At 35.8% G+C, this 72,089-nt stretch overlaps 3 protein-coding genes and 1 long non-coding RNA gene across 5 annotated transcripts; all 4 read left to right on the forward strand.

The window, feature by feature from the left end:
* Positions 1-8,857: 8,857 nt before the first annotated feature.
* LOC121234240 (ATP synthase subunit gamma, mitochondrial-like) lies at positions 8,858-21,276 on the forward strand. The gene is made up of 10 exons (XM_041130116.1): positions 8,858-8,998; positions 9,144-9,244; positions 11,052-11,095; positions 18,296-18,448; positions 18,983-19,096; positions 19,180-19,307; positions 19,746-19,868; positions 19,955-20,074; positions 20,571-20,692; positions 20,937-21,276. Exons 2-10 carry the CDS (start codon positions 9,150-9,152, stop codon positions 21,004-21,006), a joined length of 969 nt encoding a protein of 322 aa, XP_040986050.1. The 5' UTR covers positions 8,858-8,998; positions 9,144-9,149; the 3' UTR covers positions 21,007-21,276.
* LOC121234241 (ATP synthase subunit gamma, mitochondrial) lies at positions 8,879-43,824 on the forward strand. 2 transcript variants are annotated; one of them, XM_041130117.1, is made up of 11 exons: positions 33,960-34,045; positions 34,076-34,117; positions 34,300-34,468; positions 37,259-37,302; positions 39,316-39,468; positions 41,325-41,438; positions 41,518-41,645; positions 42,089-42,211; positions 42,296-42,415; positions 42,919-43,040; positions 43,301-43,824. In XM_041130117.1, the coding sequence occupies exons 3-11, from the start codon at positions 34,374-34,376 to the stop codon at positions 43,368-43,370; spliced, it is 969 nt and encodes a 322-aa protein (XP_040986051.1). In that variant the 5' UTR covers positions 33,960-34,045; positions 34,076-34,117; positions 34,300-34,373; the 3' UTR covers positions 43,371-43,824. The 2 variants fall into 2 exon arrangements, with proteins under 2 accessions (XP_040986052.1, XP_040986051.1); XM_041130118.1 differs by lacking the exons at positions 33,960-34,045; positions 34,076-34,117 and adding an exon at positions 8,879-8,998 and having other exon boundaries at positions 34,368-34,468.
* A 16,803-nt stretch (positions 43,825-60,627) lies between these two features.
* Positions 60,628-65,694, forward strand: LOC121235275 (phosphoserine phosphatase, chloroplastic-like). The gene is made up of 8 exons (XM_041131601.1): positions 60,628-61,090; positions 61,754-61,984; positions 62,340-62,472; positions 62,558-62,665; positions 64,003-64,096; positions 64,737-64,886; positions 64,964-65,017; positions 65,320-65,694. The coding sequence occupies exons 2-8, from the start codon at positions 61,762-61,764 to the stop codon at positions 65,443-65,445; spliced, it is 888 nt and encodes a 295-aa protein (XP_040987535.1). The 5' UTR covers positions 60,628-61,090; positions 61,754-61,761; the 3' UTR covers positions 65,446-65,694.
* Positions 65,695-70,607: 4,913 nt separating this feature from the next.
* LOC121234047 lies at positions 70,608-71,524 on the forward strand. The gene is made up of 2 exons (XR_005934284.1): positions 70,608-71,009; positions 71,124-71,524. It is a non-coding gene; the product is annotated as an uncharacterized LOC121234047 (long non-coding RNA).
* The last annotated feature ends 565 nt before the right edge of the window (positions 71,525-72,089 follow it).

Raw genomic sequence — 72,089 nt, forward strand, 5'->3', positions numbered from 1 at the left:
AGGTCGGTTCACGGAGATTTTGTACAGTTTGATCCACAACCACCCATAAGGACCTAAGGTGCTGAAACCATTAAAGTTAGGCAACCCTTGTATAAAATTCATGATAATATGAGTCTATGGTTGAGAAGGAATATGGGGGGGTTGTAGTTGTCCATTTGGAAATGAGCGATCTGTTTTGTGAAGTTGGCAAACATCACAGCTCCAGATGAAGTTCTTGACATTTGACTTCAATCCAAGCTAGTAAAAGTCTTTCCTCACTCGGTGGATGGTCTTGGTCAAATCCAAATGCCATGGGAGAATTGCAGAAGCTTAGCTTAAACTTAGGGCTGCTTGCGATGTAAATCCTCCCCTTGTAGAAGAAGTATCCATCTTGGAGAGAGTAACGTTGAGATAACTAACCCTGGTGGTATTTAGTTATCAATTCCTATTGGCTTGGGTCCTTGTCATAACCTCTTCCACCAATTCAACAAAGGACTAACATTAAGGCTAATAAGACCTTTTCTACCTCCTCCCCCTTGCGAGATAGTGCATTCGCCCCTATTTTCCTGGCCCTTTTTGTACTCAACAACAAAGTCATAACTCAACAATTTACTCAACTACTTTTGTTGCATGGGAGTTCCAACTTTTTAGTTTAGTAGGTAACTTTAATAGTCAGTCTTAACCACAAATGACCCAAGGCATAGTTCATTTTCATACGTAGATAAGAGTAGGGTTTTGCCCTTAAGAGCTTGGCTGAAAAAAGAGATTGGCATGTCTTGTTGAATTAAGACAGCTCACACCCCCTTGCCCAAGGCATCACACTCAATGACAAAAGATTTAGAGAAGTCGACAAGGCTAATAGTGGAGAGTTAGTGAGTACTTTCTTTAACTTCCCAAAGACTGATTCAGAAGCTTTACTCTAATAAAAACTATCGTTTTTTAAGAGAGAAGTTAGAGCAGCAACAATAATTCTGTAGTCTCTAATAAACCTTCTGTAATAACCTGTAAGACCTAGAAAACCCCTTTGGACCCTTAAGGTCTTGGGTTGTGGTCAATCCACCATGGCTTTTAACTTGTCTGGATCAGCTTGAACACCTTGAGTTGAGATCAAGTGGGCTAAATACACAACTTCCTGGCAACCAAATCGACATTTGGACAACTTGACAAATAGTTGATGTTCCCTCAAGACGTCTAGGGTCAGCACTAGGTGCTTGAGGTGCTCCTCTTCACTCCGACTATATACCAATATATCATAAAAAAAATAAAAAAAATTCACCTTAAGTATGGTCTAAATACTTCGTTCATCAAGTTTTAAAAAGTTGAGGGTGCGTTTGTCAAACCAAAATACGTGATTAGAAATTTATAGTGCCCTTCGTGGGTCTGATAAGTTGTCTTGTGCACATCTTCTGGTTTGACCCGAATTTGATGGTATCCGCATCTAAGGTCTTGCTTGGAAAACATCCTTTATCCACTCAGCTCATCCAACAACTCTTATACCACTAGTATAGGGAATTTGTCCTTTATAGTGACATGATTAATGGCCCTACAATCCATGCACATCTGCCACGTGCCATCTGTTTTTCTGACTAAGAGTAGGAGAGAGAACTAGGGGCTTTGGCTGGGTTGTATGACTCCTAAATTCAATAGCTCTTTAACAGTCTTTTTGATCTCATCTTTCTAGAAGAAAGGGTATCTATATGGCCTCACAGACACAGGTTTGGCTCCCAACAACAAATTGATGGCATGGTCGTGAGATCAATATGAGGGGAGATCTTTAGATTCCATGAAAACATCAGCATACTACCCAACACCCGTTTAATATACTTTGGAAGATCCTATTTAGGAGTAAGTTTTCTTTCATCAACTAATTGCAATATGACCCATGTCCTCTCTAATTTATTAAGCTAGTTGCAAGGGCTTTCTTCCAGTAGTTGGGTTGAGACCATCCCTTGCAAGGTGACACTCTGACCATTTATAGAGAAGTGATACCAAGCTATTCAGAATTCCATGAAATTGTGCCAAGGATTTGTAACCATGCACTCCTAAAACCATGACACAACCAACCAATTCCAACACAAACAAATCCAGAGTGAAAGAGAATTCTTGAATATTCACACTTACTCCCAAACCTTTACCGTCATTAATCAACCGATCACCATTTGCCTCTTGTACCTTAACTCTCTCCTAAAAATAGATAGGAATCTGAAATCTTTTTGCAACATCAGGGTCTAAAAGATTATGAGTGCAGCTTGTGTTAATCAAGATCACAACCCATTGACCCAAAATCGTCACCTTAACCCTCATGGTCCTAGGTTTAGATGAAACAATCAATGCATGGAGAGATACCTTAGGTTTAGCAGACTAGGGGTGTAATTTTAAACCGAAAAAACCGGTCCGAACCGGACCGGTTTTACCGGTTTTGAACCGGTCCGGTCCAGGACCGGTTCCAAAAATCCTAAAACCGGCCGGTTCCGGTCCGGTTCCGGTTTTAAGATTTTTGGAACCGGACCGGACTGGACCGGACCGGTTCATAAAAAAATATACAAAAAAAATATTTTTATATATAAGTTATTAAGTTTTATACAATATATTTTTTATATATATATTAATATATAAAATTATAAATTTATATGTGAAATTTTTATATATAATATATATAATTATATATATTCATATATGAAATAATTTCATATTATAATTTATAAATTATTACATTAAATGTTAATACTAATATATAAGTTTATAAATAATACTAATAGTCTAATATAGACTATAGTTATACTTATAAATTTATAATTAATACTAAAAGATTTTACTAAAAGTTTATAACTAATACTAATATTAAATATATAGTTTATAACTAATACTAATATATAACTTATAACTATACTAATAGTCTAATATTAATACTATTATATAGATTTTTAGTAAAGCAATTTTTCGGAGTGAATCAGATTTTTTAGTAAAACAGATTTTTTATAGTAAAACAGATTTTTTGTAGTAAAACAGATTTTTTATTGAAGTAATTTTTAGTAAAGCAGATTTTTTTATTTAAAGTTAAAACAGATTTTTTGTAATAACAGTTTGTAAAACAGATTTTTTTTAAATCAGTTTTTTTATTTTATAAACAAATTTTTAATGACAAACTATGAAATTTACATTTTTAAAAAATCGGAAAACCGGACCGGACCGGACCGGAAACCGGTAAAACCGGAAGTACCGGTTTAGGAGGATAACCTGTGCGTAATCGGTTTTGGAAAATACAAAACCGGTACATACCGGTTCGGTCTTAGATTTTGTTCAAAACCGGACCGGACCGGACCGGTTACACCCCTATAGCAGACACCCCAGGGAGTTCGACAGCTTCCTTCCTTGAGTTTGCCTCTAAAAGCTGAACTTGTATACCGCCCTCTTCCTCATCATCACCTTCCACTTCTTCAATCAAAAATCGTTTTGGATTCTTGTATTTATGGCCTGGATTCCACCTGGAATCACAATAGTAGTATAATCATCCTCTTTCTCCCCTGTCCTTCATTCGGATTATTTTCTGAATTGGCAGTATGGGCTTATTGGGCATCTTATTGGAGTCGACTATATGGTTGTGAGCAATTTTAAGAGTGCCGACATTCGAGTAGTTAGGTGTGTCACTCCTGAAGCCCTTTCTATAGATTTTAACATGTTGCTCTTGAATTTTGGCCAAGCTAAAAGTTGTCAAGAGTTATGGGGAATTGAACATTCAAGCTGGTAATCTAATTTCGTCCTTCATACGACTAAAAAATAACTCAGCTTATGGGAGTCCGACACTCTACGAAGCCTATTAGACAAGATCAACTCCAAATTTTACGCTTCCACTGCCCTTGTTTTCCTCGGCCAAGTAAGGGCTTCCAAGGTATCAACATAAGAGTTTGGACCAAACCTAATTACGAAAACCTCAACAAAAGAATCCCAATTTGGGAGTATGCCAGACTCTTCTAAATTTTGAACCACACAAGTGCGTTCCTTTCCATGTAGAAGGAGGATAATCATATTTTGCGGTGAGACATTATATTATGGAACAAGATTTGTTAGTCTTGTACAACTAAGCCATAGGTTCATCATCCTGAAATGAGGGAAAATCAATCCTTACTAACCTGGGAACGAAGACGCCGCTTACTTCCCTATAGTCTTCTATTCGATGTTGAACTCTAGAGGATGATTCTCCTTGAGGGTGCCCCAGATTTTTCTTCTACAACTCCATTGTCAAAGTTGTCAGCTGTTGAACCACAACCCTTAGCTACGCTTAGTCGCCTTCTTGAATAAGTTCAACACATCTTGCAACTGGTTGATGCGTTGTGCCTTCTGCCATGGTGATGGAAATTAGTTGCCAAGGTTCGACTTGCTCTAGTTCCAATTTTTAACACTCAAGAACCTTGTGACTGAAAGATAAATTGCCCACTTCGAGAGTAATTAACCTTTAGAAAAATAGATGGAAAATTCTAGAAAGTTGTATTAGACTTTCCACACACTGACTCCCTTATCAGAAAATACTTATAACCTCCTTTTTCGTAACAAAGTCCAACAACCTAACTGAAAGGTGCAAGATTTCTTGGCATACACTAGTAACAGACATAACAAACTAATGGGCTATAAAATACCCTTCCAGATATGAGCTGAAAGCTAATCATAAAAGAAACAACAGCTAGACAACTAGACCCAAAGTATATAAGCAAGAATATAAACAAAAGGGCCTCATGACCTAACACAAGGCTATAAAAAGGACTCACGGACTCACTTTCCTTAAGAAGTGCATTTCCTAAAAATTTCCATCAGTTCTGCTATATACAGGCATAAATTTGTATGAAGCATAAATTGTGCCTGTATGCGCACCCCGTTGTAGCACTTATTTTATTAAAAAAAAGAAAAGAAATTAGGACGGATGGACTGAGGAAGAAGAAATGGAAAACACCCCAGACTCAGGCCTCGTTTGTTTTCAGGAAACATCTCATCTCATCTCACTTCATCATTACAACTTTCTCAAATCTCCACACAAAATAAAATAAACAATTCAACTTTTTCAAATCTCAAAACAAAAATAATATTAAAAAATATATTCTAACAATATTTTATTCAACTTTTTAACTTTAATCTCATCTCATCTCATCTCATCTCATGTCTGAAAACAAACGAGCCTTCAGACTTTTTATTTTTCTCTTAGTTTGGTTTCTCTCCAACTCTTAACATAACAGTCTCAAATCGGTGTAGCTCTGTCGTTGTTGATCAGTTACAGCAACCCACGCCATCTTGAGGTGTACATCCTACTCATATATTCAACATTTTGAATTCTCAATACATGCCCCATTGAGAATTTAAGTAGTTAAGTTAGTTCTTAAGGTGAATTTAAGTAGATCAGTCAGGTGATGTGTAGGATTTGCAAAACCACTCTTGAGGTGAACATCTAACAACGTGACTAACCACTGATTCACCAAAAAAAAAAAAAAAATGACAAGGAAAAAAGTGTATTAAGTTTGTTACACCTAAAACACAAAACAATTGCATTTTGAAACCTATCATGAAAAAATGAACCGTGATAAACATAAATATCAGCAACACGACCACAGATCTTCCAAAGTATAATCCACATATCTGCATAGATTCGAAACATTTCGAAAATGAAAATGAAAATGAATTACAAACCTTCCAAAGTAGAATAAACTAAGAGTTGGAGAGAGAGGACTCACCAATCAGAGGTACCTGGTGAACGAAAATGAAAATGGATCCACGAGGAAGAAGGAGGCACTCATTGTCTGTTAGTAGAAGTCGCCGGCCGTGAATCCACGACTAAGAAGGACTGTGAAACTGTCGTGGGTGAGGGTTATGGTTCGGCATCGAAGAATGAGGGGGCTTATGGTTAGAGATCGGCGTATGAGAAGAGGGCTTAGGGTTGGTGTTGAAGGAGGGAATAACGGGGAACTGGACTTGGAAAATTTGCTTCTCTGCTACACGCACCATTTCAAAACCAAACGCACAATTTCATTAAACACAGTGGAAGTCCTGCGCGAGGCCTTCACCACTTACGCTTGTGTTTAGACTTTTTCAACTTCCATTACCCATGTGCTTATCGGGAAATGACATCTTTCTCTCTCTAATGGCATCTTGTTCACAATGAATGATCTGGATTGAACATGCAAATCCAAAAAGTTGACTCAAATTTGTAGGGTCTCATATGAATATGATATAAATGCACATCGAGTAAGGATATATGACAAATATTTGGTCTATAAGAAATTTTGAAAAATTAAATTTAAAAATTAAAATACTTTCTTGTGACACATTAGATTGTTAAAATCATTTTATTATAAAATTAATTGGACATCTTAGGAGAATAAATACGCAGGAGTGTAAAAAATAAAAAAAAAATCTGTGTTTATGACCTGAATCTAAATAACCGAAACGGCATGAAACATGTCTGAAAACGGATCAAGCATATATTCCGAAAGAGTCCCCTTTGGGCCGGATGTGGTGAAAGTTTGCTATTTACACCATTCAATATTATTAAAACACGTCAACTTGTAATTGTATAGAACATTAAATCATGATGCATTGAATTATGCCCCTTTGTAATGAGACCATCTTCTCCAATGTAAAGAAATCCTCTTCTCCTGCGATTCTACTGTGTCACACTTCAACATTTTACCCACAGCCTCTAACACATTGATGCACCATCTTTCTCCACCATAACACACATGCTCCAAATTTTGTTATTCATTACAAATTAGAATGAAATATTTCTCACAATGTCATCATACATCCTTAAAATCCTACAATTTATCCAGAATTTCAAACGAAAAAGAAAAAACGTATATATATATATATATATCATATTCTATTTTTTGAGAAAGAAAGAATCAAGAGAAATGAACACCCCACCCCCAAAATAAAAATCAAAGAGGGGATTTTGACTCATTATTTTTATATGAGAAAAGATTTATACAAGTCTCAATTAGACAATCCACATATAAGCCCTTGTAAAAAAGTGAACTTCATCTAAAAAAAGTGTAAATTTTTTTATTAATGTGACTCATGTTTTCACAAAAGACTTGTATATAATTTATTTATTTGAAACTTGTATATAGTATTACTCAAACTAGGATCGAAATCCTACACAACTTGGTGATGATGGCCACCATCGAAGGCCTACTAATTTTCTGGTGAAAGATTGGTGAGAGTGGAAAGTAAAAACCACACCACTGTAGCTTTTACTGGGTCAGGCTGCATTTTGTTGTATTTAGTTTTCGAGAAGAAAAACACTATAGACACAAAGGGATCCCACATACTGATGTGGCACACTGTTACGTCTCAGCTTTTTTTTCCTCTCTCTTTCTCCTATTCTCCCCGTGCCCGCCACCCCTACCCTCTCCCTGTGTCTGCCATGGTGGTCAGGGACCACCTTAGGGTGGGCAGAAGACGCCGATGGTCTAAACCGCACCGCCGACATGGAGCCCACGACAATGCCGTGAGCTTGACGTGTATGTTGGTGCACATTCAAGCACTGTGTTCATGGTCGATGGTCACTGTTAGTTGGCCAAAGTGGTCAGGATCCACCTATGAGCCGGTAGAAGTTTTTGGTGGTCCAAGTAACGACTGCTGGAGGTGACACGGAACTTAAGGCAGTGCCATGAGCTTGCCACGCACGGTTTGCATAGTCGATGATTGTCGTTCATTGGCTGTGGTGGTCAGGAACCACCCTGGGGGGGCAGACAACACTGGTGATGAGGGAAAGGGGAGGGAAAAGGAAGGGAGAGGCACGGGGAGAATGGAGAGAGGGAGAGAGAGAGAGGGGGGGGGGAATAAAAAAAAAGAAGGGAGATGTGGCACACTGACAATATGCTACATTAGTGCGTGGGATCCTTTGTGTCTCTAGCAGTCCTCTTCCAAGAAAGTCGCAATAAAGATGTATGAAATTTGCAAACTCTGATCTCTATTTTCTTTTTTTAGGCTTTATAATTTTAGGGACGAACTGAGGATGAGGATAAATTGGATTGTGAGGAAAATGGGAACTGTTTTTGTTTGAAATGAGTAGGGATCCCATATTTTATAAGTCTATCGTATAACCCATAGGAGATTGATATGGTGCTTCCATATCATGGGGTGTGAATGTCTTGTTTACAATGCTTCCAGCGTGAAGATTGAGGTTTGGTTTGGTTTCACAAACTTTTCAAATCATCTCATCTCATCTCATCTCATCTCATTTCATTTCCATCAAAACAATATTTAGGCTTTGTTTGGTTTGATAAATGAGATAAGATCATCTCATTACTATAACTTTCCCAAATGTCTATATAAAATATAATAAATAATTCAACTTTTTTAAATTTTAAAACAAAAATAATATTAAAAAATTATATTATAACATGTTTTATTCAATTTTCATCTCATCTTATCTCATATGTGTAATCAAACTAGGCCTAAAAAATAAACATTTTTCAATTTCAAAATTTTGAATTTTAAATTTTTTCATTTAATTAACTAATCATTACAAAGTTTCCAAACTTCCAAACAAAAAAAAAATCAACTTATTTAAATTTCAAAACAAAAATAATATTAAAAAAACTACATCCTAATCCTGTCTTAATTTTATAATTTTTTTATTCAACTTTTTCTCTTTTATCTTCCAAAATTTCATAAGAATCTTAGCTCAAACTATTCATTACTATTACAAAATTATCTCACTATTATTTATAGATATTTTATTTTATTTCATTTCATCTGTGTAACCAAACGACGCCTAATTCATTCGAAAATTATCTGGTTGATCCGATAGCCGACTTACTACCCGAAATTTACCCGATGTGGCTAAAACGGCATAGTTTAGCGTTTGTTTTAAGCACCCATCGAACTAATCGCATCCGCATCATCGCAGCACATATGCTCTAGCCCCTTTCTCAGACTCGGTTCTCCAACTCCAAGTCCAACCCGGGAACCCCCATTGCCCTGCGTCGCCTCCTTCCCCCGCCGCTAATCGCTCTGTCTTGACCTCTTTGTATGTTCGTTTCCCCTCTTGTTTTATCTACCATTTTGTTTCGTTTTCTAGTTTCTTACAGGCTATAAAGCCGAGACACATGTTGGTTTTTGAATCATTTCAATGTTGTTTCATTTCACTTCTATGGTTTCTGTTTTTGAATCAGGACCAAATGGCCATGGCTGCGCTCAGACGAGAGGGGAGGCGTCTTGCGCCTCTGAGCTCCCCCCAATCAATCACTGCTGTCCGATCCTCTCTCATCTCTCAGTACGATCAAAACCTGCTCATCTCTGTCTCTGTGTGTGATATCATGCCTTTAGATTCAGATTCTTATTGTTTTATTTTCCGTTTGTTTGCTGAGAAAGACGTGGGAAAAAATATATATATTTTTTTGATAAGTCTTGTATCGAGATATGAAATGTGAAGGAGAATAACTTGCTTTAGCTGTTGCTCTCTCGGTTCCTAAATTGCTGAAAGACCTGATAGATTCCTTGATTCCTTGCAACCAAGCAAAAGATAGGGGTTTTTGAGTTGCATTGAGCAATAGATGTACATAATATACGTTGGGTTGTGTGGGGTCTTTGCTGTATACTACTTAAGTTGGGGTTTCACCGTCTTCCTTTCTTTTGAATCAGCTTTATTTACTTTCTTTTGTTCGAGGTTGATTTTTTAAAGGAATTTCCATGTTTACACAAAACACTCTTTAAGCTTCAGTTATCAAAAACAAAAGCTTCAGTTTTTAAAATTCTGTTTTCAATGATCTTATATTTGTTACTTTTTCCCAATTTTGGTGGGGGGGGGGGGGGGGGGGGGGGATGCCTTAAACACTATCGAAAAATTGCCAAGAAAATGCTATTTTTTTCACATTCTAATGTTCTTGAGCTAACCAATAGGAACCATAGAGTTCAACATAATCAAATTTGTGTCCTGTCACAAACCAATTTTTTAATCTTGATGCCAAAGTGTGTGATCTGAGGTTTTTTGCTCGCAGATGCTGTCCTTGCACAGTGGTAAACCACCAAGTGTTAACCTTGTTAGTCAATTCTCTGGGTTTTGAAGGGAAAAAACAAAAAAAATTAAATTATCTCCTTTCTTTTGTTGTTTTGTAATTAGAAAAGAAGCCTCTACTCAGTAGCATCAAATTGTAGCTTGAGCCCTTCCCCTAATAATCAATTGTGTCTTCAAAGTGAAGCTTTCGCAAACTCAAGATTGCTGTTTAGAGAAACTCCCAATTTTGGTAAATTTTAGGAAAACATGGAATTTCATTGAAACTGGAGAATAGACATATCAAGGTTTTGAAAGATTTTATCCAAAGAATAATTGTTGTTATTTTCATTGTCTTAGAGCATTGGCATTGGCTTCACCAAAAGCCAATGCATCTTCAAAATTTGAAGAAATGTAAATAAAATCATCTACATTGGCTTCATCAAAATGCACAAGTTTGAACTTTGAGCTACAGTAATTTTAAGTACATCTTCAAATTTGTTCATCATAAAAAGTAGTATTTTATTATAAAAACTAAAACCAACTTCTTTCCTGCGTAAACGGTGTACAGTAATATAATAGTTTGTTCTTTATATAATAACCCAATTAAATTCGTATAGGGTTAATACTATAGGTTTATAGATACAGTAATTTTTATTAGTTATAATAATATAATATAATATTATTAGCTAAAAAATCCGATACTCCCATCTAATTCCAGGACATCAAAAAAGTTGCCAATGCTATCTGAGATGCCTTCCATTTAATTTTTGATTATTAATCGTTGGGCTTTCTTTGGATAGTGTAATTACAAAATATGAAAAAAAAAAAAAATTTTAAAATATTATTATTAAAAAAAATAATATTATATTATTATTTTGATGAATCTAATGACTAATCTAATGTGGGGTTATGTATAGGGAGGTTTTGGAATTATGGAAAACATGTACTTTTCATCAAATTTTGAATATGGCTTTGATGAAGTTGAAGCCAATGCCAATGCTCTTACTGCTCCAAATTATATTTCTTCAAATTATTTCTATTTCTTTTTATCTTTGGAAGTACTAAATCAAGTGGTTTGGGTTGGCAGGGAGCAGGCCCCCCTGGGATTGCGCTCAATTTCAACTCAAATTGGTAAGAAGCACTCATCATGTAGTATCTGCCTTTCTTTACTGTTATAGAGTTGCATTTTGTTGCATTATAGTGTAACACCCCCTTCCTGTACGTTAGGAGTGTTATGTACTTTCGTAACTGTGCTTGGTAAAGAGGCCCAACATAATAAAAGTACCTAATTTATCGAAGAAATTCCCAAAAAATAACAAAAATATAATCTTATAGCATGAAAATTTAAAACTGATCTCTTAATGAAAAAAAACACTTATTAACTAAGTCTGAACTCCCTTGACACATGATCTATGCCTGGCTGTCATCTCGTCAACACTATCTTCTTCTTTTTTTTTTTTTTGATAAGTAAAACAAGTATTATTAATCGAAGAATGGGCAACAACTGCCAATTACAAAGTCTGTATGCCCTAACTACGTAGGTGCATTAGAAACTAATAAATCATGAAAGTCCATGCCATTAAAATTCACAGCAATGGCCCAAGTACAAAGAGTCCTAAAAAAGAAAACTTTTAGCTCCGCCATAGATCTCTCTTTGTCTTCAAAGGTCCTCTTATTGTGCTCCTGCCACAAGCACCACATAATACAAATAGGGATCATCTTCCAAATCGCTTTAATCTGATGCACACCTTGGATAGAGGTCCAACACGCCAATATATCCACCACGGATTCTGGCATAACCCATGCTAGTTCCATCCTTTTAAACACCTCATTCCAGAGAGTCCTGGCTACCTCACAATATAAAAGTAAATGGTTCACCGACTCACCCCCTCTTTTACACATACAACACCAGTCTGCAATAATTATCCTCCTCTTTCTCAGATTATCTGTAGTAAGGATCTTGCCTAATGATGTTGTCCACACGAAGAAAGAAGCTTTAGGAGGAGTCTTGTGTCGCCAGAGTCTTCTCTAGGGAAACTGTATCTCCGACACTTGTGTAAGGACCTTATAAAAGTAACGAACAATGAATACCCCTCTCCCTACAGGAATCCACCACAGACCATCTTCATGCTAGATCTTTGGACGACAAGAATACATGAGATTATAAAAATCTACAAAACTTTCCATCTCTCAATCCTGTGCCGCCCGGTTGAAATTGATACTCCAGTGAATACTCCCTCTTGAGATTCCCATAACCTACGCCACTGTGGCATCTTTGGCGCTTGCTATCAGGAAAAGCATAGGAAACAAATCTTGGAGAGCATGGTTGCCACACCATGCATCCTTCCAAAATCTGATCCTGGAGCCCGTACCCAACTGAAATCTAGTGTGATGATGAAAGACCTCCCACCCTTTTCTAATATGCTTCCATAGCCCCATTCCATGAGCCCCTCTAACTTCTCTAGTACACCAACTCTCCCCTAAACCACTATATTTATTCTCGATCATAGTTTTCCATAAGGCTTCTGGTTCCTTGATATATCGCCATAGCCATTTGCCAAGTAACGCCCGATTAAACAACCGTAAGTTTCTAATACCTAAACCGCCACTAGAGATAGGACGGCACACCATCTCCCACTTGACAAGGTGAAATTTAAACTCTTCTCCTAAGCCACCCCAAAGAAAATCTCTTTGTAACTTCTCAAGACGACCCGCCACACTTGCCGGTATAGGGAATAAGGATAAGAATCAGTGGGTAGATTAGAAAGTGTACTTTTGATCAATGTAATTCGGCCCCCTTTCGACAAGTACATTCTCTTCCATCCTACCAGTCTCCTCTCTATTTTTTCAATCACTGTGTCCCAAATCGAGCACGCCCTCGAAGCTATACCCAACGGTAATCCGAAGTATGTCATAGGAAGAGCCGCTATCTTGCAACCCAGTGTGTTAGCCAACTCCCTAATATTCTGAACCTCTCCAATCGGCACCAACTCGGATTTATCGTAGTTCACTTTTAAACCAGACACTGCTTCAAAACAAAGCAAACATGCCTTCACATCCCGCAATTGGTCTCGATCTGCTTCACACATAATAAGCGTATTATTTGCAAACAGCAAGTGAGAAATAGTAGTAATACCCCTGCTCGGAGAACCAATTTGGAAACCACTAACAAAACCATTAGCTACCAACGCCGAGATCATCCTGCTTAGTGCCTCCATAACAATAACAAAGAGTAGAGGAGATAACGGAACCCCTTGTCTCAAACCACGAGTACTCTAGAAAAAACCCTTTGGGCTGCCATTGATTAACACAGAGAACCTTACCGTAGATATACACCATCTAATCCAAGACCTCCACCTTTCACCAAAACCACACCTACCCAGTAGATATAGAAGAAAATCCTAATTAACATAGTCATACGCTTTTTCCATATTCAACTCACACATAATTCCTAAGGTGCTAGTCTTCAGTCTACTATCCAAACATTCATTGGCAATTAGAACTGCATCAAGAATATGTCTACCCTTAACAAAAGCATTTTGAGGCTTAGTCAATCTTTCCCAAAACCTCACTTAAGCGATTAGCAAGTACTTTTGAAATAATCTTGTACACTCCATTCACTAAGCTAATAGGCCGAAAGTCTGTGATCTCAATAGCCCCAACTTTTTTTGGTATTAAGGCAAGGAAAGTGGTGTTAAGGCTTTTCTCAAATTTCTCAACCGAGAACAACTCCTGAAACACCTTTAAGAGATCTTTTTTAGGCTATGTTTGGCAAGTGAGAGTATCTCAGGTACTCTCACTACTATTCCTTACTTTATTATTACTTTTCACTTACTTTTTTACTATTCATTACTTTTTACCTACTATTCATTATTCTATTATTACTTTTTCACTACTTTTTCACTACTATTCACAAACATTCTCAACACTTCTCAGGTATTCTCACTACCCAAATGTAGCCTTAATCACCTCCCAACATTCTTGGAAAAAGCCCATAGAGAAACCATCAGGTCCAGGAGCCTTATCTTTTACCATTTTCCTTACAACATCAAATACCTCTTCCTCCTCGAAAGCCCTCTCCATTCTAGCAACATCCTCCGGTTCAATAATGTTAAAAACCAGCCCATCAAGAGTAGGCCTCCACCTCGCCTGCTCAGTAAGGATCTTCTCAAAGAAATCAACCACATGATCTTTAATAACCTCTTCTTCTCTGCACTCCACCCCTTTTATTTTCAACATCTCAATGTTATTATTTCTTTTATGAGAGTTTGCAATACTATGAAAAAACGTCGTGCTCCGATCCCCTTCCTTTAACCATAGTGCTCTTGACTTTTGGTGCCAAAACATTTCTTCTTGCAAAATTATCCTCTCAAGATCTGCGACCAACAAGGTTTTCTGTGCTTGCTCTTCCTCAGAGAGAAGCCTACCCTCTTGTATTTTTTCGAAATCTTGTATTTTCATCCACTTTGTATTTTTGTTCTCCTCAACATTACCGAAAGACTGTTTATTCCATTCCTTTAGGTCTCTTTTTAAGGCTTTCAATTTATTAGCAAAAATGAAGCTAGGTGTACCCTCAAAACGATACGAAATCCACCATCGTTTGACCCTCTCCACAAAGCCTTTTGATTTCAACCGCATATTCTCAAACTTAAAATACCTTCTATTACTCTGAATGCCTTCACAATCAAGCAAGATAGGCCAATGATCCGAAGCTAAACGTACTAAATGCTTTTGCCATACGTCCGGAAAATGACTTTCCCACTCAGGTGAAATTAAGAAACAATCCAAACAAGTCTAGGTTTGGTTATTCGACCAAGTGGCAGGGCCCCCTGCAAGTGGTAAGTCTATCAAGTTCAAGTCAAAGATACACTTTGAGAACTCCAATCTGGTTGGCCTCAATCTTCTATTTCCGAAGCTTTCACTTTGGAATCTAGCAACATTGAAATCACCTCCAATACACCAAGGAAGCTCCCACCAACAGTGAACCCCTGCTTGCTCATCCCACAATAATCTTTTATCCACATCTAAATTTGGCCTATAAACACCTGCAAATGCCCACAAGAAACCGTCTGACACATTTAAAAGAGCATGCTACCAAATATCTCCCTATATAGTCCTTCACTTTCTCCACCACCCGCCTATCCCACATCACTACAACTCCTCCTGATGTCCCTGAAGAGGCCAAATACACCCAATCTATGTAATTACTGCTCCATATACTCCTCACAATCTTCTTATTGATCAACTTCAACTTTATCTCCTGTAAACATACAATGTCCGCTTTCCACCCACGAAGCATGTGCCGAATCCGAAGACGCTTCTCTATCTCGTTAAGACCACGAACATTCTAAGACACAATCTTTGGTTTCATCGATGAACAGCCGGCCCCTTCCATTTTACCCTACTCCTACTGGAGCTACCCTCCGAATTCATCGACCACATCAACCTTTTAAGCTCCCGATTCTTCTTCGAATCCCCTTCCTTTTTTGTTTGTATCCAGCTTCCATAGCAGTTAACAAGGCAATGAACTGCTCTTCATATCCCTCAAACTCAATCCCCACAAAATGTTGGATCTCTTTCACCTTATGAATTACCCAATCTGAAGCTTGGTCTAGAAAACAATAATTCAATGGGATAGGATTTCCCATCCTGTTACTCTGGAAGTTCTGGAACTCTTCCCCCACTGTAAACTCCTCCAAACCCATCTGATCGCAAGCCTCGGGGAGGAATAATTCGTCCTCCACCAAGTGCATGAGGTCATCCGACTCCTCATCCCCCTCATCCAGCACAAAACCATCAAAAGGTTTGACAGAAACTTCCGTTGAAGCCAAACCCACTCCTCCACCGCATATCGGCAAAATCTGAGTTTCATTCGACGGAGAAAAGCACGAATCAAGCTCCGCCAACGCCTTTTGCGCACAGTACGCTGACGTTGTCTCATCGGTGGCCTCCTCTACCTCCGTCGGCGCTGACTGTGCAACTGCCAACGACGGTGGGCTCTCCGGCACGAAGCTGAGGCTGTGCAGCTCAGCTGTAAAACCTGTGCTAGGGTTCTCGCCGCTGGGTTGAACAGTTGATCTTCGCTAGGCTGGGTCTCCACTGGGCTAGGTTTCGGACCCATGCCCACTACAATGGGCCCTGGGCTGAGACGGCCCAGCCCTTCTGAAGGACGTGGACTCCTCTGCGTCTTGGGCCGAGAAGGCCCACCAACCTTATGTTAGACGGCCCACCCTTTTCCTTTTTTAACTTTCTGTTGGGCCTCTTTCTGGGCTTTACTTGGCCCATCCCCCATATTCCTTTTAACTCTACCCAGTGCATCAGCCCGCCCCTTATCTTTTTGCATCAACCCAGTGCATCCCCCATATCTTTTTTCATCAGCCTGCCCCTTATCCCTTTTAAGAACACCCGTATCTTCACTTTCCTTAAACAGACCAACAAACTCCACGATCTCAGCCATACCCCTCTGCAAAAACCGTAGCTGACCCTGCATCTCCATCACCAGCCTCTATACCTCCCATGCCTCCTGACATGCCGTGGATTTCCTGCCATGGGGATGGCTCGACGTAGCGTACGGATTCAACGGTGCTTCTCGACGCCAAAACCCTTGTCCCCTGTCAGAACCTTTTGCACCTCCATCCCGTTCCCTCCCTATGTTCGGCAGCGTCTGCGAGAGAGCCTCCTTATACGACCGAGACTGGTGCCCCACCGCCCCTTTACCATACTTCGACTGACCTCCACCAGTCAAAACACCCACGTTAGGGAACTCCTTACCTCTTTCCAACAGCACCTCCCGCAATTTCCTCCAACCCCAACCCTTCTCTCCTTCTGGAATGCACAGGACATTCCTCCTCCCCCCCTAGTTGTACTCAGAGACTTCGAGGCATCTCCCTCTACGATTTTCGCAACGTTGAGCAATAAGGCTGCAAAAACCTTCTCTAGTTGCCGAATACACCACCTTCTTCCCCCCTTTCCTCTGACACCTTCCCAAGCCATTGCGTTGAAGATGGTCCCAAACATACCACGTGTTCTGCCTTCCAGCTTCTCTCGGAAACTCGCAATAATCCACCACCAACTTTTGACAGAGAAAAACACTTGGATTCAATCACCACCTCTATAGGATAACCCATCTTAACCACCGTAATGCTTAAGAATTAGTTAACGCATCAATGTTAACGAGGAGAAACTTTACAGGATGCAACGAGAAGAAGAAAATATGCATGTGTACGGAGAGAAAATATTTTAGGAGAGAGAACAGTCTAAAACTAGTTAACACTATCTTCTTTACCTGGACATGTTAAAAACAGAAAAAAAAAAAAAAAAAACAAAAATGAGTCAAATACTCAATACTTATAGTTATACTAACATGGGATTTTCTTGAAAGCGTGCATACCTAATACTTATAGTTATATTAACATGAACATGCAACATGTACTATGCATAACTCATTAAACTTATCTTTCCATTTCTTTAATGTCCAGCACACCTTAACCCCTGTGTACAAAGTTGTTCACTAGTTCCACTTCCTGTGGCCACAAGGGGAACCGCTTAGCTTAACATACTATGGTGGACCATGCTTAGGTCCGTGGTTTGCACAGCCACCTATAACTTCCTTGGTACCATGTTATGGCCATTCTTAAAGCTTCGTTCATAACTTGCATTTTATCTTTTTTTTTTTTTTTTTTTTTTTTTTTTTTTTTTTTTTTTATCATGATGCATGTAGAACACATAATGACATAACTTATCGTAATCATAAATGAAGACATATCATGATGCATGTAAAGCATATAATAAGATAACATTGAAACTAAGGCCCCGTTTGGATGTTGAGATGAGATGAAAAATCTGTGAATAGTAGTAAAATGGGCCGAACCTACTCCATTTTGAATATATTTTTTTTATGATGGGGGGAACCAAGCCACAGCAGAGCCCTTAGGACTCACCCATGGAACCTAAACCCCTGGGGAGACTAGCACAACAACCCACCCCATGGCCTCCCACTTAAATCGGAGTTTGATCCCAGGGGGAATTGAACCTATGACATGGAGCTCATGCACACAAGTTCGCCCTAACCACTTGGACTGCCCACATGTGGGTACTTCATTTTGAATATAGGTCCATAATATCATATCCAATCCTATCTCCTCAATACTAGATCCTCAAATAATACGTATGGGCGAATGGCCCAATAAAATAATCTTCCTTCTAGCTGTAACAGAATTGGGCCAATGGTCGAAACTTATAAGGCCTATAATATTTCAGTCTGGATGTTATATATGGTCTCTATTTTTCGGATATAGAATGTTGATAATGCTGTTGTTTTTTTATATATAGTCAGAAACCGGATGAAGAGTGTGAAGAATATCCAGAAAATTACAAAGGCAATGAAAATGGTTGCAGCCTCGAAGCTTAGAGCAATTCAAGTTAAAGCTGAAAACTCACGTGGCCTGTGGCAGCCATTTACTGCCCTTCTTGGCGACACTGCCAGTATGTTCATTTTTTATCTGTGCTGTTCAAATACTCTTTTCTTTTTCATCAAATGTTACTTTGAATGAAATAAGCTCCATTCAAGCAATATGTACAAATATCTTTTTGAAACGTTTTAATGTCATAACTTATTGAAAGGAAAGGATGCACAGAGTGGATCTCTTCATATTTGTGCCAAAATTTTCTCCAAAAATCCTTGTGAGAAGGCACCTGCTTATCCTTTTTTTGTTGTGTTTGAAACTAGTGTAAAATTTTTGGTGGAAGTGCTTAAAAGATGGATCGAAAGGAGATCCTTTGCATTTATCCCATTCAAGTTAACAAGAGAGGACTAAAAATAATTAATAATTTTTCCACTGATGTTCAGTTAAAATTATACTTATAACTGAACAAAAAAGTATACTTTATAGATGTACGGTTTATATGCTTGAAATTAAGAAGGCTTATCTTATTGCTTTTCTTTTTATTCTTTGTTTTTTCCCCTTCTGAGAGGTGTATCAATTTCCCTAATTGTGCTACGTTTTGTTGCAATACTAGGTGTTGATGTGAAGAAGAATGTCATTGTTACCGTTTCTTCAGACAAAGGTCTTTGTGGTGGAATCAACTCTACATCAGTCAAGACAAGCAAGGCTTTGAAGAAGTTGACTGCTGGTATTTGTTAGGAGGGAATTCCTTATGTGTTATCGTCATAGATTGGTTACTATCTGAAAGCAAATATATCTCTACTGCTGCAGGCCCCGACAAAGAAACAAAATACGTTGTTTTGGGAGAAAAAGCAAAGGCTCAATTGATACGTGACTCGAAGAAGGATATCGAGTTATCCATAACTGAGTTGCAAAAGAATCCTTTGAATTATACGCAGGTTAATATCTGTTCTTTCCCGCCACCTATATTACAGAAGTATTTTTCATTGTTTGTTTACATATATGTGCATGGGATTTTAGAAGGCTTATCTTATTGTTGTTATTATGTTGAAGCTTAAAGTTATCTCCAAATAAAATTAAGTATTGAATGCTAGGAGTATGGTTAAGAAAGTTTTTCTGACTTTAGATCTTACACGCCGAGGTTTTCTGAATTTTGGTTTTAAATTTGCACGCTATATTTCCATTTCTTCTCGAGGCATGCCTTAAAAGGCCGATAAATTTGAGTTTTTAAGTGGAATAAGGTCCCCCTTTGTTGATCTTTTTTGTCTTTTGCTTATTTGAAATAAACTCGTTGGCATATTAAATTTACAAGTCTGTATAATTTCACGAGGAGAATGACTTTTCCTCGTATTGCATTCAAATTGTTGTCCTTTCAGGTCTCTGTTCTGGCAGATGACATTTTAAAGAATGTTGAATATGATGCCTTGAGGATTGTCTTCAACAAGTTCCAGTCAGTTGTCTCATTTCTTCCCACTGTGGCAACTGTTTTATCTCCTGAGGTGATGAGAATGTTTCGCTAACTTGTTATCTGTGTTAGGTCCGTTTCCTTGTTCTGATTTTGGTTTCCAAATGTTGTTGATGCTAGGCCGTGGAGAAAGAGGCTGAATCTGGGGGAAAGCTTGGTGAACTAGACTCTTATGAGATTGAAGGTGGTGAAACAAAGTCAGAAGTACTCCTGAATCTTGGGGAGTTCCAATTCTCTTGTGTAAGCTATTCTTAGCTAATATATTTCTATGTTTGAACTTTGAGCAGTAGTGGGGACAGGATTTACTGTTCTATGTAGCAACAAAACTATGTCAATTTTGAATCTTAACAATTGATGTATAGAAGTTTAATATCTAGTTTATAGAGCATGCCTAGGAGTTGGCAACATCGACCAAGTCTCTGTTGGTATCTGATATTTTGCTAATGTTCTGAGTGGAAATGCCCAGGCTATTCGTACTGAATCTTGCTCTAAGGTCCACTTTTTAAAATAATTGTAATGTGTCTTTGAATTTAAACATTTCATGGGCTACAGTGCTATGCAATAAATTTGGCATGTGGTAGATGTTGCTGGAATTCTCTATGGATGTTTGAGTTGCCAAGCAGCAGTGCCATGCAACTACTAAGTCAAAATATCAATATCTAAAATGTGTAGTGCCTTTCATTCTGGTAATGATCCCAATTGATTTGCTGAGAAAATTTTCAATGTTACCCAACAGGTCTTGTTCAATGCGGTGATGGAGAATGCGTGCAGTGAGCAAGGAGCAAGGATGTCTGCTATGGATAGCTCAAGCAGAAATGCAGGCGACATGCTTGATCGACTCACCCTCACTTACAACAGGTTTCTCACGCACCCACACAAAAGCACACGCACATACATACATGCACAACATGCACACACCACTCTCTCTCTCTCTCCCCCACCCCATACACACAAGGCATGAGTTTGGGAGAAAGAAAATTAATTGGTCATGCTAGTTAATTGAATTATTACCTCTGATTCTAGTACATTGTAGAGTGTGAAAGTCATCTTTTCTATTTGTTGTCATTTCTAATTTCTATTGTTTTCGTATTGTTTGTGACAGAACTCGGCAAGCATCTATTACCACCGAATTGATTGAGATTATATCCGGAGCATCAGCCCTTGAGGGCTAATTGCAGAAACCCTACTTGTAATTTATCAGACGGTGATGAAATAACATGGAAGTGGGGCTTTCCTTGAACTTCATGGTGCTAGTTTCTGAGTGTTTTTTTTTTTTTTTTTGTTTGGGGGGGGGGGGGGGGGGGGGGTGTCAAGCTACTCCAATAATTACCCAGGGTTAATCTCCTTACTCGGAGTGTTAAATCATATTTTTTGATGGTTAAACTTTTAATTGAATTGTGATTCTGCTCGTTTCAAATTATGTGCCTTACATTTTCTCTTCAGTGAATTTCGTTTGGATGTTTCTCTCTAATTTCATCGTATATCCTCTTATGTTTCTCTCTATAATTAAAATTAATTATGTAAGCATCAATCTTAATTGGCATAGCGATCAATGATAGGAATCATGTGAGTATCACGCGTCTATACTCCGACTATATCTAGTACCACATGGTTTTGGTGTATAATCTCTCCGACTCTTGCTGGTACGGATGGACTACAGTAGAAAACCCCTATCCAAGCAAATCCACATTTTCTATAGGCAGGGCCACGGCAAGCAGAAGAAAAATCCCAGTTGCTGAGCAACTAATCAGTTATCCTTCAAACCTCTGCCAATAGGCTTTTTTTTTTCAACAAAATATTAATAATAATAATAAAATTAAGTCACTCATGCTTCATTAACCGAGGTTCATATCCTATATCTTGGGAGCTTTCTTTGTCAATCTGTGGGTATATGTGACACAAAACTTGTGGAGTTTTATTACGGTACAAATAAGTTTGAATATTAATTTACGTATTAATATTACTGTTTTGATATTTTAAATTTAAATTAACATTATTTTTAATAAAATTTATTTTGATCAAGTGTACGGTTAGATTTTTACATTTAAAACATCTGACCTTCGAAAGGACCTTGCGGACGAAACCAACCTTTTCCAGACCTCTCTGTCCATGGACTCGACACTCTTCGTACTGAAGCCTTCTTCCCCAAAAATCACTGAACTCCCATCAATGGAATACGCCCCAAAGAATCCCCCTACAGTGTAAACTCCTTCGTACGCTGACCCCTCTCTCCCTCTGCCCTACACACTGAAGGCTCCCTTCTTCCCCAAAAATAGTTGAACTCCCATCAAGCCATGGCGGCCCAAAGAATCCCCCTACAGTGAAATCTTTTCTCCTTCGTACGCTGACCTCTCTCTCCCTCTCCCTCTCTCTCTGTCTCTGCAACGCCATCTCCTCTCTCTCCCTCTCTCTCTGTGTCTGCAACGCAAATATTGGCCTTCTCCAATCGAGGCGAATCTCTGGATCGTCCGTGCTGCCTCCTCAGGGTCGCGAGCTCCATGGTCCGTCCCATCTCAGCTTTTAAGATTCCTCTACCACTGGGCTTTGGCAGAGTAGCTATCTGAGGGAGATTGGAAGTCTCCCTTGCCATCTCGCTACCCGTCAACCCGAGACTCAAATTTCTCAGCCTCCATTATAAACCAGCCATGCCCAAAGCAACAATACGCACCGCCTCCAGTTCTTGCTCACGCTTACTATCGCAATAACACCGAAGAGTTGCAGTCACCAGATTGTTCATTACGGGGCCTCAAACACGCTCCTTTAAGGTAAGCACAAATCAACTCCACAAATCAATTATAATTTGTTTTTGATTCTTTAGCTTGTTAAGTTCTCTGATCTGCATGTGTTTTTCTTTACCTATATTGTTTACTTCACCATTTGGGTTGCCTCAGGCTACTTCTTTGTGTCTTCTGTGCATGTTGTCATTATTATTTATTTAAATTTGTAATGTTCTGTGATTTAAATATACATCTGTATTTATGTTCACCTAAAATTTAAATTTGTAATGTTCTGTGTTTACCTAAAATTTGTGGAATTTTTAATTGTGTTCACGCTTTGCATTGTCTGCTGATGAACATTGCATTCCAAATATGGAATGCATGAGTTTGATGAACATAGGAGCGGATGTTTAGGACAATGTTCACAAATCAAATGGTAAGAGTCTAATCATCGTTCAAATATGAGGTTACTAAAGTATAAATGAGAGATATACGTGGGACAGACAATCAATACAAAACAATTCATCTTTCCATCTTATTCTGATCCCCCCAAACATTTACCAAACAATGATTTGAAAATAACTATCATTTTTTCTTATAATGTGTTCCTTCACATAAGTAGAGCTGTCTATAGGAGCTGAATCAAAGTGAAACTTATCACATCTGGATTGGATGATAGGGGAACGAACATACATGTGGGATCCCTCACAGGATTGTATGTATGTTCTGATCACTCATCATGTGTTGGGACTACACATAGTAGAACCTTTTTGGGGGGTAGTTCCTTTTTCTTATGGTGTCTATTTGACCATATTGCACTCCATGCAAAGTAGTCCGTATCCACGAATCTCTCTCTAAAAAATTCAACATCAATGGACTGATCAATTTGGTTTGCTGTAGTCACTGTTATTTATTCTGCATTATAATGACGAACACAGATACATAAATGATCAAAATAGCTACAGAAATACTTGAATGGGTTTAGTTCAACTTCTGTTGTATGTTCTTTTTTATTTGGAGGTACTTTTAGCATGAGCATGTTCATTGGGCCACATGTTGCCCTCTTATTCCCCACTACTTTGAGCAAGATAGCAACACTACTCTTGTTTAAAGAACATTGGTACCTTCAAAATATGAATACACAGTCCCATATTTTGATCATTGGCATGCTCAGGACACTAGCTGTTGAATCCATGGTTTTGTAAGCACTCTGCCTTCCTGAAGTAATAAAAAGACTCTGGTTTGTAAACCTTTTCGTATGCAAAATTTCATGGTTTCCCTTGTTGTGTTTTAAAACGTTACCTTCTACTACTTTGCTTTTCTTTCAGTTTCCATTGTGCTTGTAAGTGTTAAATTAGTCATTTTCATTTAATTTTTCATCATATCTGTAATAGTTACATAATGGTGATGCTTATGTAATGATTTTGTTTCTGATGCAAGTAAGAAAAAACCGATTAGTATGATGAAAACTTTAGGTTGCCTGTTGGTTTAGGTATTTGGTTTAGGAAATTCCAGTTAGAGACTGGAATTGGTAGACATTACTTTTAGTAGACACTGCACTCCTTTGCTAGGTAGGCCATTATCTGCATCTCTTCTTCTTGGAAATTCCCATATTAAAGATCAACCTAAAGTTGTTTATATCCTCATCTTACCTTTTTTTTTTTTTTTGGCCTTTGATCTATATTACAGTGATACTACCTAAGATCTTCCATGTGTGCTTCAAGAGGTATGAATATTTTGTTGTTTCCCATTATTCCCATAATAATGGTGCATACCATGTTCATGAATATTACTTATACTTCTATGTCACTATTCTAATTGATAATATAATACCTTGTTGGTTTACCATGTTCATGCATATGAGTTAAAGTTGTTTCCCATTATTCCCATAATAATGGGAAACAACTATGTTCATGAATATTACTTATACTTCTATGTCACTATTCTGATTGGTAATATAATAACATGTTAGTTTACCATGTTCTTGCGTCAGTTAAAGTTGTGTGAATATTAGTTTACCATATTCATTATTATTACACAACGATGTAATATTCCGGATCACATACAACAAGAACTACTAGGCACTTGTTTTTAGTTTTTCCTTTGCATTTTCTTATATTTCTGAAGAGCAGCACTCGATGAATGAGTCTGAGGTCCAGCGTGATCACGACCTATGGGCTGATGGGTTGGAGGAGATGTTGGTAGACATCCTCTACCAAGAGACCATTGAGGGAAAATTGGTTGGCTTGAAGATCACCAATCGAGATCATCTCAGACTTGCAGAAAAGCTGATTAAAGTTGGGAGGAAGCCAATTGATGCATCACAAATTAGGGGGAAAATCACTTGTCTGAGGCAGAGGCAACGATTGTTCACTGATTTAATGGGCCAAACATGAATGAGTTGGAACCCACAGACAAAAACTGTAATTGCCACGAATGAACATTGGGCTAACGCAATAAGGGTAAAAAATGGCTTCACCAGTATAATTTGGTTGACATTTTCGAGTAGTGTTGTTGAGGATTTCTTCTCATTCTCTAGTGTATAGTGGCAAGTCTAATATAAGTTTTTCCTAATGTTAGGTGTGTAACCAATGGAGGAAATTCAAGATTCATGGCTGTCGAGACTACGATCTCCTATGCACCATTTTCGGACAGTTTGTGGCCACAGGGGTCCTCCATTTTGTATCCACGCAGCAACCCCCCACGAGTGAGGAGGAGGATCGCCTTGAGGAGGAGGTGAGGGCACGGGGCCCTGTATTGGGAATTGCTACGGACGCGCCAATAGACATAGATGGGCCAAACATAAGTGGGCTAATGGGGAGACAGAGACACTCTCGTCGTCGAACAAGGGAGTCGACCTAGGGTAGCATATCCCCAGAATTGAGCAAAGCTTTGGAAGTTATGGCCGCCAGCGCTGCCACAAGGGCTGAGTTGGATAAGCAGATGTTCAAGGAATGCAGTAGAAAGTGTAGCAAAGGCAAAGGTTCCTCAAGGTCGGACACATCATTTAGCAAGTTGGGTCAATGTATGAAGTTTTTGAATGAGATTACCCCCCCCCCCCCCCCCCGCTCCCTGCACGTCAATATAACAAAGCAATAGCTCAGTTTATGAATGATAAGGCGGTTGATGCGTTCTTAATGATGCTTTCGGACCGTAAAATTGATTGGATCTGGGGGTTGGAGTGATGTAGCATATGTCTATAACCTAATTGTTATTTCTTTCATTAATTCTCAATGTTGTTTTTCATTGAGACTGGTGTTGATGAGTTCTTGCAGATGTTGTTAGTATTTATTGCAGATGTTGTGTGTTTGATTCTATGAGTTGCATATGATGAACATGTTGTTAACAGATAATGAAATTTGGAATTTTTAATAATTTGTATTATTTGGTAAGTGTTTTGTTGTTATTCGTTTAAAAAATTACTAGTTATTAGAATTGATAAATGTTTATAATTTAGGGGCATTTGGAGACATGTCATATACGAAATGTTTTCTATACTTTTTACATGTTACATCATCCTAGACACACTTATTATGTGCAAACTGTTTTTGCCCAAAGTGTTATTGGGCTAATTATTTTTGACACCACAGAATGAACTTTGGAAGTGGGTCAGATGATGAGCCCCAGGTAGAGGCAAACAACACCACCGAGGCTGGATCGAGTAGTAACCAGCCTCCAGGGTGGGACAATTACAAAGCTTGGAGGAGATGTGATGTATCAATGTGGGATAATATGACCATGCTTATGCAAGCAGCAACAAAGGAAAATGCATGAACAGTGTTTGAGCGAATGTTGCAACAAAATATATCGGCTTACATAGACGAGAGTATATAATTGCAATTCTCAGCAGACATTCGGTTAATTGTTGGAACTTGTTTCATATGGAAATATATGCATTTGATGTGTTATGCAATACGTTGAGAGGGAATGAGTTTTTCGAATCGACAAGAGAGGTTTTTGTGGAGGAAACCGTAGCAATGTTTGCATACACAGTTGGACATGCCCAAGTTCAACGAATCACAGGCAACCAGTTTCAACACTCTAGTGAAATCGTTAATCTGCATGTCTACGCAGTGATGCGTGCCCTATGTAATCTTGCTCCTCAGGTGATTGCACCTACACATACTGCTGGGGTGACGCCTTATATTGAAAGCAATCCAAGACATTATCCATTATTCGAGATAATAATTTCTTACTCTTCTTTAAAGAAAACACCTAAAAATTGTTGAAAATGAGGGTGTGTGGTCGGTCTCATTTTATTAAAAGTATTCGAACTCACAATTTTATTTTATGATTGCATAAATGTTATGGTGCAATTGACGGGACATTTATCGACACTTGGGCACCTGCGAAGGCAACTGACGCGTATCTATCTCGACATCAACGAGTTAGCCAAAATGTGTTGGCAACCTATGATTTCGACATGAAATTCACGTTTGTATACACTAGCTGGGAGAGCACTGCCCATGGTGCTCGTATATTTATGGATGCGTTGAGTCGTCCAGGGATCACTTTCCCATAGGCTCCTGAGGGTTGGTATTGTTTATCAATAATTTATGGAGGAGCGGTATTTTGTACTAATGTAACGTTTGAATCCCATATTATTAATATTTTTATTGGTTTTCAGGTTATTATTACTTGGTTGATTCTGCCTTTCTGTACACGCAATGATTTATGACCCCATACCCTAGGGTGCGGTATCATAGGTCTGAATACCACAGTAATAGTTCATTCCACAGATATCAAGATTATTTTAATTATTGGCATTCTTCCCTCCGGAATGTGATTGAGCGCACATTCGGTGTGCTAAAATAACAGTTTCGAATTTTGAAATCAATACACCCATATAGGCTGACATGACATCAATATGTTGTCATTATATGTTGTGTCATGCATAATATTATTCGATATATTACACCGAATGATGAGATATGGCATCGATTTGCCAATTCGGATCTTTATGAAGAGCAGACTATTGAGGATAAACCCAGATCATCTGGAGCGTATTCTTGACATGCCATTTGCCTCAACACAAGCTAAGGCTAGAACCATGGACTTTATCGCACTAAACATGTGGGCACATAGGGAGGGGAATTGATACTTGCATTACATTTTATGGTATTGTATGGCTTTTAATTGTACGTGTGGAACATGTTTTGGAATTTCACTTTTTTTGTATGTTTTGGATTTTCGCCTGTATGAATTAATTTTAATTTTTATTACAATTTCAAATGAGTTTTAATTTAAATAAGTTTCGGGGTGAAAAAAAATGCGAAATAGCACACCTGTGAGTTGTCATCATAATACGTTCCTGGAAACCATGCATTTGTAATTTTTAATAAAACGTAACATCCAAGTCATCACAGAGAGTTCGCTCGAAGTTCAGCTTGAGCATAGCTTGAGCGAACTCTCTATGATTGGTATTTTCGAGCTGAAGTTGGAGCTCACCCCTCACAAAGAGTTCGCTCGAGGTATGCTAGAGCTGAAGTTCGAGCGAATTCTTTGTTAGGTGTTCGTTTGAGCTACGTTTGAGCTGAACTTCGAGCAAACTCTCTGTGATGGGTGAGCTCCAGCTTTAGCTTCAGCTCGAAAATGCAAACATGGGTACCACCCACGCTCAAGAGTCGCTCGAGTTTCAATTGGTTCGCTCGAGCTGAACTTCATGTGAATCTCGAGCGTGAGGGGTGAGCTCCATGCTCAACTCGAAAATGTAAACATGGATAGATGATCCAGAGAGTTCGCTCGAGAGTTGCTCGATCGAACGTTCGAGCGAGCTCTTTGTGCGGGGTGAGCTTTCGAGCGAAACTCAAGCAAACTCTCTCGTTCATGTATCTAACATGTTTTTTTGGTCAGCAACCTGAGTTAACATGTTTCTGAGTTTAGTAATTTTTATCTCGTCATTAGATCCTATTCAATTTTTTACAAAATAAAATGTAAACAATTATGCTTATTGAAACCCCTATAATGTTATTCAAATCTCAAAATAGATAATGGTAAAAATATATGTATGCAAGAAAAGCATTATTGACGAGGAGCAACATTTCATTAAAAACACCTACAGACAACAATGTACACTACCCAACCTCAAAACATAGTGATTTCAATTTTTACACATGAATTGAACAAGCACAAGTAAGAACAAGTATAGACAAGAGAAAGACATGACAGGCATGGAAGTCATCAAGAAAATTTTTAGGACCTGTACAATTCATTACTTGAGTTTGATAAAATACAATTTTCAGGATACAATTCATTACTTGATACAATTCATCAAGAAAATCATGTGTGACCTAGGAAATTCCATGTTTTTCCTCTACAACATATCCCATCCAGGTGTATCCTATGATAGATAAATAAATAAATAAAAGATCAAGGCTCAATGACCTCCATGTGGAGGAGGTTGCATAGCGTTCCCAACGTTACCTGTAAGGGCATCATCCTCAGAACCGCTTGTTAGTAAAGTTTCCTCCATTTCGTTCAAGCGTCGTAGCACTGTATTTTGGAGCATATCAAATCGACCACCCAGGGTATCAAAACAATATACCAGACTCTCACATCTAGTATCCATGCGCTCAAGATGAGTATGTAAGTCATTTACACGAGCATCCACGCTATCAATGCGAGTATCTAGATGATCCTCGATGCGATGTAGATGACCTTCCAGACTATCGAGCTGAGTATCGATGTGCTCAAGACAAGCAATGATGTGATCAAGACCACTATCGATGTGACTATCGATGTGGTCAAGACGAGTCTGGATGCGGCTCAAACAATCAAGCACCGTTTGTATTCCTTGCTCATTCGGATCTGGTGCAAGGGTGGATGGTCTTGAGCTAGATGGCTGAGAACCTAATGGGTGCAAGATCCTCATCATCAAAAGGGAATGGGCGAATGTGCACATGACTGAGTTGAATGGTCTTATGACCAATAGGAGCCTTCAGAGGGATTCTAGACTCTGTATATGGAATAGGAACAGAGTAAAACATCGTAATGCTAGTGACAAGACTCGCAAAAGGCAATCCTATCTGAATTTTGTTGGACTGATAAGCCTCTAGAATGACCCTGCAAAGATGACTTCCCAAATCGATGTGAACGTCATTGATCAGTTCATAAAGCAAGATGGCTCTGTCATGGTGGACATCACTATGATGGGCACTTGGGTAAAGGTTAGTGAGGACGACATTACTAAGAATAAGATAGTCAGGGGAGAACTTATTGGTAGGAAGCGGTGTTCGACCAAACCAAGCGACCTCATATCCACACAAGAGGGTGTGGATAGCAAGGTTGCTAGGACCAGAGGTGCTGGCATAGGGATATGGGGCCTTGGTAACACGAGGGGCGTTAAGCAAATCAGCTAATATGCCCGGACTGACTCGGATTTGGATGTTCTATAAAGTGACATCAAAGGATCCATCAGGTGAGATGGCATGAATGTTCGAGTAAAACTCCCGAACCAACTCCATAGACGGAGGGGGGAGACCAGTGGTTAATGATACCCACTGGTGAGACTCAAATACATGAGGCAGTATAGTCTCCTAAAGCTCACCTAGGAAAATCTCACGCTCAATAATGAGAGTGCGCTTGGAAAAGTTTTCAGTGTAGAGTTGTTGAGCCCTAGTATTATGGAACACTGATTGGGCGGGAGCAGAAGAAGTTGTCCGGCCTTGTACCCGTCACATGATGTTTGTCTGTAGGCATAATAAAGAAAATTAGAGATTGAGGTAAATTAATGTGAATGGCCCAATGTATAGGGTGATATTAAACAAATACTTGAAACACACTGATTGTGTGAGTGAGTGAGTGAGGGAGTTTGAGGCTAGAACAATAGCAAAGATAGGGTGTTTTTGTCATCAATATTGAGGCTATAAACAAGTGTTTCCTTTAACAAAAAAAAAAAAAAAAGTATACAATTACATAATGTTCATCAATGGGATGCAGCCAAACAGTGGCTGATCTGAAGATTTTTTCCATCTAAAATCACATCCTATAACTTTTTTACTCCGGTTGTTCAAAAGCAAAGCTTTATGAACAAGACATAAATATCTGGGTATTATGACTTGTTCATTATTTGGTCAATTTCAGCGGTGAAGACCAAAAGATATCAATTATATATGAACTCCATTTGTCGAAAAATGGCCTGATATTTGCATATAGCAGAAGAGCCTGCAGATCAGAAGTGACTTTTTGCCTATTCACATGTAGAGTAGACTGCTTACGTTTTTTTTTTATGCCATCCTCATATCCTGTGTTTTTCTACTACTATTTTGTGCACTATATGATTGCTATGTATTGGGACAAAAACCCATCACTCTGACCAAAGCAAAGAACATGTGGACCAATCCTTATGTTTGGTGTTGGCTGTGATAGTCAATAGACCAATTGATGGTGAAAGTGAAACCCAACAAATAATGGCATTTAATCAGGGAATAAATTTCTCTGTATTGAAAAGGAAATATAGTTTACTTTATTATAGGCTTACAACAACAAAGAATTTTGTGCAGAAATTCTAGCTTTGATTAAACTTATCATATAGATATATGGTTTCAGAGTTAACAATGTAGAATTCAGAAGCTGTTTTGGGTGGTCTTGGGATTGCAATCTTTATAGTCCTTTCTACTTTAGATAATAAAAACTGGTGCAGGGATCAAAGTCACACTCTCCTAGACAGATATAACGATTATTACATTAACAGGAACACATAAACCTTACAAGAGAAATAATGCTTTGGTTGCTGCATCTTAAGCACGTTTGTGCTTTTGCCAAGTAAAATGTTAAAGGGAATAAAAAAATTCCCTGCACCTTTATAACCAACTAGTAATTGGCCATTAAAATAAACTTGGACTATGAAATCATATTATTCAAAAGAAACAAAAAATGAGAAAATGAAAATTTCAGCATGTTTTCCATAATATTGACACTTCTTCTCTCCCAAGCAAATGATAAACATGACCTTCTGATATACACATAAATGCCCACTTCCCTAATCCTAATTTACTAAAGGCTCTCATACTTGAAGAATATTCATCCAGGAACCATTATACACAATTCTAAGTGGTATATTTATCATGGAAAGGGCTCCTGTTTTATATATTATATCTTTTAAAAACTTCTTCAAACCAATGCAAACCAATCAGTAGACAATGTAATGCAATGCAAACCAATCAGTGGACAATGCAAAGAAATAAGCGGCTAAACGTAGATGTGATTCTCTAACAATGGTGGTAACAGTGAAAGCAGGTAAGCTTTGTAGCCCGTGTACAAGGTCAATGTACACATGCAAGAACATAAGTTTCAATCCCAAATATGCTTGTATTTCTCAGTGTTTGATGAAAAATTGAAATAGCCAAACTTCCCCCTTCAAATTACAAATCCCTAATTTCTAACAATGTGCAAAATGGAAGAGGAATGAGGGAAGAGGATAGGCTTACCGTGAGTGGAGGAACATGGGATGGGTAGCAACGAGCTTGGAAATAATGGTCTATGCTCGAGCGGTTTTAAGATGCAACAGGCGGCACTGCACTACACAGGAGTGGGGGTGGAGGATGGGCGACGCGGGGGTGGGGGTGGGGGAGAGGATGCTGACGCGAGGCGGGAGTGAGGGAGATGATGCCGACACGGGAGTGGGGATGGGTGAGAGGTCTACTTCACACGGGGGTGGGGATCTTCATAGATTTCAAATGGGACGTTATCTAGCTTCGTACGTGATTTTTTAGGTTGCAGGGAGAAATTAGTAATTTGGGAAGGGTGTGCGCTGGTTGCAACGGAATATTGACTTTGTCAGAATTTTTTCACTTTTTCCAACTACTTATTCAAAATTCAATAACTCAACAAATTTCATACATCCAAATAGGCATGCACACCGTCCAACCCGTACTGGTTTTGGACTCGACCCGTGTTCAGCCTAATAAGAAAAGAACCAACCCAACTTTAGTAGGGTCAACCCGTCTAACAGTTTAGAACTTAAAAGTCAAAATCGATCTCCCCATTTATTTTCCAAGCCCTAAACATTCATCCTCCCATCTCATCCCCCATTTATTCTGCATTGCAAAAATAATCTCCTTTCCCTTTAGCTGCTATTGTTGCGCTTTGAATGGTCGAGTAAATTTATGGGGCTTACTGTGGAGGACTTCTTGAACGAGTGCCAGCAGTCCGCGTTGACGCCCGCATCTTTGTCTGCCTTCTCTAGAATCGCTTTGCCTCCTCCCCTTCCAAACTCGCTGCCGATCAGTTCTTCCACTCTTTCCATTTTCATATCGACGACATTCTCCTCGATGGGGATGAGTTGGGTCATGTAATGTTTTTCTTTGGGCTACCAAAATGTTTTAAGGTGAGCTTTGTCGATTAATCAGCTAGCTTGTGATGAATTTTTGGTTGCTTGGTGGACGAGGGCTACGTTATTGGGTTGTGGGGAAGTAAAGTGAAGTGAATTTCTGGTTGCTTGGTGGACGAGGTACTCCTTTATTTTCTTTATTTTCTCTCTGTTTGAGGCTGTGCATATTGTTTGTTGGAGTCGACGGGGAAGACAAATGGAGTCGACAATGATCATGAACGGAGTTGTTAACGATAACGGTGATGACAGAGAGAAATTGGGAGGGATGGTAGCTAGGGTTTGAGATTTGGGGAGGGATGGCAGACGATTTGAGATTTGGGAAGTTTTAGTTGAATCGAAACTAATAGTTAGTGGGTTTGACCCACAAGTTAGTTCAACCCGCTTTTATCGGTCGGGACGGATTGGTTGGTACGGACGGTGCGGGTTGATGGCTTTTCTGCATAACCTTACATCCAAACAACTCGAAATATTCTTAATGGGACCCACAAACCCACTTTAATCTCTACTCAAAATTATTCACAATATTTCTCAACACCCAAACGTAGCTAACTTACCAAAAAAAAAATATCACAAGTTTTTCTGGTAGATGGGACATAACTAATTTCAAAGCTTGCATGATCCAAGTGTACCTTTTGGTGACCATAAACAACCTCTTTGAGAGTGCTTATAAAATGTCTTGAGAAGAAGCACCATTAAGGTTGGGTATGATCCCGGATACGGATTTTAAACTTGAAAAAATCTATTTATTATTTATTTTTTTATCATCTCTCATCTTTTTATGATATAATATTAGATGATAAGTTTACAATTAAAATATAATAGTCACTTAGAAAAAAAATATATAATAAATAGTCTCTAATCATCTAATACCACGTTATAAAATAATAAAAAGATGATAAAAATTAAGATAATAAATAGCATTACTCTTTTAAACCTGATACCCGATTTCAATAAAAAAAATTACGGGCCGCAAACCACAGCGGGTTCCGGATCGAAAACAATTACTGGCGAAAAGGCCAAAAACCGGATTCCGGGCCGAAAACCACAAAGCCGAAACGACGTGGTTTTATTCTTAATGCAAATCTTCAGCCCCCACACACACTCCCTTCCGGCGACCTCTCTCTGTCTAGTGTCTCTCTATCTCTCTGCTCCGTCCCTCCGTCCCTCCCTCCCTCGCGTTTCGACCCTAGCCTTCGAGTATCTGCCGCCGTTCCTCTCTCGCCGACGGCATTTTCGGTAAGTGTCTCTATCTCCGTTAGAATGTTTGAAACGAGCCCGAGTTTAGAATTTGTTTGTTCGCATAGAAGGTTGGAGGAGTTGGAGCAACTAAAGCCGGAGTTTATTGCCCATACATAGAAACATTCACCCTTTTTTTCAATTTTTCCATTCAATCATTGTGCGATTTTTTGCCCTTACAGATTCTTCGGTCCTTTGATTCTTCTGCTGCAAGCTTATATAACACAGTTCACAACCGATCGCCCTTCAGGAGCAAATGGCCATGGCTGCGCTCAGACGAGAGGGGAGGCGTCTCGCCCCTCTGATCTCCCCCCAATCAATCACCGCTGTCCGATCCTCTGTCATCTCTCAGTACGATCAAAACCATCTCATCTCTGTCTCTGTGTGTGATATCATGCCTTTAGATTCAGATTCTTATTGTTTTCTTTTCTGTTTGGTTGCTGAGAAAGACGTGGGAAAAAATGGTATCGAGATATGAAATGTTAAGGAGAATATCTTGCTTTAGCTCTTACTCTCTCGGTTCCTAAATTACTGAAAGACCAGATGATTCCTTGATTCTTTGTAACCAAGCAAAAAATAGGGGCTTTTTGGGTTGCATTGAGCAATAGTTGTACATAATAATTATATATATTTTACATATTATAAATATACATATACACATTTATCTACAATTTGTTTGGCTTCTGAGCAAGCACCGGATAATGGAAGAAGTCTCACGCTATTGATTTTGAAACTGAAAACAGTGCGAAATTATGTATTCAAACGTATTTCATACTCTGATTTACGATAAAATAGGGGAAATCGAAAGGAAATGATTCTTCGTGATCCTTTTTTTTCTCCTAGAAATTTAAATACTCACTTCAATTAAATTGGATAGTTGTGTGGACATAGTTGAAATTGTAAATCCCTTGGAAGTCATATTAGTTGTATCAGATGAGTTGTCTATGATAGTTTATGGATAGTTTATACTCACTTCAATTAAATACTCACTTCAATTAAATTGGATAGTTTATGGGCTTTTGGGTCATTAGGGGCTTTCTTGTATGGGCTAGGTGTTTTTCTTGTATACGTCCAGTGTACTTAGTTACCCCTATTGATATATATATATATATATAATACTATTACTTATAAAAAAAAAAGATGAGTTGTCTATGACAGTTAAAAAAAATCATGAATCCTAATGAATACACATGCTTAGAAAAAGATTAATTCTTCTCTTAACCCGCCATTTCTTAGTAACAAACGTGCCTTTTAGATATTTTTTGGTTGTCTCATGAACTTTGTATTTGAATTTCTTCGAGTAACTTCATCTTTGGTCCTTGCAAATTTGTAGGATAATAAAGTGACATATTTTCTTGACTGTTATGTTGTGTTCTTTTTCTGTCCCCCTTTACAAATTAGAATATTTGATGCGTAGTTGTTGGTTGAGTGAGGTTTATTTATTTTTGATAAGTGGTCAAGTGACATTTATTGTTGTCATTATTACTGTTAGGCTTTAACTACTGTTATCAGCAGCTCTATAACATGCTCTCTCTCTCTCTCTCTCTCTCTCTCTCTCTTTCTCTCTCTGTGTTTTCATTTTCTTCAAACATAAGCTAAGATTTGATTATCTGCCTTTGTGCTAATCAATAAAGATTTCTTGCTTATGAAAAAAAAGTACTACAAGTGATTATCATGTTGTCAGTATTTTGGGATTAGTGTAAGTAATTTTGAAAATACCCTTTGGGAGATCTCTAATACTACGTGAATCATGCATGATGTGGATTCTGGTATTAGGACTTTCTATTCTTTAGTATAAATCTTTTTTGTTATTGGTTCTTCATTAAGTCAGTGGTGGATGGGCATGAAAATAATAAAATGCTGGAGAGAAACAAGAGAAATTCAATGGACTAGCAAGATGTTTTTTGCGTCACCCTAATATTGGAGTCAGATGTTCACAATTTGTGAACCACATAGGATATGAAAGATGCAATTTGTTTTCCTTTATGGATTTCTGGATCACTAGTATTTGAAAACAGAGTTTATGCAATGTATTTGACCCATCTGTTTTTCTTAATGGGTCGAAGATTTATGGAAAATAGAAGAAGTGTATGCCTTGTAGCAAATAATTATACTTAGTTTGACACAGTGATTTGATTTGAAGGACATTTTTTGTGTGTTGGATCTCTGGTTGGAGAGAGATGGGAGAGATAAATTGAGATTTCCCTTTCTTTTCTGGACCTTTAGAAGTTCTTCGCCTTAGATATGGACCTTTGCCTTTTTCTTCTTCCTTCTTTGTGTGGGGTCTTTGCTGTATACTACTTATCTTGGGGTTCATGATATTCCTTTCTTTTGAATCAGCTTTATTTACTTTCTTTTGGTTGAGGTTGATTTTTTTAAAGGAGTTTCCATTTTTACACAAAACACTCTTTAAGCTCCAGTTATTCAAAAACAAAAATGATAGAAAGTTTTTAAAATTGTGTTTCCTATGATCTTATATTTGTTACTTTTTCCCAGTTTTGGTGGGAGTGGGGGAGGGGGCGTCTTTAACACTATCGAAAAATTGCCAGACAACTACATTTCTCAGAAAATGCTGATTGTTTTTCACATTCTAATGTTCTTGAACCAACCAATAGGAGCCATAGAGTTCAACATGGTCAAATTTGTGTCCTGTCACGAAATTTTGAACTTGATGCCAAAGTGTGTATGATCTGAGGTTTTTTGTCGCAGATGCTGTCCTTGCGCAGTGGTAAACCACCAAATGTTAACCTTGTTAGTCAGTTCTCTGGGTTTTGAAGGAAAAGAACAAAAAATTTAAATTATCTGCTTTCTTTTGTTGTTTTGCAATTAGAAAAGAAGCCGATACTCAGTAGCATCAAATTGTAGCTTGAGCCCTTCCCCTAATAATAAATTGTCTTCAAAGTGAACCTTTAACAAATTCAAGATTGCTGTTTAGAGAAACTCCCAATTTTGGTAAATTTTAGGAAAACATGGAATTTCATTGAAACTGGAGAATACACATATCAAGGTTTTTGAAAATTTTTTATCCAAAGAATAATTTTTTTTATTCTCATCTTCTTACTGCTCCAATTTTTTTTTCTTCAAATTGTTTCTATTCCTTTTGCCTTTGGAAGTACTAAATCAACTGGTTTGGGTGGGCAGGGAGCAGGCCCCCCTGGGATTGCGCTCAATTTCAACTCAAATTGGTAAGAATCACTCATCATGCAGTATCTGCCTTTCTTTACTGTTATAGACTTGCATTCTACTGCATTATAGTGTAACCCCCCTTCCTGTAGATTAGGAGTGTTACGTACTTTCGTAACTTTGCCTGGTAAAAAGACCCAACATAATAAAAGTGCCTAATTTATCGAAAATAAATTCCCAAAAAATAACAAAAATTTAGTCTCATAGAAAGAAAATTTAAGGCTGCGTTTGGATGTTGAGATGAGTTGAGTTGCGAATAGTTATATTTTGTGGGTCCCATTGAGATGGGTTTAACTTTTTTAGGTTGAGATTGATTTAACTTTTTAGGTTGAAATGTATTAAGTAGGTTAAGATGGGTTTAACTTTTTTATGAGAAATTGAAAAAGTAATGGTCCCATCAACAAATGGTTTGAGATGAGTTGAGTTAGATTCAACAGCCAAACACATCCTTAAACTGATATTTTAATGAAAAAAGACACTTATTAACTTAGGGCATGTTTGGGTAATGCAGTGAGTTGAGAATACTATGAATAGTAGTGAAATAGTTTGAGTTAAGATGCTTTATTGGGTTTTGGGAAAGGAGAGAGAATAACTTGAATTAGAATATTATAAAGTTAATAAACTGTTTGAATATAATATTTTAATATTATTTTTGTTTTGAAATTTGAAAAGTTGTATTGTTTTTGTGTTTTGTTTGGAAGTTTGGGAAAGTTGTAATGATTAGATGAAAAAGTTGAAAATTTGAAATTGGAAAGTGTTTTGTATTTGAGTGATGTTTGAGAGGGAAATTATAAGAAGTTTTGAGATGATCTCATCTAACTTCTCAAACAACCCCTAAGTCTGAAAATCCCTTGACCCATGATCTATGCCTGGCCGTCAGCTCGTCAACATTATTTTCTTTACCTAGACATTTTAAAAACACAAGAAAAAAAAAGAAGACAAACAACAAAAATGAGTTCAATACTCAATAAGTAGTACATCATACAATAAACATATGGTTTTCTTGAAAGCATGCATACTTAATACATATATATACTAACATAAACATGTAACATGTACTATGCATAACAAACTTACCTTTCCCTTTATTCGCTAGCACACCCAATACGTAGGGTTGTGTGTCGGTTCCACTGCCTGTGGCCACAAGAGGAACCGCTTAACTTAACATACTATGGTGGACCACACTTAGGTCCATGGTTTGCACATCCACCCATAATTGCATTGGTACCATGCATCTCTTATGGCCATTCTTAAAGCTTCTTTCATAATTTGTCTTTTTTTCTTCTTCTTTTTTTATTATTTTATTATTTTTTATTTTTTTATCATGATGCATATAGAACTTTTACCTATAAAAAATATGATCCATCTAGAACACATAATGACATAGCTTCTCGTAATCATAAATGAAAACATATCATGGTGTATGTAAAACACATAATAAGATGACATTGAAACTAACTCATCATATCATAACTTGGTGCGTAAAAAGGGGCTTTCAATAAAGTTTCATACATACCTAATACTTTAAAGGAAAAACATTGTTTACCATGTATGTAGGGGTATGATCATGCTACTTAACTCTTTGCTTCTATTGATAACAAACACGTCAATAATTACCTACTTGAAGTTGGTGGAAAAGGGTTGGACTTGATAGGATGAGTCTTTTTATTTTCTCCTAAAATTGCAGAAGTTATCTAGGGTTAGGGATTGGTTTCCAATTATCATGAATTTAACAGCCAAAAATCAAATGGTCTTTGACTAGAAAATACTTGGGCTTATCTATCCATATCTAGGCCTAATGGGCCAAACGTACTTCATTTTGAATCTAGGTCCATACTTTCATATCCAATCCTATCTCCTCAATACTAGATCCTCAAATAAAATGTATGGGCTAATGGCCCAATAAAATAATCTTCCTTCTAGCTTTAACAAAATTGGGCTCATGGTCCAAACTTATAAGGCCTATAAAATTTTGGTCTGTATGTTACATATGGTTCTATTTTTCGGATATACAGTCAGAAACCGGATGAAGAGTGTGAAGAATATCCAGAAAATTACAAAGGCAATGAAAATGGTTGCAGCCTCGAAGCTTAGAGCGATTCAAGTTAGAGCTGAAAACTCACGTGGCCTGTGGCAGCCATTTACTGCCCTTCTTGGCGACAGTCCCAGTATGTTCATCTTTCTTTCTTTTTTTTTTTTTTTTTTATCCAAATACTCGTTTTTTCTTTTTCATCAAATGTTACTTTGAGTTAGTGACATCATGGTAGTTTTTTCCTTATATAGGTCTATGAGTTTGACCTCAATGATTTACTTGTTCTTTCTGCATCGTCTTTGATATTTGTGCTTTTAGCCATACATTCTTCACATTTGTCTTGTAAGGGAGTTAAAGCACTACTCACTGCTATTGAGGCGGGTCACTTGCTTGAAACGAAATCAAGATTTAAGAAGAGCAGGGAGTTAAAGCATCTTACTTGGGCAATCAATTACGACACTAAGGGAGGTAGTTCAAGTTGAGGGAAGACTAGAGGGAGGGCATGAGTGTAGGTAGGGGTGTAGTATTAGTTTCGGGTGTAGTATGTAGAATGTAGCTTCTAAGGGAGTTTCGGGTGGTGTCTTAGTTTTGTGGAAACAAGGGGTTGGGGTAGTTACAGTGATTTGCTTTGCTGTGGGGAGGAGCATTTTGTCCCAATCAGGCTTGGGGTATATTAAATGGACTTACTAGTCATTAGGGGTACTCTATTATGGGCTAGGTGTTCTTCTTGTATACACCCAGTGTGCTTGGTTACGCCTATTGATATTAATAAATTTTTACTTATAAAAAAAAAAACATTTGTCTTCTCATCCTGCTGCAACTCTATAGGGAATATGTTTATGAGATTTCTACTACGATACCATCATTTTCTACTAATCGGTCTGCATCCCGCTTTGCAGAAATGGGAATAATCCTACTGAATGTAAGGTAACAATGGCATTAATTGCATACGGGCATCCCATGTTCTGCTACTTTCAAATGGTGTTATTCCTTGTTAGGGTTTCCAATGGACAATAGAGTTATTTTTAGGAGTGTTGAACGAAATAAGCCCCATTCAAGCTATACGTGCAAATCTCTTTTTGAAACTTTTTAATGTCATGACTTATTGAAAGGAAAGGATGCACAGAATGGATCTCTTCATATTTGTTCCAAAATTTTGCTCCAAAATCTTTGTGAGAAGACACCCTGATATCCTTTTTTGTCTTTGAAACTAGTGCAAAAATTTCAGTGGAAGTGCTTAAAAGACGGATCGAAAGGACATCCTTTGCATTTGTATTCAAGTTAACAAGTTTGGGCTTAAAATAATTTTTTTACTGATGTTCAGTTAAAATTATACTTTTAACTGAACAAAAAAGTATACTTGATAGATGTACAGTTTCTATGCTTGAAATTGGGCTGGTTTGGATACATAGATAAAACACAAACCATCTCATCTGAGTTGTACGACTTGTTTTATATGTGTATCCAAACGTTTAAAACCATGTTTTTAACTCATCTTGCTTTTTCTCTACACTGTACATATTTACCTAGACAATTCGAAAACTCCCTTCTGACACCCATCTCATCTCCTTCATGCCTACCCTTCCCGTTCTGACACCCAGACAATTAATGCCTTTATATTGCATATATGCCTTATCTTGCCTTGATATAAGATCCCTTTTAACATATAAAATTGGGATTTAAAATATTTATAACTATTACCCAATAATTATTAAATGATTTTCAATTATTGGTGGGGCCTACCCTTTTATCAAATCCCAAAAAGTAAAAACTATCTCATCTCATTATCCAAACACACTTTTTAACAAACCATTTCATCTCATCTTAATTCAAAAATTTCACTACTATTCAAAATATCTCCTCATCTGAACTGTGTAACCAAACGAGGCTAAAAAGACTGATCTTATTGCTTTTCTTTTTATTCTTTGTTTTTTCCCCTTCTGAGAGGTGTATCAATTTCCCTAATTGTGCTACATTTTGTTGCAATACTAGGTGTTGATGTGAAGAAGAATGTCATTGTTACCATTTCTTCAGACAAAGGTCTTTGTGGTGGAATCAACTCTACATCAGTCAAGACAAGCAAGGCTTTGAAGAAGTTGACTGCTGGTATTTGTTAGTAGTTCCTTATGTGTTATTATCATAGATTGGTTGCTATCTGAAAGCAAATATATCTCTACTGCTGCAGGCCCCGACAAAGAAACAAAATACGTTGTTTTGGGAGAAAAAGCAAAGGCTCAATTGATACGTGACTCGAAGAAGGATTTCGAGTTATCCATAACTGAGTTGCAAAAGAATCCTTTGAATTATACGCAGGTTAATATCTGTTCTTTCCTGCCACCATATATTACAGAAGTATTTTTCATTGTTTGTTTACATATATGTGCATGGGATTTTTGAAGGCTTATCTTATTGTTGTTATTATGTTGAAGCTTAAAGTTATCTTCAAATAAAATTAAGTATTGAATGCTAGGAGTATGGTTAAGAAGGTTTTTCTGACTTTAGATCTTACATGCCGAGGTTTTCTGAATTTCGGTTCACATTAAATTTGCACGCTAGATTTCCATTTCTTCTCGAGGAATTCCTTAAATGGCCGATAAATTTGAGTTTTTAAGTGGAATAAGGTCCCCCTTTGTTGATCTTTTTTGTCTTTAACTTATTCGAAATAAACTCATTGGCATATTAAATTTACAAGTCTGTATAATTTCACGAGCAGAATGACTTTTCCCCGTATTCCATTCAAATTGTTGTCCTTTCAGGTCTCTGTTCTGGCAGACGACATTTTAAAGAATGTTGAGTATGATGCCTTGAGAATTGTCTTCAACAAGTTCCAGTCAGTTGTCTCATTTCTTCCCACTGTGGCGACTGTTTTATCTCCTGAGGTGATGGGAATGCTTCGCTAACTTGTTATGTGTTTGGTCCCTTTCCTTGTTCTGATTTTGGTTTCCTAACGTTGTTGATGCTAGGCTGTGGAGAAAGAGGCTGAATCTGGGGGAAAGCTTGGTGAACTAGACTCTTATGAGATTGAAGGTGGTGAAACAAAGTCAGAAGTCCTCCAGAATCTTGGGGAGTTCCAATTCTCTTGTGTAAGCCATTCTTAGCTGAAAAGATTTCTATGTTTGAACTTTGAGCGGTGGTGGGGACAGGATTTACTGTTCTTTGTAACAACAAAATAGTCTTATGTAAACTTTGAATCTTAACAGTTGATGTATAGAAGTTTAATATCTAGTTTATCGAGCATGCCTAGGAGTTGGCAATATCAACCAAAGTATCTGTTGGTATCTGATATTTTTGCTAAAGATCCGCTTTTTGAAACAACTGTAACGTGTCTTTGAATTTAAACACTTCATGGGCTTTTAGGTTTAACAGCTACTTCTTATGTTCGGAGGATTCCCTATATTTGGCATGTGGTAGATGTTGCTAGAAAAGTTTTAGTTTTCACCTTTTCTCTATGAATGTTTTGAGTTGCCGAGCAGCAGTGCTATGCAACTACTATGTCAAAATGTCAATATCTAAAATGTGGAGTGCCTTTCATTTTGGTAATGATCCCTATTGATTTAATGAGAAAATTTTCAATATTTCCCCACAGGTCTTGTTCAATGCGGTGTTGGAGAATGCGTGCAGTGAGCAAGGAGCAAGGATGTCTGCTATGGATAGCTCAAGCAGAAATGCAGGCGATATGCTTGATCGACTCACACTCACTTACAACAGGTCTCACTCACTCACAATCACCCACCTGCCCACACACACAAAAGCACACGCTCATACATTCATGCACAATATCCACAAACCAATCTCTCTCTCTCCCCCACCCCACACACAAGGCATGAGTTTGGGTAAAAGCAAATTAATTGGTCTTGCTAGTTAATTGAATTATTACCTCTGATTCTGCACATTGTAGAGTGTGAAAGTCATCTATTTTATTTGTTGTTATTTCTAATTTCTGTTGTTTTTCATATTGTTTGGGACAGAACTCGGCAAGCATCTATTACCACTGAATTGATTGAGATTATATCTGGAGCATCAGCCCTTGAGGGCTAATTGCAGAAACCGTACTTGCAATTTATCAGACGGTGACGAAATAACATGGAAGTGGGGGCATTCCTTGAATTCCATGGTGATAGTTTCTGAAGAGCTTTTTTTTTTTCAAACTTCTCCAATAATTACCCAGGGTCAATCTCCTTATTGGGAGTGTTAAATCATATTTTTTGGTTGTTTTAATTGAATTGTGAGTCGGTTTGTTTTCAATTATGTGCCTTAAAACACTTGGGAGTTGGCTCAAGTGATAAAGGGTTTGGTCTTGGTGGTAAGCTCCCTCCAGGTTTAAAGTTCAAATCTTCTTGGGTGTAAACAATTTCTAGAAGCTATTGGATTGGTAGAACTTCCCATTGAATTACTTGTGATGTACTTGCGGAAAACTCCTTGCACTCCCAAGATTAGTCACGGCTTTGTTCTTGAACACCCTATGCCAATAAAAAAATTTACTTGCCTTAAATTTTCTCTTATCTCTAAAACACAAAAAGTCCATTCAATTATGTGTTTTCTTCTCTTACAAGCTCTGTAAAGAGAATGCCGGATATAAAGTACAAAACTACAAGTCCTCGTATTAGATATTCATCGAGTATGGATGACATATAAGTCTTATTCTTAATTATGGAAGCATTAATCTTAATTGACATCTCGTTCTATGGTAGAATGAGAGTATCATGTATCCATACTTAGAGAGTATCTAGTAATTACTTTTGTGAATTTATATACATAATTTGTACAACCTTCTCGTTGGCGGAATGAGTGTAATTTTGGATTCAAATCTAGTAGAGGTTTTGGTGCATAATATCTTCGACTCTCTTGCTAATATTGATGGACTTGAGTAGAAAACCCCTATCCAAGCAAATCCACGTTTTCTGTAGGAAGAGCTACCAGGAGAAAAATCCCAATTTCTTTGTTGATTGGTTAGTTAAACTCGTTGTAAGGTAGTGGTTGACACGATCTATTATTGGTTTAACTTTTCTAAGACTTTTTGTATAGCATCTGTACAGCTTTATATAGGGTATGCCCACTTGATATTGCCCTTGTGATTTCTTAATGAAATTTAACCTACCAAAAAAACATAGATGGGACATAACTAAGTTCAAAACTTGCATCATCACAGTGTACTTTTTAGTGACCATAAACCACCTCTTTGAGAATGCTTATAAAAATGTCTTGAGAAGAAGTGCCATTGATGACCGTAAACTGTGAAAACTTATCCCTTAAATTTTCCAAGGATTAGTTATTGGGAGAGCTGGCGGTATATTTGATAATTCCAGCCTCCAAAAGTTCATCTTATGGTGTTGAAAATTAAGGAGAATGAATGCCTGAATGAGGAGATGGAAGAGAAATATTAAAATGTAAGTTTACTTTGATGCTTGAACGTCAAAAGGTTTGGCTGTATTGATCATTAAACAATTACATTGGTTTGTTGGGTTGTGCAAGCAATCAAATGACAAGTACATTTGCTCAAATGTCAAGTACATTTGCTCAAATGTCAAATGATTCTCTCATTTATTTTAATAGTTGAAATATTCTCCTTATAAAACATATAATAAGTGATTAATAGTAAAAATAAAGTTATACAAGCTTTTATAAAATGTTAAATACTTATATGAGTTGAACTCATGTAATAAACGTGATTAAATTTTTGTTGAAATTCAATTTATTGGATAAACGAATGAAAATCAAATTCTTGTCTATGATATGTTCTATTAATTGACGCTACTAACTCCAACAATATGAAATAGACTTGTCTATCTGAATTTATTTATTTATTTATTTATTTATTATTATTATTATTATTATTATATTTTTTTTTCTAGTTCTGCCCGAAACACCGGTAACCGGATCCACATAGGAGCGGGTACCTGGCTAGATATCTTATTTACCCCTACCTGGAGGTAGACACGGTTATCGAAACAAGGTATCGAGTTGAATATTAGGTACTCATAACCAGATTTCAATTTTAAAAAGAAAAACTGATGCACTCTTAAAACGATGTGGTTGTTTTGGATAAAAACAACTAGAAAATCCAAGACACTTAACTTTCACAACTCGCACTCTACAGACAGACAACCACCAGATTCCCCCCCCCCTCTCTCTCTCTCTCATTGTGCATCGAAACACCACTAGCCATTATGCTCGAGCCTCTGTTGTTTCTGTCAGAGAGGTCTTCGTAACATTCGATTTTGTGAAACTTCTAGTTCATCGATAAGTCTTCTCCCTCTTCTATAGTGTTTTGGGTTTTCTGTATATGTGATTTTTCGCCATTATTAATCATCAAGGATATTGCTTGTGAAGTGAACTAAATTGGAAGACGCTTTATAATGGTATACATTTGATTAAGAAGCTTTATTTAAGAAATGCATTTCCTGAAAACTTCCATTACCCATGTGCTTATCGAGAAATGAAATCTCTCTCTCTCTCTCTTGCTAATGGCATCTTGTTCACAATGAATGATCTAGATTAGACACAATAAATCATGCTATGATTTATTTCAAGTACATGTTTATGTATAAGTTAGCTTCTAACTTACTATCAAATTACTGTGTATGTGTTTTGGTAAGGGAATTGTTGTCAATGTTCTTATGTTATCATATATGTTAAGCTATGTCATGGCACTACATGTATGTCTATTACATATTATATTCTGTCACGTAATATTTATCTATTACATATTATATTTTGTCATGTAATGTTTATCTGTTACACCTTATATTTTGTCATGCAATGTTTATTTGTTACACATTATATTCTATTACGTAATATTTATCTAGTACACCTTATAGTTTTGTCATGTAATTTTTATCTGTTACACGTTATGTCATGTCATGTCATGAATTTTTTTTCTGTTTCAAGTAATGCCATGTCACAAAATGTTTTTTTCTATTTCATGTTATGCCATGTCAAGAAATATTTTTCCGTTTCATGTTATGTCATGTAATTCATCCCACGCACATGTCACATTATGTTATGTTAGGTCATTTGTCCTTTCATTTTATATCAAGTTATGTCTCAGTACAAAGTGTGTCTAGAAAATAGTTTTTCCATGTCAAGTAAAATTTATTTATGTTTATCACAACCCTAAGTGCTAGGATGCAATAATATCCTAGTGGAACTCCTTTGTTCACACTGGAGTGTTTAGATTAGTGTGAAATCCTCTGGGTTGACAAGGTAAAGATCAACGAGTTTCGAATGAGACTTAATTAACTGGTCACCAGAGAGAAGCAGACACTCACGCCGATGGTGCCCCCCAAACTTTCAATTTCATGTTATACGTACTCGTGCTGGTGCAAATACTTATCACGGGATACGTACATTACGGTTTCCATAACAAGTGCAAATACCTGTAAACTGGTATGTATGTTAATATACTCACAGTTGGTGCGGATACCTGTGTTGTGATACGGTAATCAGTAGGAACACACGACTCAAGGGAAACCGTGTAGCACCCATATAGTCACTTTTATTAATCATGTTTACTTATTGAACAAGATTCCAAATTCATATATTTCATGTTTAGTGCATGTCCATGTTTAGTTTCATGTCCAATCCATGTTCAGTTCACGCTAAGTTCATGTCATGTCAAGTTTAGTTTCACTTCAGTTTCAAGTTCAGTCCATATTCAAATACTTATCATGTCAGTTCAAGTCATGTCAGTACATGTCATGTTAATTGTCAAGTTACATCACGCTTATTTATAATTATGTTATGCATTCATACTTTTACTTTCATGCATGCATCTTTAAACTGTATGTTAAGTTTTTTATTAACTTATTGAGATTTGTATTCAAATTTCACCATGGTAGTCTCAACTATCATCCTCCTTGGAATGGTAGACGATGTGTCAAGACTATGAGATACAACAGACGTTGGCCGACTGGAGATGATTGATTAGGTAGCACAGACACGATGTCGAGCTCGTAGCCTCCATGATCCGATTCATAGATAGCATTATGACATTCCTGATCGAGTTACGATAGCTACTCGACGGATTAGCTCAGTAGATATTTAAGTTTATGCATGTACTTATAGAGTTGTCTCCCTTACTTTAGACCTTTTAGACTTATGCTGTAATCAAGAACTTCTATCAATCTAATATTTTTGTATTATGATTCAAAGTTTTTGGGATATATCTCATTTATTGCATAGTATTGCTCAAGAAAAAAATTATTCGCTACGAATATTGCATATTTTTATATGTATGTTAGGTGCATTACATCTTTAATTGTCATGAAAGGGGCAGGTAACCTTGTGTTGCATATTTAGATGATTTACAGTCCGTCCAATCCCTAGCGGAATCTGGGGGCGTCATAGTTCTCAATTGGAGAGTCTACGAGTTTGAAGTTGTGCACACCAAATCGTTCTAAAATCTTTTTAATGTAAGTCTATTGAGACAAGCAAAGAAGTTTTCTATACCGATTCCATAAAATTTTAACTCTAAGCACATGATTTTCTTCACTTATATCCTTAATCTCAAAGTATAGGACAACCACTATTTTGTGCTCATATCATTTCTAGCTAATAAGATGTTATCCACATACAAAGATAAAATTAGAAAACTCTTTCATGTACGTTTGACATATACACAATGATCTTCCTTTAGCATCTAAAAATCAATTGAAGTAATGACCTTATGAAACCTGAACGACCATTGTCTAGAAGATTGTTTAAGGCCATCAAAATGGAATGTTTCAGCTTGCATATTTTGCGCTCTTGTCCCTTAACCTCAAAGTCAACAGGTTGATCTGTATAAACCTCCTCATCTAGCTCTCCATTGAGAAATGCAGTTTTCACATTCATTTGAAAAATTTTCAAATCTAAATGTGCAACGTAGCCCTTTGAGCTCTCTGACTATCTAGATATGTTATTTACTCTAGGCCCAAGTTTCCCATAATTATGGGAAGTGATGTGAATATAACTTGTAGAACCCTAAAGCTGCAAATGTTTCAAATTTAGTTTTGCGTCATTCTATAGTTAGAAGTCACACAGTTCAAAATGTAGGCAACAACTAAAATAAAATCCCCCAAAATGATATTGTTAGGTTAGGTTAGCTTGCGCCATCATTGATCGAAATATTTCCAATAATTCCTACGAATCCCCTTTTGGTCACATATCTTTGAAACTCTTTAGACAATTACTCATGACCTTGATTAGTTTACAGAATTTTTAAATCGATTGCTTTTTTATTCTCAAATTTAGCTATGAAGTGCCTTAAAAAGAAAGGCTAATGCTTCAAAGGATGAGAGATAAAAAAGAAATAACTAAAATAAGAGTAGTCGTCTATAAAGGCGAGGAAATAAAAAGTGCCATGGCGTTGATTTACATTTAGAGGTTATAAAGGTGAGGAAATAAAAAGCGTCATGGCGTGGATTTACATTCATAGGTTCATAAATGTTGGAATGGACTAGCTCTAAAGGATAAAATGCCCTAGGAGTCTTTCTAAAAGGCTTCATATAGTTTTTCCCAGCTAAACAAGGCTTACACATAAGTAGACTTACATTAGCGATAAACCCCAATAGGCATTCTCTAGCTAATCTAGGTATTTTATATTTTTCTATGTGATTTAGTTTGGCACGTCATTTCAATATATTATAAAGAGCATCATCATTTGAAACAATAAAAAGAAAATTAGAAATTATCTAAATCTAACATAAAGAAACCATTCGAAAGAAAACCATATCCATCCAAAATTCTATCCAAATAAAAGTCTAGCTTACTCGCTGAGGGACATCAAAGTGAAAAGTAAAATCAAGTTCCAACATAGAAATAACTGAAAAATAGATTACATTGAACACCAAGTGCATAAAACACATCATAAAGTAGTAACAAACGTCCTAGACGCATCTTGAGTTGGTAGGTGCCAACTCCAAGCACTTCCTCTCAAGTTTTGTTACCCAATATAACGTACTATTTGCCAGCTAGTATTCTTTTATAATCTATGAACCCATCTCGATCTCGAGCTATATGTTTAGTTGTTCATGTGTCTACAATCCATTCAGGAATTGAGTGAGCAACAAAATATGTGAACAAACATAAGTAATGAGAGTTATATTTGGTGGCTACCTTCTTTGCCTCAGTGCACTCACGAGCAAAATGTCCAATTTTTTACAGTTATAGAACTTCAATTTGGACTTGTCACTGCTAGCATGTTTGCCTCTAAGGCACTTTGCTATATTCTCATCCTTTGGCCCAAGACTATTTGCCGCTCCAACAGAACTCTCATGTTACGGTGCGCTTCGTCTCTAGTTCCAAATGACGAGATATATCATAAAAGGTCTTAATATTCTCATTATATGTCAAAACAAGCTTCATTTGCCCCCATGTTGACTTGTGCAAAGATCGTATCACAGTAATAACTCGCTATGTTCACAAGTGAGATTATTACTAATAGCCTTTTAGATCACAAATCAAGGCAAACATCGATTTCAAGTGCTCAGTCATGGTATGTTTAGAGTCTATAACATACCACTCAAACCTCAAAGTATGAGCACGAAGCCTAGTAGCTTATGTCCCACCATAGGTAATTTTTAACTGGTTCCACATATCTTGGATAACTGGGCAGTCCTTAAACTCTCCTAATAAGATTATTGTGCATGCTCCTAAGCATGGTAAAATGTGCACATAGATCTTTCTTTGCCCAAGCCTGATAGGCTTTTATATGGAAGTATTCTCTTTCTCAGGTTGTATCATAAGGTGTGACAGATTTTCTAGAACTTCTTGTTCATTAAGCAAATATTGGATTTTCCTATGTCACATGTCATTGTTGGTCTCATCCAATTTCTCTCCTTTAGTAAGGTCATCAACTACATTTTTAGTAGTCATTATCACTACATTCATTGCGCGCAACTGAAATTAACACATATTTAATTTTATTCCAAAATCTAACTAGACCATGGAATTCCTTCCTGCATAGTAAAATTGAAAAATTCACAAAAGAGAAAAAGAAAAGCTAGTAATCATTTCTAATTATATAAGTCAAAATCAAAATAACACATCTTATTAATTTTTAATACACTATAGATGAGTCTTAAAAACTCATAACTCATAACTCATGCACATATAATTCATTAATCAAATATGACAGATCCATAATTGTTGTGCTAAGCACATTGCGAATAAGCTCTACCCAAAGCCTCATTGGTAATTTAGTACATAATGTTAAGGTGATTTTAAAGTATATTGATGGACATAAAATACATCCCTTTACATGGCCTCAAAAATAAAAATTACATTCCAATATTACATTTCTAAACAAAGTCATATTATAAATATTCTAAAAAAATAATAAATAAATTTAGAGCATTTCCAATGAATGCCACGTCATTGATAAATTTAGAGCATTCCCAATGGATTATGCAAAACCCATCCATATGTAAAATTTGAAGAATTTAGCTCAAAACGCCATCTATATGTAAATCCATCTCTTTTCCAGTTTGCTACAGTGTCTCCACTGCATCTAGTGTGCACTGTTCACAAATGTAAATAATTTTTAATTAATTTCTCTCTCCTCTGGTTACTTTTTCTCCTAAGGGAAGGCTTAGCTTATTTCATTTCCGCCCCTCTAGTTTGTTTGGTCTTCGTTTATTCTGAGTTATTTGTGCTAGTCGATTCCATCACCCATTAGTTTTCTTTCTTGTGCTTCAACATTACAAGACTCTAGTTCAAGCATTTCGTTGTCCGGCTGAAGTAAACATTTTGAAACCTTCTCGTCACTCTTCAAACTTTATTGCATATCAATATTTTCTCACCGAGTTTTGCACACTAGTTCTTGCCCTTAATTCAATTTCATTCAAATGCACAAATTTTAATTTCGCTTCTCCCTATATTCAAAGAGGAAGCTAATTTTTTCTACAACTAAACACAACATGGAAGGCCAATTTCGGTGGTGTGAATGTTGGCCCCACTAGTCGAGCTCCAAGAAAAGATCGACCACGAAGGCGTTCCATGGATCGCTTGATCGTGGTTCTCGAAAATGGGTTGAATTAGATGTTGGAGACCACATCTACGAGAGAGACCCTGGATCTTTTGCAAGTGGTGTCAAAGGTAAATTAGCGTGTTTGTATGTGGATCTTATTTGACCTTACTTGGATTTAGAACAGATCATCATAAGATTTGATTTTCACATTTGTAACAAATTATAAGCAATGCCTGATTTAGGGATAGCATTTGTGATTTATTAAGTTGATGATTTAGTTTGGAGTTCATTCAATGGTTACTTAATTTTCTAACTTAGAGGCATCGATGAGCACAAATAACTAAGAGGATTGCTCTAATGTATTTGGAATTAGGTGTTTAGATGTTACGATTTTGCATTGTGGGTATGCTCGCTTTTCATTTACTAGGTCATGGAAGGATGGTAGACTTAAGTTGTATTTGGATTGAGGAATTGCACAAAAAAGTATTCCTTTTGTATGGATTGTTTGCATATGTTTTCTAAACTGTACTTAGGCTATTGGGATATTGTATGTTAAATTGTATACAGTTCTTGGATTTTATATGTATTTTGAAAATAATAGTTTGGAGTCAACAAAGAATGTGAAGTCAATGAGTATAATTCACATGGGCTAGTTTGTTATTTTGATATTGTTTATGTCAAAGATTTGGTTTGTTGAATGGGAGAGTACAATTTTATCTTCTGCATTGATTTCTTTGATTTGGTTTGGTTTTTTAGCATTCAATATAATTTTCATTCTTAAATGAAGATTAGCAAGAATAAGCAACACCAATACGGAAATGTGATGCTTGAGGTGTGAGACAGACTAGAAGAATTTGTGTTCACACTCCTATTCTTGATGTGCATGGAATTTATAGAAAAGCTGTATGGATATTTTTGGTATTTATGAGCTCTTTGACCCTCATACTCAATGTTGCTTTAGAGTATAGTTATGTAATTTGAATAGATTAGTTGCTTCCACTACATTCTTGAAATGCTTTTGCTAGGCTTCATGACATGCTCATTCAGGCTCATTTGCCAAGTAAGTGAGACAAGTTGAATCTCAGTTCTAGTTTGAGTTCTTAATGAGCTAAGCATAGATTGCACAGAACTTTATTTTGGTATGTGGTTGACGGCTCCTCTCATTTTTTCCCTTTGCTCCCTTTAGTTTGTTGTATTTGAACTTTAATTGTTTCTTGGCATCAAAATAAATGTTTACCATCACAATAAAAATTAATGGGTGTAAGTATCTCTACTGGAAATGATTTGAATGAGAATCACTGGGACCTAGTAGGAGCTAGTGGATAGAGGAGATCTCTCATGTTCCATATTGAGATGGAATCCAAAAATAGAGTAATGCATGAAAGTTATTCCTTTTGCGTTGGTAATATATTTTTGGTATAGGGCTGATGGGAGTGTTATGACCCTTATCTAGTAGATGCTGGAAGAAGCAGCTAATAATTGTGAAAGATGCTCGTCGTGTTGACGTTCTATGTTATAGGATATACTCGACATTCGAGGGGTGAAAGTTGAAAGTTGAACCTCTTGAAAAAACAACTAGTAATTGCGATGGATGCTCTTCATGTTGAAGGTCTATGTTATTGGATGTGCTTCACATTTGAGGAGTGAAAATTGAGCTTGTTGAATAATTCAAACTCTTTGTATGAATTATCAAAAATGAATGTTGAGGGAAAAATGAGTTAATTGGCATATTCTTGTGAAAACCTATGTAAAGTTGAGTTGTAACAAGTGTTGATGCATTGGTACATGAAAAAGATTGAAGTGTGCTCAACATGGCTTGACTGGCGCTCGACTGGAGCTCGAGCGGAACCTTCCAGAGAGGTTCGCTCAATGTGCGCTCGACTAAGCTCTCGAGCGGAATCCAGGCAGAGTGGTTCGCTCGAGGTGAGCTTGACATGGCGCTCGAGCAAAACCCATCCAGAGTGGTTCGCTCGATGTGCGCTCGACTCAACGCTCGAGTGGAAACCAAACAGAGTGGTTCGCTCGAGGTGAGCTTGACGTGGCGCTCGAGCGGAACCCATCCAGAGTGGTTCGCTCGATGTGCGCTCGATGCTGCGCGCGAGCAGAACTCATCCAGAGACGTGCGCTCGACCTTCGCTCGAGCCAATGTTTAAGACAACCTAAAAATTCATGTTTTGAGCGCCGTGACTTGCTGGGACTATAAATAGAACAAATCATTTCTGTTCTGTGGTGTGGAAAAATAGAGCAAAACCCTAAGTGTTTCAAGAGCCAAAGAGAGAAACCTATTCCTCACCTTGTGAATCTCTTTTGGACAAACACAAATCCACCACACCACTCTCAAGATCAAATCTCATTCAAAGTCCATTGAAGTGGACGTTTTGTTGGCCGGAAGGTTTCCGGAGCTGCTGTTGATGAAGAGATCGAGAGGTTCTCGTGGAAAGCTATGAATAAGCTATGATCGAGAGGTTTTTTGAATGAGTATGACATTTATTTCATCAACTGATTGATTCTTTGGTGTGAATATAGTTCGACTTGTCATTTGGATCAAATTCTCATAGTAATTAAAAATATCTCAAAAAACAACATCTAGTAAACAATTTAAAGATTCAATATCGTTGTTGTAAGGAATAAGCATCTCTTTGGAAAGTTTGATATTTTCATCAACAATAATTGGTACTGTACGTTGCCAACTTGAATGAAATATGCGAGAAATAAGGATCTAATTTTACTCTCATATTTTCTATTAATTTGATTTTCTTCGATGTATACCATAAGTAAGAGGAAGCTAAACTTGCATCAATTTGTTCTTGTCTTATGCCTTATGAATTATAGATAAAACTTGACGAAATGCCCCACAAAAAACAACAAATTTGCCACCAAATTGAAAATCTGTATCATTTATAGATTGTTTTGTAGACATAGGTACTTCATCGCATATAATCAATCTCGCAACATGTAATAGTTTAGCAATAACTCATTGTTTGCTAACATTACATGTGTTATTTTTGTCCACATTTAATGAAATTTTAAATGATGAATGTGCTATGTAACCACCAGGTAAAAATAGATTCAACAACACAGGTGATGCAGTTGCAAGTGCTATTATGTGTTTTGATCTGATTTCAGCAATACGTATTTTAAATAAAAATGTTTTTCCTGTCTCAACAGGGCCATCAATGAAAAATGCATTAGGTTCATCTGAGAATAAATTTTGGAGGATTAAATCATATGTGTGTTTTTGTTTAGGATAGAGATATTTTGATGCAAGAAGATATTCTTCTAAACTTTTAACAGTTAATTCATCATCAATCTCTTTATATGCAAATTGGTCATCATTAGAAAAAACATTAGTAGGAACAAAATAATATATATTTATGTTTTTTTCTTTCGATTCAAGTGTAGAAGAGATGTTTTATAAGATCATTTTTTGAACAGTTATTGTATTTATTGATTGGAAATCAGTAGACATTTATTTTCCAAATCCTTCCCAAAATTCTTTTGAATTTGTAGGATTACAATATATTAAAATTATTGCAAACAGACGCTTTAAGCTGGTTGATATTTGATACAAAGAAGCTTTTTGCAAACAATTTTCTAGACTACCATCCCTATTCAATAAATCATATAGATTAGTTGTCTCACAATATGTTGGTACGACAATAGTTAATGACAACGCTATTAACTGTTGTTTTCAAATCTTGAAATGATATAGGTTGTCTGATGTGCTTGAGTAATATTCGTAAGTAATATTTTTCACTTTCAAATGGATTTGCAGTAACAATTAGTCCTATAACATTTTTTTTTTCTTAGAGTCAAAATATTTTGTTGTTGATTCCAAACAAAATTTTTAGGAAATTCTCTGTACAATAAATTTCGTGCATTATTATCAACTTAATTTATAAAAAAAAAATTCAGTTAGCATCAAATTTGTTGAGAATTCTGAATTTAAAACATTGTTTAAGTTTTCATGTGAACGGAAAGCTATCAAATGTTGATCTTCAAGAGGAAGATACATATTGTAAACCAATGGATATATTTCATTAAGTATAAAACTATATATTCCCCACATGGCTTCAAGTGGAGTAATCTCTCTACTTGATTGAAATTGTTGGATTTTATCAATTTGTTGATTATCTTGTTTGCTAATTAAATTGAAAACAACATGATCATGTCATTTGTAAATGTGTTTGTAAAGATATTTAATAACCTTAATTGTAGAACAAATATCTAAATTGATGTGACAATTGAATTTAGAAAAAAGATATGAATTATATGGTACAATCCTACGATTATTTAAATCTTTTCCTTTAATTTTGGCAGTTACTCTATCATCAGAATATCTATATAATGGGAAAGAATCAATCCCAATAGTTGTGTTAGATACAAATTCTTTATAATGTTGATTCTTGCAAGTACCATTTTTTTATACATATATTGGTTGAATTCAGTATTCCAAAATGACCATACATCATATATTTAACAATAGTTTTATATCAATGCAAATTTTTTTGTTTTATTAGGTATTTTTGCTGAAACAATTCTATCGAATGATTTGAAGCGTGAATTCTTCAATCTTTTTGTAGTATAATTAAGAAATAAGCATATGGAAAACCCATTTTTTGATGCTCAATTGCATATACATGCTACAATTTTACCAAAAATTTTTCATTTGAACAAGTCATCTTTTAGATTTTTTAATTTTGTCCTAACAATACGTGCAATTAGATTAAGACAATTTTGAAATTCTTCTAGTCGGTTCAATTAATTTAAGATCTCTTTCTAACTTGGATTGCACGTCATGGTTAAAAAAATATTAGGTTTGCCAAAACGTTGAACTAATGCAATCATTTCCATATATCTTCTGCACATATATATCGGGCCTCTAACAAATGCCCAGATAATAACATAATAGATATGTTTCCTTCCCTAATTTGTAACTTGAAACAATAATATTAATGACACAAAACTGTTGGTTCCTTCATTTTTTCCTTCAAGACTACAAAAATTATGGAAAAAAAACTTAGAAACATGTAAAAGTTGAAGATAAGGAAGTTCGAACATTAAGGCCTCGTTTGTTTTCAAGAAACATCTCATCTCATCTCACTTCATCATTACAACTTTTTCAAATCCCCACACAAAATAAAATAAACAATTCAACTTTTTCAAATTCCAAAACAAAAAAAATATTAAAAAATATATTCTAACAATATTTTATTCAACTTTTTAACTTTTATCTCATCTTATCTCATCTCATTTCTGAAAACAAACGAGCCCTAAGTTATTTTGACATTTTCCTCTCTTCTAAGTAATTCATTTGCATTATTTGACTGTTGGAGATGAGCTGATGTTGATGTTTCAACATTTATTAATATTGTTCATTTCTTCACCCTTTCTATGCCTTGGTGCCAATCCAAATCATCGAAATGAAATAATCATGGATATTGAATTGGATTATAACAATCAAAATAATATTAAACAAAATTATTTCCATCTTTGTGGCTAAAAACAACAATATTCTGACTTTTTTGTTGTTTAGAATTATCAAATTTAGTCCAAATAACAACTTGTGACACTGATGGAGTGTTATAAACATGTTGATCTAAACCAATGTCTGATCTTATATGATTTATATGATATTCCAAATTTGAAATGTCGCTCAAACTTTGGAAAAACCCACAGTATGTATTAACATCGAAAATAGCCATCACTTGAGCAATAATAGATGGATCTAATCTTCCTGAATCATTAACACAATTTTGTAATTCGTGTTCAGTGTCATAAAAGTATAAGTGCAAAATATGAAGGATGTCCATCTCCAGGGAGTAAAGCATTAATGTAATGATAGATCTGTCCTTAAGCTCTGAAATTGTAAATTCATTTGTTTATTCTACATAATTTTTTATCGAATTTTACTTCGAACGATGTGAAAGCAAATTTATTATTGTATGTGCACACTTATGTACGAAATTTTTCAAATTCACTTGAATCAAAAGTCAACAACTGATATAGTTGATCAGGAATATGATTGGAAATTAACGAGATTGTCACTTCAGCACAATAAAAATTGTTTAGTTCATGATGAAATCTTTTTACTCCACAATATCTACACGATGACACTGATGGTAAATAATTTATCTCAACTGGTACAATTTGTATACTTTCCTAAAACGAACGGTTTATGTCGTATTCCTATGACATAAAAAAAGCAGAGATGAAATAATTGAGGAAAATTTTGAAACAGATCCTACATTTTTTCAAAATGAAATATCCAATAGAAAGGTACGAATGGATGACAGTTGTTGTAAAATTATTTTACCCCAAGCAGATTCTAATGCCATTCTTTTAAAATTGGATTGGTCTTCATAAAAATAATCAACCTATCGAAAGGATTTTTAAGTATACTGAATAAAATGGGAATAAAATCTCTTAGAAATGTTTCATAATGAGAAATCATAATGAATAAACCTAATCGCTCAATACTAAGGTAGATGTAATTATACTGTCGAGATACAAATCTCTGTTACGAAGCATTGAACTTTTAGCAATATTGTTGGAAGTAGTAGGTGTTATCCTCGAGATATCAAATACATCATTATAGAGGTTACATTCAGAGAAATTAATATTCGAAAAAGACTCAATTTCTCTTATAAAGAGAAATTGAATCATGAGGCAAACTACATTGAGATTGTTCTCCTCTTAGAATTTTATTATTTCGAGATATTTTCGATTCGATATATCTCACTCATTTTTTTGGGTTCATTTCTCCTTTTCTTTCCTCTGATTGAGCAACATACCAAGGTTTTATTTATTTATTTTTTTTTTGAGGTTTTTTTTCAGATTTTTCAAAATTTATTTATGGAATAAGTTAGATAAAAGAATAAAAGAAACAATGTTGGTGATATTTAAGTGTATTTATTGATTTAGCGTGGTCTTACCACTTGCCATAAAAGTTATAAAAAAACTATAAATTCTGCGTCAATTTGAGAGAATATACAAAATAGACCAGTTAATATTAACGATGAATAGCGCAAAATGGAAGAAGTGAAATCTAAGAGATAATTCAGAACGTAACAAACATATAAGTACAGATGGATATACATGAAAACATAGTCGATAAACAATGTTACAATCATCTATATCGAAAGCACAACAAATAACATTTAATTCGAAAGAAATTCATAGAGAAGACATCGAATCAACTAATGTAAGGTCAAATATATCTAAATAAAACTTTAGATTCACATATAAAAAATACAAAATCATTATAACGAATATTTACAAATTCATATGCTTTTATAAAAAAAATGATTATTACATATCATTCATCTAAATTAATTACTACGTCTAACAACAAAATGAATGTATGAAATAGAAATATCAATTTCGTGGAAAACAAATTAACGGTAAGGGAAATATATGGTCTAAAGCATCTTTGTTAAAGATATGTACATTTATATCAATGTGAAAGCAACGGACCTGATAAAAAAACACATTAAAAAATCGCCACATAAGAATTGTATATTTACATTTCTTAAATAACACTATATTATGAACAATAAGAGATTTAATAAATATGAAGATTTATTTAAATTATTAAGAAATTATAATTTTTTCCTGATGGAAATTTATAATTATACTAACAAACCTGTTATTGTTAAATTTAATACTTATAGTTGAATGTGTATGTTTGATGTTTGTCAATTTCAGAATAAATATATAATGTGTTAATTTTAAAATTAGAAACTACAGTAGTAAGTGCTAAATAATTTAATCATATAATTATAATATAAACTCTCATCCTCTTAAAAAAATATTAAACAAACTATAGTACATTAGAAATTGTAAGGTGCGGTTTGGATAGTGAGATGAGATGAGATGATTTTAGATAAAAGTTGAAAGTTGAATAAAATATTGTTAAAATATTATTTTTTAATATTATTATTATTTTGAGATTTGAAAATGTTGAATTATTTATTATATTTTGTGTGAAAATTTAAAAAAATTGTAGTGATGAGATGAGATGAAACAGTTTCACTATCCAAATCTACTGAAATAGTGTTAAATTTTAGGTTAGTTACTAAACTATTCAATTTATCCAAAAATGAAAGAAATATTTAAGTTTGGAAATTATATATCTTAATGAATCATTAAACAAAAATTATTAATAAAAGGGGAATAAATTATATAATTACAGATTTCTACTAAAATATAAAAATTCAATTCGATGTAAAAAAAAAAAAAAATTCAATTCAATATTTACAGAACTCAAAATTAAAGGAAATAAAATGCTCCACAGCATTAAAATTTAATTTGTCAAGATTTTTTTTTTTAATTAGAATTTTACGAAGAGTTGATATCAATTTGGAAGGAAAAAATAAAGAAGAAAAGACTATAGGCCAATTGTTAAGTCCAAACTAATTTGCAGCATTATCTGTTTTTCACATTAAAGCCCAAAAAACCAAAAGTCAAGTCCAACCCTCCCTCCCCAATTTTAGACAACAAGCCCCGCCCTTCCCCCCTCGGGGACAGGCTTGTGTATAATTATTCATGACCCGACCTGCTCGATTGAAACGATCCGATCTGCCTGATGAAGTCGGGTTAGAAATTATAAGCGATGCTAAATAGCGGGGCGAAACCCGCCTCTTCCGAAAATTCAGAAGAAAAAAGTCAAAAACCCTCAACTCTCTCTATCTCTCTCTCCCTCTCTCAGACGGCACTCGGCAGATGGGTCTTTAACTCTATCTCACTCTCTCTCCTCGACCGCCGCTCCAAGATCGACTCGATTTACTGAGGTATGCTCCATTTTCTCATGCATATGGGTTTTGGGATTCTTGTTTGAAGCTCTCTCTTGATTTGGAGCTATTGTTTCTGTTTGAATATTAAAGAGCCATCTCTCTTTCTCTTGTTGGTATCTTGGGAAAAAATGCATGAGAAAATAAAAAACTCAGAACATGAAAAAATCTCAAAGTTAGACACAAACTCAAAATAAGGCACATACTCTTTTGGCATTCAGGCATGTCTGTCAAGGAAGAGTCCCCTGTATATTTTGTATATGCACGAAGTAATTTAATCCACCAAAATCTAGAATCAACAGGAGCTACTTGCACTCTCACCAAAGTCTGCAATCAAAGTTTCTTCCCTTTAATTTGTAATTAAAAAAATACAAAATATAAACTATTTTTAAAAATAAAAATAAAATACAAACCGATATTTTTAACCCGACCCGAATTATTCGGGTCGCTTTTATTCCCTGGGTATGGCAGCGGGTCAACTCTGGTCGGGCCAAAAACCTGTTGGGCGGGCTAATGTGCAGGCCTAACCCCCCCTCCCCCCAAATAATTTCACACGACACCGTTTCAGCCAACATCCACGAACTCCTAAAAACTTTATTTCTCCTCTCTCACTCACTCTCGCAGGTCTCTCTCGCCCTCTCCTCCTTCCCCTCCTGCTCCAACAACCTCACCAGTTTCTCAGAAATCTCTCTCCTAACACCACGTCTTCCATATCTCTCTCCTTCTCTCTCCGTTACTGAACAACGCTGCCTCTTCTCTCCTCGTGTCTCCATCTCGCCGAGGTTCCACCAACAACAGCCGCCACACTCTTCCTCTCTCCGTCTATCTCCGTCTCGTAAATCCTCTGTTCCTCCCTCCCTCTCGTTCTTTCTCTTCCCGTCACTCGGTCCCCATCTCTCCTCCCTTCTCTCTGTTCCATCAAGTTTCCACCAAGAACAACCGCAACCCTCCAGAAAATCACACAAAACAGTGTGTGGTCTCAACAGAAAGGACAAAAACGGCAGCCGTCGGGTCTGGGTGTAAGGATCTCTGAGATCTCCCCACTCTCTGTTTCTGTAATGGTCTGAGGAAATTTTTGTTTTCTTGTTTAGATCTACACATGTATTACAAATTGTTTTTGAATTTGGTTTGGTTTCGTCTATATGTGTATTATTTTTACTCAACTTGTAGAAATTCAAAGAGATTGTGTTTCGGTTTGATTTTGTCTCATGTATATGCGTATGATCTATTTAATCATCCTCTAAAAATTCAGACATCTTCGACTGAGAGAAGAAAAAAAAAAAAAGCACACCCACGAGATGCCGAAATTCAGAAGAACGTAAATCAATTCGAAGGCCACCGAGAAGTTTGTATGGAAAAGTGAGGAATAGAAGAGATGAAAACACGAGAAAGAGGAAGCAAAGTGTTTCTGGAAAGTTGAGATCAAATATGTACAAAACGTGTAAGAGATAAACTTGTAGAAATGTAAAAAGACAACAAACTTTGTCGGCAAACGAAGAGGAAAAACAGAAGAGAACTGAAATTCGTGATAAAAGCAGGGTCAAAACAGGAAAAAAATTAATGGTTGAAAATTCACTGTTCATCTTGCATTCGCACTTATTTAACCAATGTAGAAAAAAGAGCATTTGTAGTATTGATTTTTTTTATTTGAATATTTTCATTTTTTGACTTGTTGGAAACAGATAATTTGATGGAAGGATTGGTGAGTTCTCAGATGACACTCATTGGTGCTCATTATAGGCAACTTAACTCTCCTTTCCTTCCTGCATTTTCTCTCCAATTCAAAAGAAGATTTGATATCAGTCGAATTGGGACGGACAAATCTCCTAAATCATTGAAATCAGTTACTGCTTCTGTTCAACCATTGGAAACCTCAAAATTGGGTCACTCGAACAACACTCTGCCATCCAAAGGTTATGTTCAAACAATGTATCTTAGCATCTTTAAGTTTTAAATTTGGAGGAAAAATGGGTTTAGTTCTAAATATTGAGTACTTTTTGATGCAGTTGAGTCCAATACTTAACTCGCTTCAATCCTTATTTGCAGTTGTGGTGTATACTGTTTATTAAACACGACAAGATCTAGTAAATTGATTTTTGGTATATATGTTCCAATAATGGAGTTTGCTTTGCTAGATATCGATTTTAGATTTTATGATAACGAATTGTTGAACTCTTTAAATATAAACTATGTTCTTTTTCAAGGTTAATTTTGGACAATTTTAGAATGATATTTCTGTGGCTGATGTTTGCCACCATAAATATATAGATGTCCTTGATTTATGGAGGAGTGCCAATGCGGTGTGCTTCGATGTGGATAGCACAGTGTGTCTGGATGAAGGCATTGATGAACTTGCAGAGTACTGTGGAGCTGGAAAGGCTGTTGCAGAATGGACTTCTAGGTTGGATTTCTCACATTTCATTATAATTATTTCAATTGTTTTAGTGTTAGTGCCTATGTCTGACTTCGGTTTTGGATTTTGCTAGAGCAATGAGTGGTTCTGTTCCTTTTGAGGAGGCCTTGGCTGCCAGACTTGCTTTGTTCAATCCTTCCGCTGCCCAAGTCCAGGACTTTCTTGAAAAGAGGCCCCCAAGGTGTGAGGGATTTTTTTTTTTTAAATTTTTTTATTTATCTTGAGCTAGTATTGACTTGTTTTCTTAATCAGGTGGGTGGCATAGTTTAATTGAAAATTAAAACTTTATTCTCCAATTTGTTTCATATAGCATTTGACAACAGGATTTGGCCTGGGAGTGTGAAAGCCTCACCATCTTTCTGCTGGAGAGACATAATATATAGTCCTACCTCTAAAGTTTCTATTGAAAATGAATATCAATTCTAAATGACTAATTTGGATGTTGTCAAAGATGCAGTGTGCTTGCACCCTATCTTATGAAACACGAAGAACAATTGAATTTCGGTTGAGATAGGCAAGACCTTCTTGCTCATGAGAGGATTCATCATTCTTTGTTATTGAGTTTGCTTTTATATCATTGCATTTCTGTGATTTTTAATACAGTTGCAGTTCTTGTTTTCTGTTCCATGAACCCATATTTAAAATCAGCAGCTATTGTAAATGTTTATGTGTGGAAAATATTATGAAAATATTTAATCTGATATTTTCTACAAGGTTATACAAAATTTTCCTGAGGTTTTTCTTTCAAGGATCTGTACAATTTGGATGAAATATGTTGAATTTGCTCATGAATGGCTCACAAAAAAATATGTTTTATGAGATTTTATCAATTGCTAGTTTGACGGCATGGTGGCAACAAAGTTAGTTCCATGTTTGCATCCTTTATACAGTAAGTTATCGAAAGATATTGGAAGAGACTTTTACAGTCATCATTTTAATAAATTCAAGTTTCCTTGCAACCATTTCTGTAACAGTCAACCAAGTTTCCAACTATGTCAAATGCAACTTCCGTGCTCCAGCCGTAAAATTATTGTTGAAATGATCCCTCCTGTTTTCGAGGGTTAGTGAGTTGTCAGATTAATATTATTGTCTATTGTTCTTTATAGTTGTAACTTTCACTAGTATAACTATTAGCTTATAGAACAAGTACACGAAGCATGGAAATTTTAAATGGCAGAGCTTAGGCTTGTCAAGCCATTAAAACATAATGGCCATCATTGGTTTCCTACTACAGATTTTATTTTGTTTCATACTGAGTCATGCCATCAAATCGAAACTCTGAACTGATTATACAATGGAGATACCACCATTATAGGTTATGATGGTGAAGAACAATAATTACAAACATAATTTTACTACTTGGTATTCACAAACGATCTTGCATGGTATAGATCTGGTTTTTTGTCTGTTGACGTCTATTTTTTCTTTTGCTTTCCACTGGATGACTGGTAATGACCAACAGTTTGATTTTAATTTCAGATTAAACGGTATTCATGACTTCTACTTTTTGATGTGTAGGCTTTCTCCTGGCATAGACGAGTTGGTCAAGATGCTGAAGGCTAATAATACCACTGTTTACCTTATCTCTGGAGGCTTTCGTCAAATGATCAATGTATGCTGTCAAATGATTACTTTTAAAAAAAAATGCTGTCAAATGATGGAAGTCTGTTGCTTTTGTATTTTTCCTAGAAGCATTCATTGATGAATAATTACGTACAATCATACATATATGTTCCATGTAGACCCTTGCAATTTTATTCATTTAGTTGGACAGTAATTGTGGTCAGTCAATCTTAGGAGAGTACTGTAGCATGTGATGTTCTTTCAACAGCGTTGGATTGCTATTTTGGTGGATGCTAACATGATCCAACTGAGTCAAGGAACATGTTGAACTCCTTAAATAGGAAAAGCTTCGAATGATGATGGCACCTTGGAAGTGCTTTATTATTGTACATACTGTATACTAAGAATATTTTATTAGAAATTATTAGAACAAATAAATAGGTATTTGTTAATTCAATACTTAGATTTCTTCAATGTCCTCCATTTTGAATGCTTTAGAAGGTTCACTTATTTTGTCATCTACTTATAAAAAAAACTTATTTTGTGATCTGACATATCAACAGTTGTAGGGTTCATAGAGTTCTTGTTTATATGGGATTTGGTATATGGCATCTACTTTTTCAAATTGGGGAATAATTTGAAGAGCGTATTACTTTTTGTAATTATTGATTAAACAAATTATTTTGAAGCCTGTTGCATCAATCCTTGGGATTCCACATGAAAACATCTTTGCCAATCGATTGCTATTTGGAAGTTCGGGGGAGTTTGTGGGGTTTGACACCAAGGAGCCTACTTCAAGAAGTGGAGGAAAAGCCACTGCGGTTCAACAGATAAGGAAGGCAAGCGTCTTAGCTGTTTGTTTAATAGTTGGTTGTTAAGAATGTTTCTTGTGGAGATACTAAACTTGGTTTTCCAGGCTCATAATTACAAGGCATTAGTCATGATTGGGGATGGCGCAACTGATCTTGAGGTAAAGTAAAATTCATCCAAACTTTAAAGTGGATCTATTTGTCAGTTTTCCACAAGTTGTCACATTTCAGTATGTATTTATACAAGGAAAATAAATAAAAATAAAAAATAAAAACTTTCAATGGTCTTTCCATCAACTCAACTTGGTTTTTAGGAATTGCCAAATTTGTATTTTTTTGCCCATTCCTAGACGATAGTCAAATTAGATAGACTTCCACGATTATCCTCCACTGGGACTTATCTATGAGTTTCCTGCCAATGTGAATCTTCTGCTCTTTTAACTTGTTTTGTTCCCAAATATAGGCTCGTAAACCAGGAGGTGCAGATTTGTTTATATGTTATGCTGGTGTACAACTTCGAGAAGCTGTTGCCGCTAACGCTGACTGGCTGGTTTTCAGTTTTAAAGATCTAATGAACTCCTTGGAGTAGCTTGGAGTTTTCTGAGCCTTGCACTTTTTTTTTTTTTTTTTTTGATGATTAATTTTTTTGTGGCCCACTGGTCAACTGCATTATAGAAGTGTATTCATCCCATTTTAAGTTTACAAAACTTATGTGAGGAACTAAAAGGGTTATCATCTAATGCCCAAGTCTTGTAATATATATATATATATATATATATATATATATATATATATTATATTATTTTTTAATTATTGTTACCCAAGGTTTGAGAGGAAATGTAATATTGTGGTGGGTGGTGTGTAGGATGATGAGTAGCAGAATTTTTTTGCTTTCTAAGTTGGTATCATCACCAGAGTTAGATGAAAACTCAGATATGTATATTATCTGTGTATTCTTCATATACATCCATAATCTCAATCTGGGAATGTGGAGAAAGCTTGGAGATCTGTTTTATCATCATCTCTGCTGAATAGGCTCAAATGAAAAAGATAGTGTACCTATTTCTGCAAACAAATGTCCACTGGTATTTCTCTTGTTTAGGACGGTGATTTCACTTTATCTAATGTAACAAGCTACTCAATTTCTTCCAAAAAATTGTTTCGAAAGAAAGAAATCCAGTCATCAAACGTTGGTAGGGTTAGTGAAGCTTCAATTAAGTTCCAAATCGTCTGGCTTGAGTTCTAATATTCTTGGACAGAAGTTTACAAACTAAATCGATTTAATATGATTCACTTTGGATATGATCCACAACGTGGTGGCTCCAGATTTTTATTTTTTCAATTTAGACTTTTAATTTTTAAATATTTCACATTTTTTCATTTTTTTGATATGTGGACAAATGTGTCTGCATTTTATTGAGTCTGATGAATGAGCATTAGTATTAGATTATGCAAATGCAAATGTAAAATTTGTATAATATAACATGATTTTATATTTGGCTATTCCACTCAAAACTTATTCTCATGTTAGATTATATATATATTAGTCAAAATAATAATAAAATATTATAAATTTAATAATATTTTTTCAATTTTTTTTGTTCTATTAATTTTTTTTTCTAAATTAAGAGCTACATAGAAATATTAATGCTATACAATATGAGACTTGGAGTATACAACTATTCATGATACAAACATTAATTGGGAAAGGACAATGCTACGCCCCCGTTGGGGGCTCTCGCTGGGGTGTAGTATTGTTTTACATGTGTTTTTTTAAGATATTTTTTATATAGATTTTTTAATAATTTTAAATATTTTAAAAAAATAAAATAAATTTAGAATATCATTAAAAATACACTTTCTTAATCAGAAAGTAAAAAAAAAAAATTATTAAAAAATACTTCCTTAATCATGAAGTAAAATAAAAATTTTAAAAATTTTTATTTTACTTCATGATTAAGAAAATATTTTTTAATAATATTATGATTTTTTTTATTTTTTTAAAATATTTAAAATTGTTAAAAAAATTTATATAAAAAAAAAACTTAAAAAAACACATAAAAATATACTACTAGATCCCAGAGGGAGATAAAGAAATTAATACAATCATTCAAGCATACAACAATTAATGCTCTTAATGATATAGTGAAAAATTGGGTTTAACAATTACTGTTATTAATGCAATAGGAAAATAAAAAAAAAGGAAGGACAACAGAACACAAGTGTTGCTGGAGAGGAAGAACAAATGGGAAGAAAAATATATATATATATATATATATATATATATTTCAATAGAAGCCAAAATCGAGGGAAGAAAGAGCTTGCAAAGAAGAAAATATTTTTTATTCCCTTTGGTTATGCTACAATGACTATAAAAAATGACCTAAAGAACTAATTTACCGTAGCTAAAAGTCATCCATTTTTCCATTTACATAATCCAATACAACACATTTTGAGATTCTATTAGCTAAACTCTCCATTAGATTGACATTTGCATAATCCAATGAGAGAAAAGTTGAACATTGCATACTATATTTTAACAAGAAATTAAGGACTGCCTCAAAAAATTAAAATATTAATATTATAAAATTAAAAATTGAAGTATAGAAATTTCATATACTGATTTTTAAGCCAACAACGTCCAAAACTTTTCTTTTTTTTTTTTTTTTTTTTTTGAAAATTTGAAAAATAAACCCAATACATTTTGTTTTCCTTCCATTTTGAGTCAAACCCACTTCAGCACCTACGAAAACGTCCTTCATGTTCTCTTCACTAGTGTCCGTCACCGTTGTCTTCTCAGTAAGCAGGGGATTGCTAGGATGTAGCCCAAAACCGTTTCCAGCAATTTATTAAGCTACGAGACAATGAGATAAAAAATAATAAATAGTAATAAAAAATAATTAATAAATAGTACTAAATTATTTATAAACAATAGCAAGACTTCTTCATTTACCAAACCTAACCTTCAGGACGTGACAAAAATAAGATTCACTTGAAAAAAAAAAAAAGGTTTCATTCATGTGATCACAGTTTCAGATTCTCTAAGGAGGAAATGGTAACAAAAGACTGAACACAGTTTCAACTAAAACAGACTCTGGAACTAACTATATGCAAACAACAGAACACCATAAGACCAAGCTACACACCATGCATCCCTAACCAGTTAGGTACACCCTAAAATCTCAATAAATATACATATGTGCTTCTTCCTGTCTTTACTCCTTCAAACCAGAAAAGAAAAAAAAAATAGAAATCATGCAGTAATATCCAAAGCTAACACAATACTGTAAGCAAGCAACTCATACAACTAAAGGGAAAATTGAAGAAGAAAATCCACTCGCCACTACAAAGCACAGGCTGGGGGTCTAGGAGCCATGGCAATGAAGAGCTCGATATCAAGTGGTTGGAAATACCCTTTCTTTGACAGTTCCCTCTTCTCCTTCTTCTTCTTTGAAGGCAGCGGCGACGGCAGCACCATTGCCACTGGTATCCTACACTCTAAGCATCTAGGCATTGAACAACCAGCCTCACAACAGACCTCCTGATCCTCCTTCATGATCACCAACCAAATAATCACTCTCCCTCTATACCCCAAGAGCAAGAAAAGTCCACCCAGATAAGGTGTGTGTGGGCAGCCTTCAAAGTAGTGGGAAGAATTGAGAGGTTGGCTTTAACGGTGGTTCGAGGATATACATAACTTTGCCAATATTTCGTAACGAGCGCCTTAGATGATGAATGTGTGCAACGGCTAGTTCTGGAAGTTGCTAGTGCCTTAAACCAAATTTGTAGTCCTTGTGAAGACAGTTAAGCAAAAGTGTCATGGCTACGTGTCGTAAGCACGCTAAGCTTTGATCTACATGGAGATGTACGTACGACGGTGCTTTGAAAATGCTAGGAAAATCTTTCAAATTTGTTGTTCATGTATTTTAATTAATTAATTAATGGTTAAGAAATTGATTATTAGTAAAATTGTATATATATTTTTATTTTTTTAATAATTAAAAATATTTAAAAAATATTTAAAAATAATCAAAAGATAAAAAACAAAAAAAATTTATAACTAGCTGGTAAATGCTAGCATCATCCTTCTAGTTTTTAGCCTCCGTTTGGATAGTAAGATAAGATGATATGGTTTTAGATAAAAGTTAAAAATTAAATAAAATATTATTAGAATATTATTTTTTAATATTATTATTATTTTGAGATTTGAAAAAATTGATTTGTTTATTGTATTTTGTGTGATAATTTGAGAAAGTGGTAATGATGAGATGAGATGAGATGAAATGAGTTAAGATGATTTTTTAATCCAAACGGATTAGTCACTACTTTTGAATTTCAAATTTGGCACCAAGTCTAGGTCGGAGAAAACGCAGGAAGTTTGTATAACGTTGGGTTTGAAAAAATGGACACCAATAAATGTATACATGTCTCTTTGTTTACATGTCCCAGACAGGAATATTTGGAGCTGTTACTAATTTTACTTTTTATTTATTTATTTATTTATTTTTAAGGCTGTAAATATATAGGACTATTATTTGAGATTGATTTGGTCAAACTCGAATTTTACTTTATTTGTTTATTAAACAAATTGTTTATTAGTACAAAATTATCATCGATTATTAAATAAAACAACTTATATAAGACTCGATTGGACTCGTACAAGCTTGTATAAACGTAAATACCTTCATATTTATTATTTTTATAATATAATTTATTTAATTAATGATAGAGAGAGGAAATCAAGTTTCAAATCCTAAACATGCTACTTAAATCATTATAAATATAATCATTTTTTGAAGCACATTATAAATATAATGATTGACTTATGTATATAGAAACTTTATGGAGATGTTAGCAAAATTTTGGTCAAAATTGGTAAATAAAATTATAAAATAAAATAAAATAATCTATTTATCTAAATGAGGCAGCACAAGTTCGAACTCACTCGAATATTAAAAAAAAAAAAAACTATTTGTGAATATAAAATGTAATTCGATAAAGAGTCTAATCTCAACTCATATTCGAATAAAAATAAAACGAATAAGATTTGACCACCTACTACTCACTCTTTTACACATCTACCCCTTCAATCCCTACTCCCTTCCTCTTCAATCTTCCCTTTTACTCTCGAGGCCCTCGACTTTTAAGCTTCTAGACTAATAGGATCATAACCTTTTTGTCTCTTTATAGTTTATACCATAAGGTCATAATAATTAGTTATAAGCACATACCTTGCACGCTTAACCAGTTATTACGTGAACTTCACATACCCATGTCACGAAACCATCGTAGTGTCGAGTGTCATTCATGTTATCAACGTTACAACAAGTGAAATTTCATGATTGATGTTAGTTTGATATGATGGATTTTTTTTGTTATCACAAAAAGTAAGAATTTACAATCAACTAGATTTACGTTTCCTTTAAGTTCATCAATGAAAAATTACAATCGAGATAAAAATAGAAATTTATATTTTGTGAAAAACATCTAATATAAAAGAAATAATTTAAATGATTTGGCATTCCTACTGTTAAAAGATTGTAAAATTAATTGTAAAAAACTGCGAATATAATGTTTGTTTTAAAGAGATAAAAGAGTTAAAAAAATTCTCAAGACAAAAGCTGATACTCCAATTGGCCGATCGCCAACATTTTCACCGTTATTTCACCTCAATCACCCATTAACTCTCGGAGGTTGAATAATAAAGCTAGTTACCATGGTTTTAATTTGAATTTTAAACAAAATCCAAAAAATAGCCGTTGTAATCTTCCAGTGACGAAAGAATATGAGAAGCTATAGACGTCCCCCCTTTCCCCTCCCACGTTCACGCATGCGATAAACACACGCGCGTCTATATATTTACTATTCCAGGATTCCTCACACAAACAGGTAGCCATTCTAGAGAGTGGTGGTTTATTGTGGCTCATGCTTCAATGGAGAGAAGGGTGGCTTTCGCGGCGATCAAGATGCATTCGATGATCCGAACTGTAAGCATTGTAGTAAATCTGTAGCTGGTCCGATTCGTCTTCTTCGCCGAAGGGATTTTCATTCATTCTGCTAAGAGATTCACAATTGGACCTGATCCCAAACATGGCCCTGCTTTCTTTTCGATCGTTGCTCGAGTGAGAAGACAAAAGGTCCTAACTCCCTCATGTAAAATCTTTTGAATACCAAATCTTCTATAATTTTGTTTATTTTTATCATTGATTTTTGAATTCATTCTTTTATTTGTTTATTATATATTTAGTCTTTTAGCTTTAGGCCCAGGAAAGACGGCAACTGTAATGGCTGTGAAGGAGACCTTAAGGCCGGCCTCTCGGCACTTTTTTCGCTACATTATTCTTGGTGGATGAGATTTATTGATGCTCAGGGTGATTATCGAAGGCATGTCCCGTATCCTCTAGTTGCTAGTAGCCTTTTACCTATGAATCGTTTGAATTTAAATCATTCTTTTACTCTATTTTTTTTTTTTTTTTTTTTATAAAACTCAAGCAATCTATCAATTTTAAGGTTTGTCGTGGAGCATGTTGGTGCTCGAATTTGATAGGGTGGGGACTGTTGTTACTTCAGTTTAGAACCATGCCATGGAGGGCTCTGGAATCGGGGTGTTACTCTACTTATGCTTGTTATCTAAATTCTTGATGAATTTAATCGCTCTCTCTTTTGCCTGTAGTTCTTATGACACCTTATAAGCTATCTTGGACTATGGTGCCCAGCCAGATGAACTTGCTATTTCTTTCTAATTCCCTTGTAGTTGTTTGCTGTTTTTAGTGACATAGGTAGAATTGTCTAGTAATGCCTTCATTTTTTCTGTCTATTCAATGTTTCAGGTTTCCGTAAAATGACTTGTGATATGTTCTTCGTGTGCTATTTCCATGGAGTGGTGAAGAGCTATGCTTAGAAAGGAACATTGCTATAACCGAATGTATACATGGGTTGGAATAAGTTTTAACTATCACATTCCAAATTCCATATACATACCTATAGATTTCCCTGTTCCAGAGAAATTTTTGTTCTTTATATATGTATGTATGTAAAGTCAGTTATGGATTTGGTTTTCTGTCATGCAAGCTGGAAATAGATATCTTGGTTGTAAAACTCATTATAAATTGCATAAAATCTGATGGACTGGGTCTCCCCACGTCGCCTAGGCCCTACACTAAAAGATCAATTGTAAAAAAAAAAAACCAGACAACTTACAAAAAAATAAAAAATAAAAAAGGTCAGGGCAGG

Source organism: Juglans microcarpa x Juglans regia, chromosome 6D (genome assembly GCF_004785595.1).
Source record: "Juglans microcarpa x Juglans regia isolate MS1-56 chromosome 6D, Jm3101_v1.0, whole genome shotgun sequence".
NCBI classification, from domain to species: Eukaryota; Viridiplantae; Streptophyta; class Magnoliopsida; order Fagales; family Juglandaceae; genus Juglans; species Juglans microcarpa x Juglans regia.

What these genes read in the sequence shown, in the direction of transcription:
- LOC121235275 (XM_041131601.1), top strand. Translation starts at nt 61,762, where the DNA reads ATGGAAGGATTGGTGAGTTCTCAGATGACACTCATTGGTGCTCATTAT. An exon ending in CAACACTCTGCCATCCAAAG is followed by an intron (nt 61,985 to 62,339) that starts GTTATGTTCAAA and finishes ATAAATATATAG; the next exon opens with ATGTCCTTGATTTATGGAGG. An exon ending in CGGTTCAACAGATAAGGAAG is followed by an intron (nt 64,887 to 64,963) that starts GCAAGCGTCTTA and finishes TTGGTTTTCCAG; the next exon opens with GCTCATAATTACAAGGCATT.
- LOC121234241 (XM_041130118.1), top strand. Translation starts at nt 34,374, where the DNA reads ATGGCCATGGCTGCGCTCAGACGAGAGGGGAGGCGTCTCGCCCCTCTG. An exon ending in CTCAATTTCAACTCAAATTG is followed by an intron (nt 37,303 to 39,315) that starts GTAAGAATCACT and finishes TCGGATATACAG; the next exon opens with TCAGAAACCGGATGAAGAGT. An exon ending in CCTTCTTGGCGACAGTCCCA is followed by an intron (nt 39,469 to 41,324) that starts GTATGTTCATCT and finishes TTGCAATACTAG; the next exon opens with GTGTTGATGTGAAGAAGAAT.
- LOC121234240 (XM_041130116.1), top strand. Translation starts at nt 9,150, where the DNA reads ATGGCCATGGCTGCGCTCAGACGAGAGGGGAGGCGTCTTGCGCCTCTG. An exon ending in TTTGAAGAAGTTGACTGCTG is followed by an intron (nt 19,097 to 19,179) that starts GTATTTGTTAGG and finishes CTACTGCTGCAG; the next exon opens with GCCCCGACAAAGAAACAAAA. An exon ending in CTCACCCTCACTTACAACAG is followed by an intron (nt 20,693 to 20,936) that starts GTTTCTCACGCA and finishes TGTTTGTGACAG; the next exon opens with AACTCGGCAAGCATCTATTA.